This window comes from Hippocampus guttulatus, chromosome 8 (assembly GCF_054856545.1).
Source record: "Hippocampus guttulatus isolate MCC_2025c chromosome 8, RoL_Hgut_1.0, whole genome shotgun sequence".
Classification (NCBI taxonomy): domain Eukaryota; kingdom Metazoa; phylum Chordata; class Actinopteri; order Syngnathiformes; family Syngnathidae; genus Hippocampus; species Hippocampus guttulatus.
The window spans coordinates 23,120,032-23,177,523 of record NC_141268.1 but is presented as its reverse complement, the minus strand read 5'-3'; the positions used below and the strand labels follow the sequence as shown (position 1 = coordinate 23,177,523).

The 57,492-nt window shown below is 52.4% G+C and overlaps 2 protein-coding genes and 1 long non-coding RNA gene across 5 annotated transcripts; 2 read left to right on the top strand and 1 right to left on the bottom strand.

The window, feature by feature from the left end:
* Positions 1 to 361: 361 nt before the first annotated feature.
* Positions 362 to 24,408, top strand: slc25a26 (solute carrier family 25 member 26). Of its 3 annotated transcripts, XM_086118582.1 has the most exons (11): positions 362 to 508; positions 1,581 to 1,737; positions 2,413 to 2,531; positions 5,944 to 6,048; positions 6,366 to 6,413; positions 16,310 to 16,354; positions 18,069 to 18,138; positions 19,267 to 19,331; positions 19,633 to 19,706; positions 20,245 to 23,418; positions 23,514 to 24,408. In XM_086118582.1, the coding sequence occupies exons 1-10, from the start codon at positions 476 to 478 to the stop codon at positions 20,342 to 20,344; spliced, it is 816 nt and encodes a 271-aa protein (XP_085974708.1). In that variant the 5' UTR covers positions 362 to 475; the 3' UTR covers positions 20,345 to 23,418; positions 23,514 to 24,408. The 3 variants fall into 3 exon arrangements, with proteins under 3 accessions (XP_085974708.1, XP_085974709.1, XP_085974710.1); XM_086118583.1 differs by lacking the exon at positions 18,069 to 18,138; XM_086118584.1 differs by lacking the exon at positions 23,514 to 24,408 and having other exon boundaries at positions 19,119 to 19,331; positions 20,245 to 20,317.
* On the bottom strand, positions 20,845 to 39,265 carry lrig1 (leucine-rich repeats and immunoglobulin-like domains 1). Its single transcript, XM_086118581.1, is given in 19 exon segments — positions 20,845 to 22,560; positions 22,562 to 22,743; positions 22,820 to 23,041; positions 23,267 to 23,401; positions 23,467 to 23,901; positions 24,863 to 25,144; positions 25,486 to 25,827; positions 26,240 to 26,403; positions 26,487 to 26,558; positions 27,561 to 27,632; positions 28,496 to 28,576; positions 29,606 to 29,749; positions 31,232 to 31,375; positions 31,470 to 31,613; positions 32,202 to 32,345; positions 32,690 to 32,827; positions 35,058 to 35,132; positions 35,742 to 35,813; positions 38,324 to 39,265. Coding segments are annotated over 19 exon segments (3,204 nt in total). The 5' UTR covers positions 38,527 to 39,265; the 3' UTR covers positions 20,845 to 22,407.
* A 1,099-nt stretch (positions 39,266 to 40,364) lies between these two features.
* Positions 40,365 to 47,328, top strand: LOC147201904 (uncharacterized). The gene is made up of 2 exons (XR_015101682.1): positions 40,365 to 42,344; positions 42,430 to 47,328. It is a non-coding gene; the product is annotated as an uncharacterized LOC147201904 (long non-coding RNA).
* The last annotated feature ends 10,164 nt before the right edge of the window (positions 47,329 to 57,492 follow it).

Here is a 57,492-nt window from a genome sequence, read left to right as displayed (position 1 = left end):
CACTTTGGCATGTACCACGCCTACTGCTCGAAGATAGCTCGGATAGGCTCCAATAAGCCCCGCGACCCTTGTGACGATAAGCGGATCATAAAATGGCTGGCTGGTTATTATTTTTCGCAAAATAACGATTTGAAATATAATTTAACCGAATTGAAGTGAATATTTTACTCTATTTAGTCAGTTTCAACATTAAAACTAACATTTAACTAAATTTAAAATCACACCATGACCTTTTGTTTGTTTAAAAATACACTTTATATCACTTTGATAAAGCCAAGAACACGATCCGAGGAGACTGACCTGTAGCTGACTGTTTAGTGTCACGTGACTGTTACGTCATTGCGTAAACGGAAGTCGTTGTGTCAACATGGCGGCGCCCTTGGCGGGCGTGTTTTGTGTGTAGTGTCGAACGTGAGCAGGTCTTCGCAAATTGCTTGCTTATGAGGCGAATGATAGGAATCACTGAAAGCGGATCATGGAGAGACGCGAGTTCATCGCATCCCTTGTGGTATGAACTGCGCTCGACTTCTCATTTTGACACCATTCATTCATCAGTCATTACTTTACCGGCCAAACTATAACATGATTGAACCGAATCTGATTGCAGACTGGAAGTTTCAGCTACCGAAACCACACGGATATTGTTGTTTTACAGTGGTGTACTGTGCGTGCATCTTTGGAGCTCGTTGCAATATAGATAACATTAATCTTACCAAGTACCTAGAATTGTATTAGTTAAGATTTCAATAACATTTTCGGGATAGGATCACATTTAACGGTGGATCAAGAACGGCCAGTTGCGAACTGGGATTCAAAGACAGATACAGACATGTTGACAAGTTAAACGGGACCTGAAATTCCAATTCTGTTTCATGCGAACATGACAGACACTCCTTACCCCGAGGCCCTGCACTGCAAGGCAAGTGCAAGAGCAAGGTAAAGTGTATCTTACTAAAAAATTTTTTAAAAAAAACTTTTTTCTTGCTGTGCCCACCTTGGCCTCTTCTAATGCTAACAATGCCAGTACAGTAATAACGACTCCTCGCGATAAGATGGCAATATTTCGAAAACGAAGTTCATGTATTGAAATATACATCGTCCTTCATTCGTTTTGTTGCGTGTTTAGGTATACGTTAACAGCAACTGGCTTGTCGAGAAAGCATGCTCAGGGAGGGCAGAAAAAAAAATATTCATTTTACATGATCAAACATTCATTGCGCGGCAGTATTGTGCCCCTCGGTGTGCTGACACAGACACGGGGGAGATATATATGTTTTATTCTTCAGAAAGACCTCGACTGATCAAAATAAATGTGAGGAACCCCACTAGGATGTGACTGGTCCTGTACTGAATGTATTGCCAACCTTGGTAAGATGAGGGCAGAATAGTAGCGCCCCTTTGAGCCTGCGGGTCTTGCAGCCCTTGTACGGCCTGCCACGAATACCGTGACAGACCGTGCGGCAAGATATGAATAGGGAGGAAAAACGTCCAAAATCCCACAGAGCACGATGAAAACGGGGCTGCTCTGCCTGCTGGGAAGCGAGCGCAAACATAGCCTGAACGGTGCTTCTGCCACCCAGGCTGGAGGGTGCGCCGGGATGTGCGTGGATCTTACCCTTTTCCCGCTGGACACCATGAAGACCAGACTGCAGAGCCAGCAAGGCTTCTACAGGGCCGGGGGCTTCCGGGGCATCTATGCAGGGGTCCCGTCCGCCGCACTCGGCTCCTTTCCTAGTGGTAAGACAACAAGTACTGTATTGTTCTGTTGACAGATGAGAGATCACTCTGGCTTCCAAGCCTACATTAAAACTGGACCATGCACTGACTTATTTTCCCCTACATGAAATACCTGAGGATCTGCTGCCCACTGCGCAGCCCGCAGATTGGAGTACTGTAATCCAATCGAATACACAACCAGTGAGGCGATCGTGCTGACCACTCGGCCACTTTGCCACCTGGGGTGGAAAATACCCCCCACCCTTCCTCCAAAAAAATAAGTGTGTGTGTGTGTGTGTGCGCGCACATGCACATGTGTGTGTGTTTTACTGTTTTTGTTGTTTTGAATTGAGAGATGAATGTGTGTGAATGAATATACAGTGTATATATATATATATATATATATATATATATATATACTATACACACCCACACCCACAAACAGCTATGCAATGTCAAACTGCGAATATATGGGGTCCACTGTACCAATAGGAGTTTAAAAATAAAATTGAAGAGAATTTTCTTATGCTGCACAACTAACCGAAGGTAGCCTGACACGGCTAGCAATTCCTATAAGTGCAATATACACACCAGCACAATCCAATCATTTCATTTGCGGGTAGTGAGGTGAATCGAGTAAGTGTGTCGGGGTTGCCCATTTGACTCCAAGGTCTATGCGGCTTTGCTCGTTTTCAGCGGCTGCCTTCTTTGTCACCTACGACTGCGCAAAGTCCCTCCTCGGTTCTGGCGGAGTGCTCAAAGAACCGCCGGCGGCTTCGGTCTCACACATGCTCGCGGCCTCCTTGGGTGAAACGGTGAGTGTGACTCTGCCGCCTTTTGTCTCGCCACTGTCGTGATTGTCTCTGCAGGTGTGAAATTGTGTGGCTCTCGGCTTTTGGGTCCAGCTGGGTGTGTTGCCCGGGCTCCTTTTGGGCCATCCCGGTATTCACTTCTCCCGCTGGGTGAAAAAGATCTCGTTGACTAATTTACTGTGCCGTCTCCGAGACCCCCAGACTCTCCGGTGAGTGAAACCTTGGAGCAGTGTAATTTCCTCTGCCCATCGTTTCCCAGTCCTACTCGATGATGAGGGATAGGCGGTACAGAAAAGCCCCCCCCCCCCTTCCCACCCCCCTGCGATACCACAGTACGAGGTTTTCTGTATTCATGGCTTTTAGATGGATGTAGGTAATTTACCCAAGTTTTGCATGCATATGAAATGGGCTTCATTCCCTGCGGGTCTGCGTCCCTCCGGTGCATTCACACTGTTGACTCTCACATTGGTGCAAATGCAGTCAGAGCTATCGTTGCAACAGAGACATCACTGCCTGCAGTTGATCCCCTTCAAAAATGCACTTGGTTTCAACTTTTTGTTGATGGCTCAAGCCAGATAAGTGCGAAAGGTGAGGCTGAGTTTGTTCCTGGCTTTAACCCATTTCCCGCTGTTCTGGATTTGAGCACATCAAACAGATTGAAATCCTCCACACGGAGCAGAGCGCTTTCTCTAGCTCACTGGAGTCTGGCTTCTGCATGCCTTCTCTTCAAAGAGGGTAATCTTCGGGCTTGGCCGCGAAAAGACAACCTCACTGCTCAGTTGTATCCAAGGTCTAAATGTTGGCGCGGTGATGCAATCACAGCCGCATCCAGTCTCTTGAGTCTTCATTATTGGTGTGTTTTGAAATCTTCGCACTGATCGCCTGTTGCAAGGGTGGCAGCCGGATGAGATTGAGCTGGTGGGGATTTGATGCAAGCAATCATTAACGTGTCGGTGGAACAAGTGAGTGCCACGGCAAATGATCGGCTGTGTTTGATTCAAATTTCATAAGTCGGGAACGCATCCTGGGCGGCCCGGTAGTCCAGTGGTTAGCACGTCGGCTTCACAGTGCAGAGGTACCGGGTTCGATTCCAGCTCCGGCCTCCCTGTGTGGAGTTTGCATGTTCTCCCCGGGCCTGCGTGGGTTTTCTCCGGGTGCTCCGGTTTCCTCCCACATTCCAAAAACATGCATGGCAGGCTGATTGGATGCTCTAAATTGTCCCTAGGTGTGAGTGTGGGCGTGGATGGTTGTTCGTCTCTGTGTGCCCTGCGATTGGCTGGCAACTGATTCAGGGTGTCCCCCGCCTACTGCCCGGAGACGGCTGGGATAGGCTCCGGCACCCCCCGCGACCCTAGTGAGGATCAAGCGGTTCGGAAAATGGATGGATGAGGGAACGCATCCTCAAATCTAAATTCGACGTGCTCAGTATTAATTTGGCTGTTGGAAATGAATTCCTGAATGCCATCAAAGCATTTGGGAATGAGCGTCGAAGTTAGCGTCTGTGCACTGAGAGGGTGAGAGAAGCGCGCGATTGTTTACAGGGCACATCGGTTTGGACGTACCTTCTCATTTTGAACACTTGGCAAGTCCAAGCATTTGACCGTTTATCAATATGTCCCAAATCCTTTGATGTCGTTCGTGGCCGTCATAATAATTCCCACGGAAACCTATTTGACGGAAGATGTGATATGTCAACAAAAGTATGTGGTTGCTCTCCGACAAAGTCATTGGAAGCAGCTTGCGGGGATTCAAACGGTGTCAGAAATGGGCTCTCGGCAAGCCGCGGTGTCCCGGTGACGGTGGGCCGCTCCCATAAAGAATGCGCAAGATGATGGCGGCTGCCAGGCCGAAGCAGGCTGTTATCCGGCCATTAGATCAGATTTATCTTCATTCCCATTCGCCCGCCGTCTGGTGTGAAAGCTCATTTGTCAAAGGCAGGCGGGCGGCGGCGGCGGCCTTCTCTGGCATCTTTTCGCCCCTGCAGCTTTGCTGTCCCCTTTGTCTTACCTCTCACGTCTGTGGGAGGCTGCACGAGAAAATATCTTATGCACTCGTCGATGGTAAAAGCGGCAGCTCCTTGAAGATGCCTCTGAGAAATAATCCACGCTTGCCTCGGAGCGCGGCGTCGCGCTCGGCGAGTTATTGGCTGTTGTTTCAAAGTTGAGAGGCATGCGGCGTCCTCATAACGTGTCTTTTTCCTCATGCCCCCTTTTTTTGCCCCGCTCATTCTCCCATCTTATTTGTCCATTCTTGTTTGTGTTATTGTATCTTTCATGGATTTAATGGATGAGGCTGCCAGAGGTCATAAGGAAGAAATGGAGCTTTATGCTTGGCGTATTAATTACATTTTTTTGCATCAGAAAATCGGTTAAATTTACCTGCAAATTAACATGTTTCCCTGAATATTCTGCCTTTTTTAAAACTCAATGAAGAAAAATATATATATACACACACACACCCTACTGTAATTTGCTTTTAGATACGGTTCGTTTTTCCCCTCTCTTGTCAAGGGCAAAGTACATGTGGAGCTATGACATTCATCTTGTCTACTTATAGTTAAATTTGGTTTAAAGTCCCCCCCCCCCTCCCAGCCTATTGCCTTACTTTTATTTAATTTTGGGTGAAGAGAAAAACTTATCTGGTTGACATTTTCGGCTGTCGCTTCCGATGAAGCGATAGCCGAAACTGTCAGCCAGGTAAGAGTTTTTCCTCTTCACTGAAAAAAGAAACCTTAAATCGAATTTAAAGTGCATGTGTCTTGTTTTATTGTGTCATGGTCATTGCAGCCCGAGAAGGAAAAGTTTTGATCGTCGTTTTCCACGGCGTACAGTGGGTTGCCCCAGATTGACCTTGTTTGGGGCATGCATTGGAAATTTAATTTGTGCCTTACTGCAGCAGTCTGGAGGCGAAAGGGCTCACATTTTACTTTGGCAAAATATCACCAAACAGGAATCTAAAAAAAAAAGTCCATCCCCAAGTTAATTCTCAATTGTTCTGCCCGTCAGTGTACCTCTCTGACTACCCGACCAAAGCGAGGAGGCTAATTGAGACAAATGCTGCTGACGTCGTGTGACTACCTCTCCACGCGGTGGCGCTCTTGCTCCACGGTGGAAAGAGTCACCGCCTGACTTGAGTGGACTTTCCTGCCCGGCTGGCGGTCAAGGCAAGCTCACCTGATTGCGCGCAGCGACGCATGACCCAAACAATAAAAGAATGACATTTCGATTTGAGACGATTGTCATGCGACAGCTGTTCAAGTCTTGTTTGCGGTTGCACGCTCCTCGCGCCACTTCTTGCCCGTGTTTCCGAATCACCTTTTTGTCAGGGTGACGATGACTGCGTGACCCGACGCCTCGACCGGCCGTTGGTCGAGCCTTGCATTTCCTCTCCTCGAATCTCTTCTTCCATCTTGTAGGTGGCGTGTCTGATCCGGGTGCCCACAGAGGTGGTGAAGCAAAGGACACAAGCGTCTCCTTCATCCGGCACATACCGCATACTTGTGGTGGCCCTCAGGGAAGAGGTACAACCGCCGAGGCGCTTTTGATTTTAGTTAATTTTTTTTTTTTTGCTCAGTCCACGAAGGTGTTCCACTTCTCCAATATTTTGAACGCTGGCCCGCATTCGTCCAAGAAAATGCTTAACTATCCATAAGGGCGGCGGACTAATGATCTCCTGGGCGTGTGATGTGTTTTTTCAATCGGAAAATTTGGTTCCAAGTGAAGCTGAGCAAGTTGTCTTGCGGTTTAGCTCAACCTGGACGTGGAAGTTTATTCTCGAGTGATTCAAAGTGCCGCTTTGCAACCGTCAGTCACATTGCTTTTCTGTCTGTTTGAACAGGGTGTCCCAGGCTTGTACCGAGGATTTGGCAGTACTGTTCTCAGAGAGGTAGGATGAGTTCTTCTCTCTCGTTCCTAATGTTTACGTTGAGGGCAAATATGCAGCGCTGTCAGGACTCTCTTTCCTGATGTGTTTTTTTTTTTTTTTTTTTTTTTACTTCTTCCTTGCTTTTTAATTTGGCGGTTTTAGCTTTCTATTTGGAATGAAATGAAAGCTCACATGTTTGTTTCAACTGCTGATTTGCTAAACTGGTTCACCTAGACAGTTTCCTCCTTGTGATGGAAGTCACATCAGATCCCACACAATTTTTGTTGCGTTTGGTCCGACCTAGGTCAAGTGTTGGAAGTTCTACGTTCCCCGTTCTCTTTTTAAAAAGTATCGTAAACAAATGTGTACGTATGAAAATAAGATTGGATCGTTCCAAGTTTGGAAAACTACAAAAACTTCATCGACCGAAAGAGATCTCACAACGGCACGGCAGTGGTTACAAGGTGAAGAAAAAAAGCCATGCTTAGGAGAAAAAAAAAATGCCTGCAATTTTGGAACTGGCGTGCCAATTTCAGTTTTAACAAGCATAAGCACTTTGACATCAAAACGCGAACGACAACAAAATGATGACAACTAATTTGAACCAGCCCGTATGGTTGTTTGGTCCATGATTTTCTTGAGTCTAAAAATGGCGCGGTAAAATCTCTCCAAGTTGATTTTCGCACCAGCTATACTCAAGTGTATACACAGAAAATAAGGGAAGGGTCTGAGACAAAGTACATGAAGGTGACACTTGCCGTTCTGTTTTTCTTACGGGGGGGGCGGTTTGTTGGAAGGTGGCGTAATCGAGTCCGCTCCGTTGTGTGGGCCTGTACTTATTTTCTACCTCACTAAACTGATGTTATTCACGCAAATTCCATCTGGACAGCTGGGGGGCTGGGACAACAAGACACTGTGATTTCTCGAAGGGACTCCGAATAAATGAATACATTTGTAGCCTGGTGCACGACCTGCGCGCATACTAACACGGGCAGATGAATCGCAGCGGTGGCAGCAGGGATCTGTGGCGCAGCAACAGCAAAGGATCCTGCCCGTGCCGTGATTGGCTTTGACGCTTGTCGGGAAGGTAATGCGTTTTCCTCTCTGCCCCCTTTCGCAAGCCACACTCTCTCCCTCTCCTTTGGCCAAGCGACTCCATCAAGATAGGTTTGTTTATGTGCCACGGCCTGCCGCTTTCTTTTCTTGCCCGCCAGCGAATTGGGGTCCAGCCTGCGCTATCTAGTCATTCCGTGGCCTTCACGAGACCTTCCTGACACGCCTGATGCCACATTAGGGGCTGACGCAAGCGGGTCGAGCACAGGGATGGGGCTTGAATTGTATATACAATTCTCCTCCTCACAATTCCTCGTTCAAGAGATGGCAGAAGGTGGAGAGCAAAGAAGACGAGAAGAAACGATCACAGAAAATAAACAACCACAATGGATGGCAAATGCAGACATGACGGCGACAATGCCCACCAAGATGTGGTCGCGGCCCGTATACCGAAAGGTTCCACCCGCGGATAAAAACTTGCCAATTATCACTTGAACGAAGTAAAAATAAATCCATCACTCAAGAAATCATGTCAACCTTAGACTCCATCCCGCCACAAAGTTTTGTGAAGATTGGTGGACGACCGGTCGTGTTTGTATTTTTGTGTTTTTGCTCCAAAACCAACCAACCGACAAGGAAAAGAAAATTATGAAGTCATTGGAAGTCATTCGGCACGATGAGCGAATTAGAACGGACCCACGGTCGATGTATTTGTATTACCTTATTGTACCACTAGGGGGCAGACGACGCTCATTCATTCATACATTGGCGTCACTCTTCGCGACTATTCTACCCCCCCCCCCCACGCCAGCTCATCACACTTCAGTCAGCTACTACAATATAGCTGTGCCCCCAGCTTTTCATCTCAAGCTCTGTAAACTGAGGTTCAATTTGCTCGAAACCGCCGCAATTTGAAATGGCATAATGAGTCGGAGATGAGCTATTAGGCGCTTTATTGGCATCGTAGCTATCCCGACCGTGGCTCTAAGTGAAACTGACAGTCTGAGGCACCTTGAACCCCCAGTTGATTGACTTTTGAGTGCGGTCGCTCCGCACGATCCAGTTGGCAAACACGGCAAGATGATGCACTGAGACCAGTGTTCACTCGCTACCTTGTTCACTTCTTGGCCAGATTTCCAATATGTTTGAGGTTACAAATTGCTCACAGCTATTTGTGGGTTCTACGGGTTCCCAGATCAGAGCGGATGAAAGCAGCAATCGATCGTGTCGCATTTGCGAGTAGCAAAGATGCTAACGCCGCATATCGGAACGTAACTTGAAAAACATTTAGGTCTACATGATGAGGCCTATTTTACTATTCTCGATTGGTGCATTTCTTTGTAGTTCTCTGTGTTCTTTTATTTTATTCTACCTTTGTTGTAGAGTAGAACAACACCGTTTGGAAGGAATGAAAACAAATCCATGCTAATGTTACATCTTTGTTGTCAGTAGCACCTGCTTTCAAACTGGCATTTTAAAAGCAATGCCGAAAACGGTTGCCGGTCTGCGAACCGCATGTACTTGTCTCAAACGGTGCGCGACACAAAAAAGGTTGGTGACCACCGCGACAAAGATGAATGGTGGCACTGGAGAACTGATGGATGGGGCCTCTCATTTGTATACACGCGTCGATGACATGAGTGTCGCCGAGTGGAGAGCGACATCCCCCGCATTTTGCCCCTGTTGCCTGCGCTGACACTTGAGCAGAGTGTGATCATCCACGCGCTTCCTTCCGGCCTCCTCGGTTGTATTTCTTAACTAGAAAAATTTCAGCACCGAATGACCGAAAGCGGTGTTGCCCAAGACTTTTGCTGGCAGAGGCGCAGGATTAGGCTGCTCTGCTGTCAGGCCCCGCACACGTGTGCTCTGCATGGTGCAGATTTGGCTCTGCAAGAATGTGCATGAGTGTTCTGGAGAAGGCATTTGACGGCTTTGCCCCTGAGACCGATGCATCACGCTGACGTCAAGCTCCATTTATCATTGAAGCCTTTGTAAAGCAGCAAGTGTCTGGGCCTTAAGCGTTGCGGACCCCCTCGACCCCCCCCCCACCCCTTTTTCTGTTGTGTGTTTTGGCAAAAATAAACACAAATGTTACTTCTGTCGTTTTTGCAACCACCTCCCACTTGTTCACGTGGTTGTTGGGGACATTAACCTTCAGACTTTTCGTTTTGAGGCTTGGGGTTATATTTTCTTCCCGCAAGCTTTGTTGTGCAGAGAATCTCTTGGCGCCTCGCATGTGTTTTCAATCGTGTCTCGCAAGAGAGTCGTGGTCGGTGGCGGGTGTTCACTGTTGGGAAGTCATCGGTTTAGAATGAGGGAAACGTGGCCGGCAGCAGATTGGATGCCCTGTCAAAGGAAATTGCTTGCCCTGATCGTTCGGAATTTCGTGCCAGCAAACCAGATCGAAGGTGATCCATAATGCCCTCGACAGCAATATGCAAATATAAAAAGTTAAAAAAAAAAAAGGTACGCCTGTTCTATTTGAGTTTAGTCGACGTTGGAACATGATCCAAAGGACCACGGTCCTTGTTTTGTGTTGTTTTATGTTGAGAGGGTAGAAATTTCATCTTTTCTGTATGTTACACATTCGTACAGCACATTTGACAAATAAAGTTGTATTCAATTCAATTCAAGAATCCCGTATCCGCTTCATCCCGCACATGGTCTTTGCAATACCGGGCTCGGGAAAGACTTGACCGGCCCTTTCCACTGCCACATGACTTTGGAATCAAATCGGGCTGTGATTTTATTTCTTTACACAAAGGCGTGTCCTGTCGCTTGCGTGGTGGTCTGTGTGTGTGTGTGTGTGTGTGTGTGTGTGTGTGTGTGTGTGTGTGTGTGTGTGTCCCCAGACAGTCACCTGAGGCTCCCCAGAAAAACAGCACCTGCCCTGCCAACCCAACGTGCCCTTCAGTCTTGGGCCCGCCCCCCGCCAACCGTTGCCCTGACCCTTTTACCGTCGCCCTGCTCACAGGGAACAAAACACCTGAAAGTCAAGGGGGGGGGGGGCACTGTGATGTCACCGCTTCATGTTCAATGAAGGAAAGATATCGAGTGCCAGTCGCAGCAAGAGCATTATTTGTCTCAACCCCGGTCAAGGTTTGCCGTTCAAACCAATTTCTTTCCCTTTCCCGCCACACGAGGCTGAGTAGGAGTTTTACTGCTGGAGGAGGTTGTACTTTTCTTGCGACTTTTAATTTACATGTCTCTGCAAAAGTCTGGCAGTCTCATTATATTTATTGTTTTAGCTGTGGTTTAATCACATCATAGAGTATCATTGTTTCTTAGTCCCTTCAATAGTCCCATTTGATTTGATATGCGCGAGTGATGAGAAAAAAGCCCAAAACTTTCAGTTGACCCTCAGGCAGTGATTGGTGAGCTGAACCGATTGTTTTTAGGCGCTGTCGCACTTTTGCCGCCTGTCCATGAAACATCTTGTGAGATACGCTACCCAACTTGTATGCAAATCCGCTCGGAGACAGAAACGCCGTTTTGCATGTACGGTTGAAATTCAAAATATTTGAAATCTCTTACACGAACAACTGCTTTTCTACGACAGGTTTGACCTGTTTTGCGCTGCTGGCAATGGGAGACGCCTTGCCTTTGTCTGTCGCGTTAAAGGGTCAAATCATTTTAAGAGGAATATCGGTAGGTTGATTTGAGTCTCCGTCGAAGCGCTTTGCTCAACTTAGGCTCAGCGATCCGTGCTCGGTTTTTGCTGCTGCCATGTCAGTTTGGAGGAACGCCGGCTCCTCAGTTGCACACTAATGGCCGAGTCATGAGTCTTGGCCAAGGCTACATTGGTGTGATGTCATGTTTTGAATGTGTTCATCAAGTCAAATCACATTGATTTCTATCGCCCTTAATCACAAAGGGCTTCGCATGCCCACCATTGACAAACGGTAACCGCATCCCCTGACCTCAACCCCCAGGAGGGCAAAGGAAAAAAAATAAAAAAACACAGCTCCCTTGTCACCTCGTTTGCCTCACAACAAGTCCTCATTTGTTGTGAGTAAGACTGGCCCAGGTTGACATTTGCGGGGATGAAACGGCTGGAGGCGAATGGGGTCGGTAGTTTGATTGGCTTGCAGGAGACGCGCCGCTTCAACTTAAACGCGCGCAGGGTGCAGCCTTTGGCATTCAAGACTGTCAGGTGGAATTCTTCAGCAAGTGGCGCAGTCAAACACGTTCTAGTTTGTACAGCTGGACGGGCTCCCGTGAGTGATTGCCTATCGCTGAAGGCTGAACACTTCTCACAGAAGGGCCCCTCGCTCATTCTGTTGGAGGCATGACCTCCAACTCATCCAGCACAAATTTGCTTCTGCAGAAAGCGCTCGCTTTCGATGCATTATGAATTTGTTATTCCATCCTCTCTCTCTCTCTCTCGTCCTAATGAAGTGAGAGGCTAAACGGTTCATTAAAGCACCCCTATCTTGTCTGTTCCAGAGGTATTGAACCTGTGGATTTTGTTCAAAAAATATTTTGGGGAAAACTTAACTGTAATGGATGCAATGCCGCTTGACTCAAGTCACCTTCTTGGCTGCAGCTCAACTGCCAAACCTGAGCAACATCCCTTTTAGACAAATGCCGGGTGGAGAAATCTTTTGCAATGCTTTCAATCTTAGATTTTTGCCACATTTGGTGCTCAACGCTGTGACAAACCTTTCATGGATGTCATACATCCATGAAATATGGATCCTTTATCCTTTATGTCATAAAGGATAACGGATATCTTATACTTCCTTCATGCAGGATGCACTAAACACCCCGGTGTAGTTTTTTTTAATAACTATAATTTTTTTTGTACGGTCACGTGTATTCTCACTCGTTTAGCATGTCTGTGTAAGCTTGAACATGGGGGTGCCCAAAACACGTCCTGTGTATCTGTTCTATTGTTGACTGTATCACCTTTCATCACATCACAAATCTGTTTACCAAACAGTCAGTCCATCAGCCTACTTTGCTGACACACCGTAGATGGTATGTGGTTGCGTCAGTGTGTGTGTCTGCCACGTGTACGGTGGATTTTTCAAGTCAACACACCCGGGTTCAAATGCAAGGTTTTTGTGGTATTAAAAAAAGGAAGATAAAAAAATATATATAACTTTGTCCACCATTGGTGTTAGCTATAACCTGGACAACTCAACAGAAACCCCCCCCCCCCCCCAAATATTTTTGACAGAAGTGCAAAGGTAAGTAAGCTGTTTTCGAAATGTCCCTGAAGGCAACACCTCACACTGATCGATCCAATGTAGTAAGTCAGCGGGCTGGCTAGCTACATCGAGAGCGGGCTAGCCGGCTGTCCAGTTAGATGTGTAGCTAGCTAGCCACCTAGCTAGCCAGCTATTTATGTAGCTAGCTAGACAGCTTATCCATGTGAGGTGTCCGAAAACGGCAATTACAGTAAGCAGTTATTTCACATGACCTTCAGCCAACCAAGCAACCAATCAGTCAGTCAATCTATGCTCGTATCTGCATGGTAAATGGTGAGTTTGTCCTGACTCATTTGACATATTTGAATGTGATTGGTTAATTGTGAACACCGTTTAGACAAGGATGTGCACAGCTGCGACGTCACATTTTCTCAGGGGTTTATTTTCACGTGCCTTCTCTAAAAAGTAAATGCAAACTCTTTTTGGACAGGTTCCATCTTTTTTCTATATAGGAAAAAAATGGCATTTGAACAGGGATGTCTAGACTTTCATTTTGTATGTTTTTGTGTTTGTGCGTGCCTGCGTGTGTGCATGCTGGTATTTCTTTGCAAGAGAATCCATCATGTTGTATAAGCAGACAAGAAATGTGAACTTGAATGTGAATTGCTCTTCTCGTGACCCGTATTCATCCGACTGTTTGAAAATGGCCGCCGCTGACGGCTTTCCCATGTGACTAACATCTGGATTTTTTCGAAAACATTGCACAGCGTGTTCCTTCTTCTCTTTCGACACGTTAGTATCGAGATCTTTCACTGATAGTCGGCGCTATTTGAGAATGTATATTTCGTTATTGCGCTCGGTTCAATGGTAATTTCCGGCAAGCTTTGTGACATGACCCAACATCACAGATTGTTTTACATGCTGCTTTGTCTGAATTCTCAGACTTGGTTTATCCCCGTGTGGAAAAGTTGGCTCGCGCTCCAGTTTGGAAAATGCTGAGCATGATGCAATCGCAAAAGGACTTTGTGCACCTACGTGCGCCGCGCCGGCAGAACTGTGACCTTCATTCTCAGTCGGCCCGAGATTATTTTCGAATCCAATTTTAGAAATTGAATTTGAAATTCTTAATGCCTTCTAAATCATGATTCCAAAAGCGAGGGCTTTTGGACATTTTGACAGATGGCTTTGCAGTGGTCATCGGGTATCAAGTGCTAACATGGGATCCAGCTGCATTCTCCAGCTCATGAATCATTTGCTCCACATCTGGTGGCAGGCAAGTGTGGAAGAGACTCAGCTCAGCACATTCTTGTTTCTGATCCGTTTTCAAGCTTTGACTTTCTTCGATCGGCTACAGCGTGACCGCTCTTGTTCAGTGTCGGACATCGAAGGTATCGCCATTCGTACCTCTTTTCTCTCATAGCAACGATTTTGTTTGGCTTGATAGCGTCTGGAAAAAGAAATGATACTAAAAAGGACGTGACACGATTGTAATGATACTTGTACAATATGTTCCTTCCTTATTTTGATATTTTGAGGTGTCTCATCTTTCGTTTGCACTTCCACACGACAGTGCACTAAAAGCACACAAACTATGATGCCGAGCATCCATGTTTTTTGAGAATTGTATAAAGTATTATTTTCAGGGGTAGCTCATTTTGTCGCTCCAATGACGGCTGAAGCAACAGCCTAAACTGTCAGCCAGGTAAGAGTTTTTCCTCTTTGCCTCCCCCTCTACCCCACTACCACCCCCCCTCCAAAAAAAGGCCACTGTCTGGGGAAAAAAAGAAACCGTAAACCCAATTTAACTATTAGTACACAAGATGAACGTCGTCAGTGCACATTTTGTGGCTGGCGACCCCCCCCCCCCCCCCCCAAGAATTATTTACGGTAGAGATTTGTGGCAAAAAGAAAGATGACTATCATCTGTCTGTTGGCACGGCCGCCTATACTTGTACATTTTGTCGACTTATTTCCGAGCCATCATCCATCATCTTGCCTCGCTCCGCTTTTAAAAGCTCATCGGTATGCGCGAGCTGCAATACAACCTATTAAAAGTCTTTTGTCAAATTGCGGCCAACTGGCTTGTCCTCCAATCAGGCTCATGCGGAATATATTTTGACATGTGTTTTTCTGCCCTCCGCCGCGCGCTTAAAGACCCGTGACAGGCCGAAGCCTCTCGGAATACTAATAAAGTCCCCGCTAATACGCTTGGCGAGGACGCTTAGCACGCGCAAACACACAACCTGGAGTGGTGTCAGCAGAGGCACACGGCCCACGTCTCTTTACGGATACCGTATAGAAGCCGTCGCCTTCGATCGGCCGCAGGAAGTCTCCGCGAGCACGTTGCGCGTAACGCTTGGGCTCGGACGCGCCGCGCGTCAGGTGAAACGTGACGTTTTGCGTGCCAAACTTGAAGATGGCGGGCCAGTCTTCAAAAGAAGTTTTTTTTTTTCCCCCCTCAATGCTTCCGCCCACATATTAGCTTTTCACATTCTCCGAGCCGCAGAGTTCATGGAAACGAGCGGCGTCGTTTGAGCCTAAGCCTGCCGGCAAAGCCGCGCCGACCACCCGAGGACTCAAGACGACGCCTCACTCTCTCGACTGAAGGCACTCGCTCTTCCTCTGTCGTTTGTTTTTGCTGATTGGAGTGGGCACATTCTTGTCGAGCTCAGTCAAGTCCCTCAACTCTTACTCGACCCGCTCCTGAACTTGCGAGCTCCTGTAAAATCCCAATTCGGCTACCAAGGTCGTCGACTCCAAATCAAGCTGTTGGAAATGCTTCTCGACTCCACTCCGCTCGGCTGTATTTCGAGAGCGCCGTGTGCGAAGCGCCGTAGGCGGAGTAAAAATGATTCCGACGACAACAAACGAGAAAACAATCAATTCACGACGCAGACGGTCGATGCAAACAAAACGAAAAATCAAGTTTCGTTCGAGTCGAAAGCCCAAGAATCAAAAATGAGTTTTTTGAAGACGGGTTTTCGAGACGGGCAGCGCCAAGGGGGCCGGCCCAACGTTCGTTCCAAAGAGAGGGAGCGGCGACGGGAAAGACTCCGTCCCCTCGGAGCCCCCGCTTACTTCTCGGTACCTCCGGCACGGGGCGGGCGCGTCGGGGCGCGGGACCCGTAAAAGGTTTGGGGAGCCGGAGTAGAGTGATGAGCCCCTCCGAGGAGTGCCGGGCAAGAGGCGGCCGACTGGAGACGCTTGACGGAGGACGGGCTGACTCCCAAGTCAAGCGCGTAGCAGACATCCGGCCGAGACGAAGGCACGAATGACTGTTTCTTGGCAAAGCTCCCATTTTCCTCTCGGCGCTCCGAGAGCAGATGTTGCCGATGCACTTTTTTTTTTTTTTTTTTTTTTTTTTTTTTGACGATGTCCAGGTTGACTGTTTGTATGAGGTCAACTCGCCTCGGACCAAGTGTTGAATTAGCTCATGAAATGGCATGAAAACGCACCGGTGTCGTCGTATTCTGCTCAAACAGATTGGAAGGAGAGGCGCGGACGGCCGACCGGTAGCCTCGTTACTGCCATCGAACACTAACCGCGTCAAATCAAAAGTTTTTTTTTTCCCTCTCTCGCTGAATTTTTCCTTTTTGCTTTCCCGTGGCAATACTCAATCCCCCGGCCCGCAATGTGGCCTCTTCAAAGATGAGCCTCTCGGATTTGAAATGTTACTGCACATGTGAAAGATTCCGCTGTTGTGTTTTTCAGATCCCGTTCTCTCTGGTGCAGTTTCCGCTTTGGGAGTATTTAAAGGTACGTCTGACGTCCTAACTTTTATGTTGCTGGAGAGCATGACCGCAGCCATATTTCTCACTCTCCTTCATTTCCTGTAATGATGTCCAGTGATCAATACACGACAGTGACGTGGAAGGTCCGCAAACGTGCAGTGGTGTGAACCTTAGCGGCAGCCAAAAGACGGATTGTTCCGTCCCGGTTTCATGGCTTCCTCACCTGCCACTGTCCAAATCAAGCGTTGTGAAAATGTGTGTGTGTGTGTGTGTGTGTGTGTGTGTGTGTGTGTGTGTCGCTCTCTCTCTGACCCCCCCCCCCTCCCCCTTTTTCTTGTGAAACTCAATTTTATTTCATGCGCTCTCTCACCCGCGCGGTGGCCCCTCTCCCCTTTAAGTGCGCGGCTCTGGACACATTAAGAAAGCGGCTTCTCTTTGAAAAGACGGCCTTTTGTTGGGGGTGACATCATGTCTCAAGGGGCACCAGAGGCGGACAGTTAAACATTCCATCAACGTTAGGGGCTAATGGCTCAGCTAATTTGCGCAATCGCCCGCACATCTGTGTGCGTGCACGTCTTGATTTCCGACAGTTGGATTTTGCTGTCCACAAGTGTGCCTTTGTCCCTCTTTCGGGGGGGGGGGGGGGGGGCATCTGCGCCCATGACTGCAAGCTCTCCTGAGTGTTTGACTGGAGCCTGGAGGGGGTTTACTTGGAGCAAAGATGGCCATAGAATCGACGGCCCATGGGCCATTTATAGACCACAACATGACCCCGTCCCGTCCCGTCCCGTCTTGTCTCACCCTGAATGAGAGGAGCTGCTTCCGGGGAATGTGCGACCTCCTGAGCTCTTGGGCCTGAAGTGGTTTCTGAAAGAGAGGCGATAAAAAATAACACCGAGAGGAATATCTTCCCCTACTTGGCGTGATTCATGCATGCACAGTGTCAGCCGTTTGTTTGGTTTCTCTTCAGTCTAGGTCGGAACTCATTTTCGCATGGTTCGCTGCTTTGTATTTTCCCCCGCCTAGGTGATTTGCACTGCGACTTGGCAGTTTTTGTGCTGGAAGTCTGACCCTGACGCCAGGGTTCAAAGGTCAAGGAGTATGTTTTCCCAGCTTTCCCCCTCTGATTTCTTCTTGAAGCCAAGCACGGCAGCAGGAAACAGACCATTCAAATCAATTCAAATTTTTTTTTTTGAAAACGAGACCATGCAACCGATTCCCGTTGCAGAAGGAAGAGGCGCAGGTGGGCAATCTCACAAAAAGAGCAGTAAGTGCGCCACGCGCTAGCTCCGTTACTCCCGCGGACACATCATCACGTACCTCCCGGTGCCGTCCGCGTGCATTTTTGCACCAAGGTTGACCTCCTACGGTCCCGGCGTCTCACTTGTCAAGACGAGGGCTTCTTCCAAAAAGTGTACGGACGCAAAAAAGAAAAAAAAAAGCTCACCTATCAAACCATGCCGGCACACACAGCCGTAGGATATTTTCCCGTGCTAAGTCAACACTCGGAAAAGCCGCATGTGGATCCCGCCCTCGACACACTCGGATCCTACCTCGACTTGCGGAAGAAAAGTGTCGTAGCCTTCCGCGTGTGCTTTCTGAAGCGGCAAATATTTGAGGGGTGGCCCAGTCATGTTTTCCAAACGCTGGATCTCGCGACCGACCTCTTCTCTCTTTTGTTCCGTTCCTTCCTCACGCGCTCTTTCTGATTCGTCTCCCCGCTCTGCTCTCTCTTGCAGAGTCGGTGGTCAGAGAGACGAGGCGACCCGCTCCACTCTTGGCAGGCCGCGCTGTGCGGAGCTTTTGCAGGTGCTGAGGATTACGGGCGCAAGGGGGAGGGACGCCGCGAGCCGCGTGGCTGCCTACACGCGCGCCGCTAAAGCTCACGCGGCAAATCCGCCCAAAGAGGTTGGCGGAGAGACAAATGGAGGGAGAAAACCCATCGCGCTGCGGTCAACGCGCATTCTTGTCAGGGTGGGGCAAATGACTCGATGGTCCGCTTGCAGCCCCGATGAGTATCGGGGGCGGTGAGGATTCTTCGCGTCAGGAACGATGAGGAATATTTGCATGTATAGAATTCCTTCTCGGAAAGTAAGCCCAACTGTACCAGAACGTGGCTCGTAACCTCAACCTGTCGGCACCTTCGTCAAGCAGAGAGAGAGAGAGAGACCGTTTTGGTGCGGCCGCTCAATTTTCCCAGCCGCGCATCGTGCGTTCGTGACTTTGATTTGAATCCACCAGCAACTGCGGCAGTGCACCAAACGTGCCGACTCCCGCCTCCAACTCGCCCGAAGCGATGGAAAGGGCTTTAATGCGACGTGAAAATGAGAACCATTTGATTTGAAAATCATTTGGGGAGTCAGAACGGGAGTCCGCCGGCGCGACTTGTAGCGTTTTTCACAGATGAAAAGAACAACGTAATGGAGGGGGAGGAAAAAACAAAAGCCGAGCCGCGACTGAGCTCCTGGATTCGGAACTCGGCAAACGGGCCGACGTGAATAAGCACGTGTGGAGGTGGGCCGGGGAAACGTTTCCGTCCACCCGCAGCGGCCAGCCGCCGACGGGGGCGCCGCCGCGTCCCAATCTGCAGGGGCGCCGTCCGTCGTCGTGGGAGGCCCGGCTAGCTCGGGTTGTGTCGAGACGATCAAGTGAAAATATCCTGATATCAATCCACATAGGACGCACGCGCACGCCAGCCTCAGGTCGGCACGGGATTATGCGTCGGGGCGTATCGCTCGAGGGAGGAATGAATCGGTTGGATTCCAAGTGTGTCTGTTTTTTTTTTGTAGCCCCCAACAGAGGGGCTCCCAGATGGATCATATCATCACCCGAGGAGCACCATGACGACGCTTCAGCGTTTATGGCCGCTTTAATATATCGCTGCAAACCGCGCCTTTCATGTGGCTCCGCCGGAGTAACGTTTGTGTATCGCCGCAGGTGCGGTGGCAGCCCTTGTTACCACTCCTCTTGATGTGGCAAAGACGAGGATTATGCTGGCAAAGGTACGCAAGGCTCTCTCGCGCGCGCCTCTGCCATCCCGCCTGCACCGTGTCGGAGGGGAGGAGCAGAGCGCGCCCCTCCCGACAAAACTCTATTGTGTAAATAAGAAGCACTAGACTGTAGACGTCTGCGCGTTTGGCCGGGCAAATGGCCGACCGGGCTCCCGTGTTGCGGTTGTCAACCCGGCCGACGCGGCCGCCCCTGCGAAAGGGCGCATGGAGGGAGACCAAACGGCGTCGCCCATTTTAGCTCTCGCCACGCGCGCTCCATCGTCACGTCGCCTCCTCTGTCTGTCTCTCCCAGGCCGGGTCAAGCACGGCGAGCGGCAACATCCCGCTGGTGCTTTGTGACGTGTGGAAGAGTCGAGGCCTTACTGGGTGAGTGGGCCAAGGCCTTTTCATCGCAAATGCCATCCAAAATAAACAAACCACAAAAAAAAAAAATCCCTTCTGACATCACGCCTCACGCGAGAACGGTTCAAAACAGTCGGAGGCTGCGCACTCCACGAGTTTCTGTCAACAATTGGGAAGACCCGAGGCAAAGTAAACTGCGCCACGGGCGGGGTGCAAATCGGCCGTCTCCAGGGACGACTTTGTGTCCCTACGAGCACAAATGTGAATGGAAATGTTCAAAATGTTGGACTTTTTGGAGATGTTTTCATTTTTTGTTTGACCTCGACGTTTTACTTTTGGAGATTGATGGTCCATAGCGCGAAAGGCCACCTTCAGAGGAACGCACGATGCCGCTTCCCTGGCGCCGTAGCGGCCGGGGCAGCATTTTCGTTTCCGCGCGATCGATCGTGATTTCAAGCTTTTGACTTCCGACATCAGCTCGGCACAACGCTTGCGCGCGAAGCGGCCCTCGGCGGTTGGCAAGAGCGGAAGCGTCTCGTCTAACGCGGCTTTTTGTCGGCAGGCTGTTCGCGGGCAGCATACCGAGGATGGCCTTCATCAGCGCGGGCGGTTTCATTTTCCTGGGAGCCTACGAGAAAGTCCGCCGCACTTTGCTGTCCTAAGCGTGCGACCGACCGGGCCTTCCGCACGACTGCTGTCAGCTAGAAACCAGAAGAAGAGGCGTTTCCTGCCAATACTGTGAAGGACTTCAGTTTTTGACGCGAGAAGCTCGGCAATTTAGTTTTGGCTCCTTTTTGAGCAAATCTTTAACGCGGTGAACTTCATTTGACCCGCTCCAACTTTAGAATGCGCGTCTTGCGCAATGCTTTCGTACTTTTTGCGCAACTTGGCAAGATCTTCTCTTGCAAGGAGCCGCACGGCAGAATTCGCAACGGACGGAGCGGTACGTTTCCCGGTTTATTTCTAGCCGGTAGTCTTCTTAGGGGAGAAAAGAAAGTTGAACAAAAAGTTGCGAAACATTGAAGCAATCAAACATTTGGAGGTCAAATGAAACTCCCTCGGAAAAGTTGTCACGCGAGTGTTGCCGTGCGATTTGGGCCGCGTGACTCGAAGCAAAACGCACCTTGATTGTGTTGAGAGAAAGGAGCGGGAATGCAGCCGGTAAAGCCAAATGGGATTTTATTTGACACTTCATCAGCATGTCGCACGCGTTAGCATTTTGAACGCCGACATTCGTTGCGTTGGAATAAATTACCGTTGAGCCGTTCGTCCCTTTTCCCCGCGACGCCGACGCTAACGGGTTACTGCTGCCATCCCGGGCCGTGCGCGACCCCTCATTTACCTCGACGGGGTCTCGGTTCGGATAAAGGACGCAACTCGCCTTTGCCCGAAAGCTGCGGCGATCCCCGCGGCGTGGCCGCTGCGTGCGGGTTGGCTTCCCTTGACCGCGCCGACGGAGGTCGCGACCTTTTGCCGAGTGGGGCCTTCGGAGCCGCTCGCGACCTCAAGACGCAAAGCTTCTTGTTTTGAGAAGCGGCATTCCTGCCGCCTGCCGAGGGAGCTCGCAAGCGCTTTTGTTGGCAGCAACCCTTCAGCATTCAGACATCATCGCCACCAAAAAGCTCGTCCTTCATACAACATCCAGCGCTAATCAAAGTCGTCGAATAATCATTTGGCTGCGACCGCTTGGATCGCTTCGGAGAAAAAACATTCAAGTGCAATCAAGTGTTGTGTTTGCAACAGTGTACCAGTGTCTCTCAATAAAAGCTCTCGTACGCGAGCTATTTTCTTTGACCATGCAATAAGGCACCGCAGCTGACTGTTGGTCAAAGCTGAAAGAGGGCTGTTTTTCGTTTCTTTGTCCTCTGAACAAAAATAAAATACCGTCACTCCTTTGTCATGCACATAAATCCAAATGCTCTTTTGTAAAAGATCAATCTTGTGTACAGTCTCAAGTCCCTGCACATTCGCACACTGTCCGTGGTTCCCGACAGTGCCGTGAAAACGTATTTGCCCGCGACTCAAATTCTCACTTTTGTTTTTGCATAGTTTACCAAATTGAAGATCAAACACACGAAAGATAAGCCAAACATCAAATGGTGATTGGTCAATCTACAAAGGGGATGGGAATGGAAAAAAAAAAAGATATCAATAGTCCTGACTTGACTTGACTCCAAAAGCGTTAATTTGGGTGATTTTAAAGCCATTCAAAAGTTGCCCTGCTGCAGAACCGGAGTGCGCCTCGTCTTAAGGGCATGAACCGATGGCCGAACATTCTCCCTCAGGATTTTCTGATAAAGAGCAAAATTCATGGTTGAGAGCGAGTCGTCCAAGTCCTGAAGTACCCAAGCAGACCACGACACTACCACCAACATGTTTCACTTTTTTCTTCTTCCTTTTTGTGGCAGATGTAACAAGACACGCCCCCCCCCCTTCATTTTTTCATTTCAATTTCAGCTCATCGGTTCATATGATATTCACCCAAGAAGTCTTTTGGAAAGAATTTTGAGGATCTTAAATATGAAATTGGGGGAAACGATGCAACAAAAGTATGAACTTGAGAAGAAGGCAAATACTTTCTGCTGTACTGTATTTGCTTCAAATGCAAGTCACATTTCTTTTTTTCCACAGCTAGAAATCTTACTGGTCACCTCCCAACAGAAGGTTTTTAAACTATGTACAGCACATACGCTCAGATGGGACGCCACCCACACAAGCTCCGTCTTCAACCTCCTCGGCGCTCCAAGTCGCGCGAGGCTCGGAAGCGCCTGGCCTCGATATGAGGTAGCAGTTTATTTCCCAGTGCAAAGAAAGAAAACCAAAAAAAAAAGGGTCCACGCAGCGAGAGCGAGTCCACCGCGACTCGGTGGCTCTCCTCAAGGGGGGGCGCCGCGGGCGGGCGAGGAGCCGACGGCGTGGCCGTCGGGCAGCAGAGTCCGCCTGAGCTCGGGCTCGCGGTCACCGTCGAGATGTCCTCGGCTCGTCAGCTTCACCGGAGGGTGAAAAGAATCTTCCCGCTCCGCGTACGCGTACGCGGCCGGCGATCCTCCGGCTCTGTTCGCTGGGAAGGTGGATGGCATGAAGAAAGCAATGAGCCACACCTCTGGAGATTGGCCACTGCTACACATCTTCTTTACCTTCTCGATCGCACGGACGCACGTCGCGGTCCTCGCGGGTCCCGTTGCAGAGGGGTGCCGCGCCATCCGCCGGGTGACGGCGCGAGTAGGGCGGAGGGGCGACGTGCTGGTGATACTCGCTAAGCCCCGACGGGGCAAAGCCGTGCGCCCGGTAGTCCGGGTCTCTGGAGTAGTGCTCGCTGCTCTCCAGGCAGTCCGTGCACATCGCCGGACCGTCGAAGCCTGCGGGGAATTGGGAATGGGACTTCATTGACGATGATGATCATCATCGTCCTCATTCTTTTTCAAATCTCGGTCGTTGTCAGCGTCGAGGGACCAAAACACAAGTCGTTCTATTGCTCAGTTATCCGATTGCCTTTTCTGCCAAATATCATAGAACGCAACGTCAAAAGAATCGGCTCGCGAGCGGCCAGCAGCAGCCCGCAACCAGATATGGCGCTCGGTTACCCGCGGAGTCCGCGGCGTGTCCGTTGGGCCGAGGTCCGTTGGCGGCCTCCGCGCGGATACATCCGTCCTGGCGCTCTGACAAGGTTCCCTGAGAGGAGAGGTAGCTGGGCACGTCGGGGGGAACCATGGTCTCGTCTGGAGAGAAGCCGAGTGTGAGCGCGGGGCCCCGCAAGCCGGAAATGTCATCGGCCGAGACTGACCGGTGTTAGTGACGCTGCAATCCTCGCTCTTTTTCCTCGTCTGGTAGATGATGCACACCCACACCAGGGAGGTGAGCACGATACTCGTCACCACGGCGATGACGACGATCCCGACGGCGACCGCGCTCAGGCCGGCCGGCGGGGCGCAGGGCCCGCGGCGCCGGGTGACCAGCAGCTGGCTGTGAGCGCGCTCGGCGCCCAGCGGGTTGGACATGAGGCAGGTGTAGCGGCCGGCGTCCTCCAGCGTGGCGGCGCCGATGACCAGCAGCTGGTTGCCGGGGGTGAAGTGATGGCGGTCGGACGGGCGCAGGGGCCGGTCGTCGTGAAGCCACGTGATGCGGGGCGCCGGGCTGCCCAGCGCCTTGCACTGCAGGGCCACCGTGTCGCCCACCGCCACGTTGCGATCCTCCAGGTCCTGGGCCAAGTGGGGGGTCTCTGCAAGGCAACCGCAAAAGGGGGGGGGGGGGGCTTCAATGCAAAGGAACGCCAGAGCGGGAGCGACGCGCCAGCTGGAGACGCGGACCCCAAAGTCGAGCGCCTCCGCCGGCCGGGGGGCGTGACGAAGGAACGGACGACTGCGAGCGCTCTTGGGAAAGGAGAGCCTCCACTTGAGCCGGCTGCCCAAGATGAACCGAGCTGGATTTGACTCGGCAGGAGACTTGAATTTGAGTTGGATTGTTTTTGCGCTTTCCACTGTCTTTGTTCTTTTTTTTTTGTTTTTGGTCTGAATCGTTTTTGGGACGTGTCCAGCACTTGCAGACTGCGGCGGCTGGGCAAATACACTTTGGAGTTGCGGTGAAACGTTCTGAGCGACACCTCTGAAATGGAAAAAAAGGCCTCGGCTGCAGTCAGAACCGGTTTTGCGTCCACCACCCGGTCGTGTTGTACAGACCATTCGGGGCCGCGTCCCTTCACTGAAATAAAAACAAACGGTTCCTCGAGTGTCGCGGTGCATTGTCGTTGAAAAAAAAAAAAAGCAAAGAGAATCACGCGGCGGTGAACACAATTTGTCTGCAAACGGCCTCACTCTCTCCCCTTCGGCTCCCTTTCTCTTGCCTCCGCCCCCTTCAACCGACACGCTCATCTCGGGCTCCCCTTTTTCTTGACCGGACACGTTTTCCAGACGGAAGGCTGCCTGAACCCCCCCTCTGTGCGGAACAAACATCCTTCTGTGAGCCGCTCTTGCTCCCCCAACAAGCCCCTTTGACCCGTAAGGTTGGCCTTTGGCCCCTGAGCCGCAGCAAGGCCACAGCGGCTCAGGGGAGGGGGAAAGTGGCGATATATACAGTATATAAATCGATTTTCTGCCATTCTACCGCTTCCCGAGTTATTTACAAGCGCCGGACGACACCGACTTTGAAGAGAAGTCGGTGGCGGAAGGGACACGGACACGTACCGAGCACAGTGAGCGTGGCGTTGGCAGAAACGGTTCCCGCCGTGTTTTTGGCCGTGCAGCTGTACACGCCCATGTCGTCCGGCTTGACGTCCATGATGAAGAACACGTCGTCGTCGGGCATGACGTGCATCCGGCGCTCCCGGGCGGCGGGGAAATCCGTGCCGCCGTCCTTCTGCCAGGCGATCTGCGGCGCCGGGTGGCCCTCGGCGGCGCACTCCAGCCTGGCCGTGTGGCCCGTTCTGATGGTGCTGTCCCTGGGCGTCTTCACAAAAGACGGCAGCACTGCGGACAAAGCAGAGCCGGCGTGGGTTGCTTCGGTCAAAAATGCTCGGCCACCCCCGCGCAACAGAGAACGAGCTCCCGTCACCGAGTCAAATCAATTTGTGACGAGTGGCAAGAAAGAGATGACTTTTGCCAGCAGGGCCACTCAACGGAGCCATCGAAAAGCAGATGAGTGCAACGTCAACGGGCCTTTGATTTGCTGGAGCGTGGCCGCGATATCCGGCAGCCATGTTTTTGCAAAAGAAAAAAAAAAAGAAAAAATCCAAATGTCACCCCCCCCCCCCCGTTTTCTCGTGACTGACGGCCAAGCGAAGCCACGCGGGCGCTCGTCGGAAGCGTACCGTTGACAATGAGGCGGGCCTTGCTGGAGTAGGTGGAGCCAAAGTGGTTGGTGATGACGCACTGGTAACGGCCCTCGTGCGCAAAGGTGACGTGGCGCAGGTGGAGGATGGTCGTGTACTCTGTCGCGGCGGCGGCGGCAGCACCGGCGCCTTGGGGCTGAGCGCGCACGTGGGCGTAGTTCTCCGTCTCGGCGCGTCCCAGCGGCTCCTGGTCCTTGCGCCACGCGAAGGTCACGGGGGACGAGCTGCTGCTGGCGGCCGTGCAGGTGAGTCGCACGTTGCTGCCGAGGACCGCCGCGATGGTTTCCGGCTGAACGGTGATTTGGGGTTTGGGAAAGTCATCTGAAGAGGAAGGGAAGCGGAAGGAAGAGAAAACGGGGGTGGGGGGTGGGGGGGCAGGAGACGCTTTGAATGGGCACAAAACCCACGCGGCCACTTTACAAATACAATCCAACGAGGTGAGGCGAAAATGTCACCGGCGCAGGTTCACGTTTGACAAGGTGCGGCCACGTTTGCTTGGTACCGTTTAAGCGTCTTCCTTTCAAGCGATAACCCGCAACACGGATTCAAGAAGCGCCGCCGCCGCGGAGCGAGCGATTAGCATTTGGAGCAGACAAAGTTAACTCATTCACTCCCAAAGACGTTTATAAACGTCTTTTCGGACTTGGTCCAGAATTGGCTGGTACTGAATGAGTTAAACATCCCCGACCGAGCACGTCTGCGTTGGCGCAGCCGAAGAGCATCCATCACTTACCGCACACAAAAGCGCCGGATGGCGCCAGGAAGAGCGCGGTACCCTTCAGACTCTCGGGGTGGGCGCAGGTGGCGTTGACGCCGCTCCGCACGCCGCGGCTCGCCAGCCACTCCGGCAGCCAGCCCAGCTGGCAGTCGCACAAGAAGCTGCGGCTCTGGATGAGGCTGCGGCGGAGAGGCAAGCGCGCGCATTATTTGCTTGCGCGAGTCAAATCTTCGGCGGCCGACGCGACGTGCAAAGCGCTCACAGCGTTTTGAGGTTCTTCATCTTGCCGAAGGCGTCGGCCTGGATGGAGCGGATGGCGTTCTCGCCCAAGTTCCTGCGGAGGCAGCGCAGCGGCGAGTCAAAGGACGTCCTCGGGCAAGTCGTCGCGGTCGCGGATGCCGCCCGACGCGGCCGGCTATGCCCGAAGGTGGCCGTGAAAACGCAGATGGCGGGGGTGTCCAAACTTTTTCGCTTGAGGGCCGCGTACAGAAAAACGGAAGCTTTCAAATTCGTCCGCACGCATTTCAATCCGGGAAGCAGTTCCGGATGGTCGACTTTGTGTCATCCGCTTTCTGTTCGGGGTGTTCAGGCGAACAGACGGCGGTGAGCTTTTCCGGGGTGGACGGGGCTCCGCACTGAACGGCAGCCGAATCCCATCTCCGCATTCAGAACCCCAAAAAGAACAAAGTCAGGCCAAGGCGAGCATTTTTTCCAAACGGCTTCTTGAGGTGACGTGTTCAGAAACCAGCACAAAGTGGAGGAAACTATTTTGGCCTCCAAAATGGAATGCGCTGGACTCACGACTGTGTTTTGAGGATATATTGGGGGATCCTTTCCATCATAAATGCTTTTTTGGGCATCTTTGAAAATCGAGAAAAGATCGACAGGATAGAAAGAAATGTATTAGTCATCATGGCACCCTCCCTTCTCACTCTGCCCACCCTCCCCTTTTGAACGAACCGTGCCGCCCATCTCAAATGTCATTTCATTGTTTTGTTTGGGGGGGGTGGGGGGTCATGTCATAAGCGGCTGAAAAAAATGGATGCCGGGGTACAAATGGCCCCCGGGCCGTCATGTGGACGCGGCTGTCTTATGGGGTAGAGCGCGCCACATGTTCTGCAGCGGCGGTCCTGTTCAGCGGCAGGAAGCCGAAGGTCAGAGTGGAAGTTGTGCTCAGCTACCCAGAAACTCGCGAGGGCTTCTCCCTATTCGAGGCGGTCGTCGAACCAAAGGCCCGAAGTGAAGAGCAACAAAATTCAAGTCAGCATCTATCCCCCCCCCCCCCCATTCCCAAAGCACGTGATTCCGCCCCATGGTGAAGAAGACAAATACTCACAGGTGTTCCAAGGTCTCGAGGCCAGCGAAGGCTTTCTTTGCCACGGACTTGATCTTGTTTCCAAAGAGACTTCTGCCATTTCCAAACACCAAGGGTGTCGAAAGATGAGGGGTGCGGCCATGCGGAAAGAGCGCAGCGCAATTAGCGGGGTCAAGTACAAGTCAAAATGTGGACAATCGAACCGTCTAGAGCACGGGTGTCAAACGCGAGGCACGGGGGCCAGATCCGGCCCGCCACATCATTTGAAGTGGCCCGCCAACGTGGATGACGTGTGTCGGCTTCCGGCAGCCTTTCTGAAATCTGTACCCAAATGTCAAATTGTTGCGTGTCATAAATAACATCGGAGATTTTGCAAGAATTTCCTGACCCTGTTGACACTCACTTGAACAATAAGTCAACAAACTACTGCAGTAATCCATTTGTTGTGTACAAGTCACGATACTACGCGATGCTTAAACATGCATCGGGCCCTCCGAGGGAAGACGTAACTCCAAAGTGGCCCGTGACAAAAATTTGTTTGACACCCCTTGTCTAGAGGTAAACCAAAAAAGGAAAAGGGAAGGGGTGAATGCGTTTGCATGCACGTGTGGTGAAGCAGGTGGCGCATTGTCCCGCTCTTTTGGGGGGGGGGGGGGTATTTGATTCGGCCCGGCCCTCCTTGCCTCCGCCTCATTCCAACTGCTTGCCATTCACGCATCAATTCTTTTGAAAGAATGATTCCAAGCACGTTTGGGTGTCAGCATTAACATTGTGTCAGCATTTCCTCTCGAAAACAGGCAAAGCCCGATTTCAAAGGTGAACGTCGCTGAGCGAGTGCCACTTCAAACTCGACAATTCGAAATATGCCCTGAGTGACTTTCTGGGGCGCACCAGGGCAAGGGGGGGGGGGGGGGGGGGGGGCTGAATAGGAAAAAGAGAATGAGGGGGACACTCACAGCTTGCTGAGGCTATCCAATCCAGAGAAGGCCCCGTTGGTATCCTCGATTGTGCCCGAGATGTCGTTATGGTCCAGCTCCCTGCAGGGGGTGAGAGAAACGAGGGTTGGGGTCAAAACATTGCAGGGAGCGGCACCGCGTCTTCGCAACATCATCAAATTGCCCCTTCCCCTGCTTTTTCTTTTCACCCCCCGCCCCCTCTACTGGCCGTCAAACCGGAGCTGCCAATTTCCTCCTCTTTCCGGCTGGCTGGATGCGAATGGTTGTGGGCTTGTTAAAGCAAGGCCGGCGGTGGGGGCTCAAGAACAAGAGACCCGCGGCAGGGGGGTGGGGGGGCGGCGGGGCCGACAAGCCCCCACCCGTGGCCGAGTAAGGGGACGCGCAGGCTTGTTTGGAGCTTTCACAGCCCGCCGCCGGCCCCGCGGTGCCATGCCAGCTCAGCCGGCAAAGCGGGCCCAATTAAAGCTGCCCCGGCTAAGTTTGGGGCCCGGTCTCTGGCCCTTCTCCCCTCCGCTGATTAGATTAGCTCTGCCTCAAAGGCGCGACGGTGCCGGCCGGGTTGAACGGGGAGGACGGGACGACAGATCGAGTGTGCGCGTGAAAATAACAAGGAGAAATGCCGCAGACGGTGCGGGCACAACGGTAATTGGCTCGAGCCCCCAGATTGCGGTCAGTCGCCAGGGTTCTCTGCGCTGTTTTTGTTGTTGTTTTTTTTAATGCTTTACAAAAGAAGGATTTGAGGAGGAAAAGCAACTTGCTGCATCGATTCCAAAGGCAAGGAAACATTCGTGACTTTAGGACCAAAACCAAAGCAGGCAAAAGAAACAAAGCCAGAAAGACGAGAAGGTTGCCACGGAAACCACGCCGACGGCGAGCCCGGAATTACCTTGTCCAAACAAACAAAGGCTCAGATGCAAACGCGATCAAACTTTGAATCCGCAAACAAGTCGGGCTTTCTCACGTGGGCTCCAAATAGCGCATCGGAGACACAAATATGAGGGCCTCATTATCATCTGCGAGGGCACGGCAGCCTACGCGGGGGTCGTCGCGAGCGATTCCGCCTGGTTAATGGCAGATGGGGGCGGGGGGGGGGGGGGCGTGCGGACTTACAGGATGCGTACGGCCCTGAGGCCTCTGAAGGCTCCCTCGGCGATGTGGCTTATCGAGTTGTGCCCCAGACGCAGAGTGTGGAGATCGCCCAGCACGGCCAGACTGCCTTCGTCCAGACGAGTCAGGTTGTTATACGACAGATTCCTGGAGGGGGGAGGGGGGAGTGAAACACACAGACGAGTTGCAGATGGAAGGAGCTGAGAGAACACAGGTGGGCAAGGCAATGTCGGACCGGCGCTTCACGGCCCGTTGAAGGTCAATTGGCTCCTCGCCCTTGAGCGTCACATGTTCGACCTTTTACAGCCCGCCATCCATTTTTCAGCAAACACCCACACACAGTCGGTCTTTCTTGATTGAGGCCCGCCGTGGATTTCAAATGAAGTTTACGGGTGGGCCGGACAAGGTAGACAGAACACACACCCGATCCGTCAAGTTTAGCCCCCCACAGCTAAAGTCTGAGGGGAAAATGGCAACTTGAACTCGATGGCCGGATGACTCTCAAGAGGGAACCTTGCGGAATACAGTTCGCGCCAGCTCTGAGAGTTGTCAGAGGAAGTTGCCACATTTTCTTGTCCTTCCTACGACCCTTCGCCCGCCTCACGTCGGCAGAGCGTCGAAGAGCGCCTCGTTGTTGACAGCGCAGCCGCTGACCAGACCTATGTCGCTTCCGATTGGTGGAGCGCCGGCGTGCAATCTATCATTCGGAGACGCGTTGACGGGATACGGCCCTCAGATAGGTACGGCAAACTTCCGTCTAACCGTTCCACATGAACAGGCGCGTTCTGCCGCGGCCTCGCTCGCACTTAGTAACGCCTCGGCTGAGCGGAGCGCTTTATAGCGGCAAAATGACGGTCGTGTCAACAGCGCGGGGGAGGCTATCGGGTCGTCCTTCGCTTGACAATGGGGGCAAATGGGATCCTTCTGCGGAATTACCACAACGCGGCGAGCAGAAGATCTCACTCACTCGCACAAACACAGACGCACGGAGGAAGAAATGCTGCACAAGACGGCCGTGTATAAGGGCCGTTACAAAGCTGTCGAGCTCGGGTCTAATGACGGGATGAACAGGATTATCCTTGGGGCGTCGTGTAGCATGTTGTGTGCACAAGCCCAATGTCACGATAATATTGTGGCCAAAAGGAACAGAATGAAAAAAAGAAGAAGAAGAAAAAAATCACCTCACAGAAAATGATGCGCTGTGTCGGAAGCTAACGTTCTGGTACTGGCAAATTGTTGTTTACGTCATTTCATGTCAAAACGTGGGGTGGGGGGGGTGGTTGCAAAAATCCCATCTGAAAATTCATCAAGGCCTTCTCGCGGCTCCTCGGTCATTATCGAGGCCGTGGGAACAATTTCAGTTCAATAAATCCCCACTAGATGGCAGGAGTGGCTTTGATCGGATCTTGGTCCGCACAGTTTTTTTTTTTTTTTTGCGTGGCTAGCGAGAGAACTCAACCTTCTGTACGCCTTCAGAAATGACTTGAAATGGCTCTCAAATGGCTGCCGCCGGCCGGCCAGTTCCAAGCGGTCATGTCGTGCATGCGGATCGGCCGCTTCTTGAACGGGTCGATCAATGTGTCTTTGCGCATTCGGCACTCCACGGCGATTTTGGTCGGCGGCACTCACAACACTCTCAGCTTCTGGCAGAACTTCCAGCCGTCGGGATTGATGCGGGTTATGGAGTTGTTACTGAGGAAGAGCTGCTGAAGAGAAGTCAGCCCGTACAGGGAGCCGCCGTTCACCTCGCTCAGGCTGTTGTGCTCCAGGTGGCTGGATGAGAAACAATCGATCGCGCTCGGTAAGAAAGCGTCCACGTGAATAAGCGGCGAGCGCTTGCTTTTTAAGTCTTCCCGCAGATACGTACAGGACTTTCATCTTGGCGAGGTCCCAGAAAGCCCCGTCCGTCAGCTTGCCGATGCTATTCCGTTGGAGCTTCAGCGCCTCCAAGCCGGAGAGACCCTGGAAAGTCAAGCCCTCCACCTGACGGATACGATTCCTGTTGAGTTCGCTGCAGGCACGCACAAACACAAAATATGGCAGGAGATTGGCAAGGCGCATTGTGAATTCTGCGCCGCGTACAGATGGACAAAAAGAAAGCGACGCATCCGGTCAATTCCTCGAACGCGAGAATAAGCACGCGATACCGTCCGGCTTTCCGGAGAAGAAAATGCCGTTTTTTTTTTGGGTCTGCCCTTGCCACTTGTGCGTTTCGACCGCCCTCGAAGGAGGAGAGCGCAACGACCCGGCCTATTCTTCGGCCCCGTCGGCAAAAAGCACCCGCGCGAGCCGGGGGGGCCCCGAAACAGGTTCGACTTCAATCCCGAGAGCGCCTCGACTCTTTGGCTTGGAGACTTTGGCCTCGCTGGGAAGGAACGTCGGCGAGGCCAATACGGACAATGAAGCGACCGCTCGGGGGAATGTAACGCCCAAGAAATAAATCTCCGTTTGCGTTGACTCGGTCAGGCTCCTCGAGGTACGGTAGAGCGTTTAAAAAGGACGACATCGGTGAGACGTGACTTCTACAAAAGCCCTCGGAATATTTCCTCTGCGCGCAGACCCGCGCGAGCGCAACCGGCGATCCAAAAAAGCTACTCACAGCTGGGTGAGCCTCGGGAGCTGGAAGGCCCTCACGGGAATCCGAGCGAGCCGGTTTCGGCCCAATCGCAGGACCTGCAGCGTGGGGCCCAGATGGTCCAGTGCGCCCGGCTCTAACGCGCCGATCTTGTTGTTGCTTAGGTACCTGCGGACGCCCAAACACAGCTGCACACTCACCGCGCGCGGACTGGCCGCATTCCGCCTGCGCAAATCATCGAGTGGAGCGACAACGGCTTGAAAAACAGGAAGCGCTAGATTAGCGCGGAGCAGCGTGTCGCTTGTCTCAGCGCATTCTAATGAGGACTTCAATGTCCCACAAATGCGGTCCCGGGATTGGGGTTTTTTTTTTTTTCCCCTCTCCTGGGAGTAAAGAAGGTGATTGATAAATATAGTTTCCAAAATCAAGTCAAATGCTGGAGGGGCAAAACGGGGGCCCCACAGATCCCCCCCCCCCCCCCCCCCCCCCCCCCATTGCCCGCAAATACTTACAAATGTCGAATCCGGAGTCCCGCAGGAAAGGAGTGTCCTCGTAGTTCAGTGATGTCATTATTGCTGAGGTCCAAGGTTTCCAAGGAGAGCAAGCTTCCGATTCGCACCCCCTCAATACTGCGGATCTTGTTATGGTGTCTGGGGAAAGGCAAAAAGAGCCGTTTCGCCCAGCAAAGCCAACACATTCACGGCGGAAACCAAACAAGCGCTCGATGACGTCGAGTTGAACGAACACTCTTCCCGAGAGGGCTTTCTAATCTGCGTTGCGTGGCGTCGAGCCGGCCTTCGCGCCCCCGCGCGATTGGACTGTGGAAATAAAGTCGATTGAAATCTTCTGGGTGGCAGCCGAGCCGCCGCCCCTCCCGGTTGCCTTCGGAGCGGACGCGCGCGGGGCGACCTCTCGGATTCTTGGCCAGGCACGGTGGCCTTCCCACCCAACGGGAATATTTCCAAACGCGTTGAATCCCATCTTCATTCCCACTCGAGCCTCAGCCAAGCGCCGCGACTCGTTGCCGTACATCGCGCGGCTCGCACGTCTTCCGACAGCCAAAGAAAGGCGAGGGGAACAGGTGCTCCCCCACTCAAACTCTGTCCAAACAAGGTCGCTCCCTCCTTTTCTAGCCTTTGGCCAGCAGATGGACATACGCTGGTCCATTTTGCGAGGGGTGGGGGGGGGGGGGCACGAGTGGGTCAGTGCCCACCTGAATAAACACAGGCAGAAAATGCTTCAGGATGAACCCTGCGAGCGAACAAACACAAACAACAAAGCGTACGCGCAAGACAGAGAGACTCACACACACAGTGGCCACATTGAGCAGCGCCTGGGGGGCGGATCGGGGGGGGAGAAAAATGGGGGATAGTTAAGGAGTGAGCGAGGGTCAACAGCTGGTGACCTCTGCTGGGAAAAACAGAGCGGCCTCAGACCGGCGGAAGAGATTGACCTCTCGCGCTGGTTCCAGTTCCCGTTCCAGCACTGGTGGGAGGGGGGGGGGGGGGCACCCTAGCTCGCTCCCTCCCACGGTCGAGAATCCAGCTGTGCGTGAGAGGGAGCCGCTCAGCGCGCTTGAAGTGGGCGACGCACAACAGCAGGCGGCGAGAATTCCCAAACAGCCAATGACGACGCCGACGAAGAGGCCTCGGACGGACCGAATTCCAAACGTGCTGAGCATGAGCCCGCCCGGGTCCCTTTTGACACTTCCCGCGATGGATCAACAGTGGTGCCATCTTGGAGGCCAATCGGGAGAAAAGCCAAATGTTGCAAACTATTTGAAATGGGGACTCGTCAGACCACGCAACATTTTTCCGCTTCTTTGATGAGCTTTAGCTTGGCGTCGCGGAGGGAAGCCCCGTCGCATTTACCGACGTTGGTTTTCGTGCGCCTGTTCCTGAGCCAACTTCACTGGAATCGGCTTCGCACGAGGTCTTTGGCTACGACGGAGGACGCCATCGACTTTCATTTCTCTTTTTGAACTTCTGTTTTCCCAACGTGAGCCGCCCCGCCCCGACGCTCTTTCTCTTCCGCAAAGCGGTGACGTGCCGCCCCACCCTTCCTCCTCCCGGACTCGCCATCGCCCGTTTTACCGTAAGCTACGTGACGGACGGCCGCAGCTGCTTCGGCGGCCTTCACTCCGGTAAATATTCCGCCCTCCCTTCTGGCCTCTTCTCCTGTCAGACCTCCGGGCCCTTCCCTGGCAACAGGCTTCCAGTCAGGCCCAAAAAAAGACCCCCCCCCCCCCCCCCCAGGTTTTCTGTCATGAGGACAAGCGGGATCTGGAATGGCTGGATATTTTGCGTCAAAAGGCCTCAAATGGCAAAGGAAGATGTGCGGGACGCGCCGCAAAAGTGCCCAAAACGTCTTTGGCGGTCGTTTTGGAAAGATGTCACATTGCTGCATGCGATACAACCTCGAGTCCTTCTCTTCCTATATGAAGCGGAAACTACTCTGACCACAAATATGCATCGCGCTATCAGGCAGGCAGGCAGGCCGCACTCCAGCAAGGTGTCGAGAAAAAGGAATTTTGGGACCATCGAGCAATGTCGCGTACGTGCAAAAGTCACGGGACATGTGAAACGCGCGAGCGTTCGGGCTGAATATTGCAAAGGCTACGGCCGAAAGCCACCACCTCAAATAGAGCCTGCGACGTTGTCATTGAAATGAAAATGGAGCGAGCGATTTTGCTTGTTGTGGCGCCGATGGCGTCACATTGTACTTTTGCAGATGGCCCAATACGGACACTGTTCTAAAAGGGAGCGGTCAAAGCCTTTGCATCCTTGACAGACGTCGGGAGACTATTTCGAGAGCATTTCAAAGAGGCCGGCGGCCTAAGAATACCGTCGTCCTTCCGGCAACGGGGGCGGCCATACTCACAGGTAGAGCGCCGCCATCTTGGAAGCCGCCCGTCCTAAATCCGGGATGGAGGTCAGCTCGTTGTGGTCCAGCCGCCTGAAAAGTCACAAAGCCGACCGTCGTCGGTCAGCGAGAATGCGCGAAAACGCCGACACCGGCGGCGGAAGGAGAAGCGGGCGAGCGAGCGGGCGCGTCGCGAGCGGGACCGAGCTTTCCCTTCCTCCACGGACGAGTCTCGCGAGTGAAACGGAGCCACGTCCTCCCGTGGCCCGATCAAATATTTACAAGGCCGGCGCCGGCTTCGGTGTCGGGTGGCGGCGGGGAGGCTTCATTTAGAAAAGTGCCAATTTTCCTCACTCGGACTTCGTTCAAGGTAACAGCGGAGTGCCTCCGGTTCTTCCAGCTTTGGAGTATTTCTTCGTGATCTTTCAAAGCTTAAATAAATTTTGAGGATGCCCTGCCACGAAGACCACGAGTAGGGCGGGCTTCGTCACCCGAGCGGGTCTTTTGTGCCCAACTATAGAGTTTTTTGTCATTTTATGTTGACTTTTCTTTTGATGGCGGCGCGGGCACCCGCAGCGGCTCCTCTCGTTGTATGTTGTCTTGAGAGGGAAGACATTTCATCTGTGCTGGCACATTTGACGACAAAGTCGTACTCGATGCACGCGCGCGCGCGGTGAATGTTTAGCGCGCGCGGATACTTACAACTCTCGTAGATTTGGCAGGTCGGCAAACACGTCTCCGCTGATGTCGGTCAGCTTGCTGTGGCCAAGATTTCTGAAAAACAAAACGGGGAAGGCGATCATGAATTTGCACGTGGGCGCGCATTGATTCGCTTTATTCGTTCTCGGTCGGCACAACGGGGAGCCCGATGAACAATACGAGTCTGCCTCTTCCGCCGCGGAACGCAAAGGCGGGAATCCGGCACCAAGCGGCCCGGCAATTCCTTCGAAAGGAATTTGCGGCGCCGAGACGGGAGGCCCCCCCGAGGTCATTTCCCCGCTGAGAAAAGGAGATGGCACGCCATTGCGTACGACGGGAAAGGACGGACATTTGCCCCCGGAGTCAAACGGGGCACACCCGGCCGAGCGATTTGGCCCTCCGACGCTTGCTCCGTTTGACTCGTTCGAGCCCCGGCGAGCGTTTGCGAAGGTAACAAATGTTCGGCGGGGCATTGGCGCAAAACGGACATGGCGGTACGTGCGTCCAACGTGGCATCAGAAGTCCAGCGGACGTTCAAGTCTCCGTCCGGACCGTTTGACTCTGATGTTTCAACTTTAAACGCAAGCAACTTCATATGATGATGGCCATCAATCAAATTTACAAAGGTCCGTCGCGTTTAAGGACACAAACGCACACCCCCCAAAAATCTCAAGAAATGAAATCACACGTCTTATTGATTCAATACCTGTGGAGTTAAAAGCCGCAAGTCTGCCAACTTGAAGTTATTGCCGGTGACTCATAACTCGCGGCGGCGCTTCGTTACGATGCGCCTCATCCGAGGGCGCCGGGTCACAATTTGTCATTTTAAGTGGCCCGAGCGCTGGAAGGAAATGCGGCTAATCGAAAACATTAGCGTCAAACTTGCCCGCTGAGAAATCTTTCCGAGAGGGAAAGGATAAATGAAGCGCAGGCCAGTCTGACGGAGCAAAAAGGAAGAAAAAAAAAAGGAGCTCAGCGGCAGCGCCCTGCAGCTTATTTGACAAAAGGGCAAAAAAAGAAAAAAAAAAAACACTCGCAGAAGGCAGCTGTCCTATTTACGGGTGCCGTGGGAGCAGAGGAAATCCGGGGTGATGTCATAACACCACATGATGCTGGTTCAGTCAGCACACGGGAGGGCAAAAGCGAGCGACTCGGGCGGTGGGCCGTTGGCCCGCACGGTTCCTCCTGTCCCTTTCGTACGGTGCATCGAACGCGTTGTGAACTTTGCTCAGCCGGAGCGTCAAGTGACGTCGGCGACGAGCCTCTTCCAGCTCCGTCGTGGCGGGCCGGCTTCTGCCCGGGCGGCGGCGGCCGCGGCTCCCGGGTGGCACTTGACGGCCAGAAAGCGTAAAAGCCGCCGGCGACAACTCCACGCGGCAGCCTCGTCTCGTTGATTCGCTCCAAGGCGCCCAAGTGCACTCTGGGGATCAATCCTGTCGTCATTTTCCCCCGTGGCCGAAAATGACGATGGATTTTCTCCATAGCGGTTCATTAGAAGGCCGCTAAACGCGGCCGCGACGTTGCCCCATCGACGCACGCGGCTCTGCGCTTCGGCGGCAGTGGTGGGGGGGGCGTAGCCAAAATACAATCGTTCTTGTTCATGTTTTGAAGAGGGACTTGCAAAAAGCTGCACTTGGCGAGGGGGGGGGGGGGGGGGAGACACGCCGAGTACAAGTGGAGCGAGAGGCGCAATGACGACGTGCGCAGGGGCGGCCCAGACTGGGTTTTGGTATTTCCGCAGACGCGCGCAGCGCGGTGATTAAACCGGCGCGTCGCGTCGTCGTGGGCTCAAACGAAGCCGCCGTTGATTCAAAGCGGCTCATCTCGTTCCCTTTCAAAACCGTTTGCTGGAGTCCGTGCGATCGGTACAAGCGCGCAAAGTACGTTTGTAAGGAAAGGCGGTCGGGCCTCCGCCGACGGATGACATTAAGTTGGCCAGGAAGATCACCCGACTCTTCAGTTAAGCGGCCGGGGGGTGATTTTGAAGTGTGTGTCATAGAGGCGATAACAATAATCACGGGAATTGATCATGTACGGCATATCTTCACAGCATTTGACCACATGCATTTCTCCTTGTGAACTTTGCGCCAAAGATGAAAACTGTTGAAAACCGCTGACGCAATTTGTTAAAAAGTAAAAAGTCACCGCATGTCATCTTTTCACTTCAGTGCCATCAAGAATCGTCGAAGGCTGGCAGTACATTTGAAAAGCGGACTTTTACAGCCGCCGTCAGTCGCGTGTTCATTCCGAGCACGGCAGTCTGTTTAAAGCAGCACCGCGACATGATGCAACGCATCCACGGCAGTGCTAAATATGGTCCGACATTGCGCCCGACCGCCTGGGCCTCTTGCGAAACGCGGATTGAACGGAAGAGAATCCTCTTCGCACAACAAAAGGGAACAGCGGACCGATGGCAAATGAGTCTTGGCTGACAGGTGTTTCACCGCAGGTGAAACCTGAACTCAAGCATGCAACTTGGTGCAAAAGCGACCAGAAAAGAAGATCAAACGCTTTTTTCCGGTAGCAGCAATTCAAGTTCTCATCAAATCTTTCGAGGGGAGTGACTTTGAAGGGAGTTCGCTTACAAGGAAGTGGTCCCGGCGGGCAGGTCTCCAGGCGGCGCCGCTTGCTCCAGATGACTGCAGTCCACCGAATCGCCATCGCAGGTACAGTTGTGGGCACACTGCAACTCGGAAGTCAATCCGTGACTGTTCAAAAGTCGGAGTGAAAAAAACAAGTAGAAAACGCAACGAAAAGCGTATCCAAAAGGTCCAGGGGACACCGCCATTTTGTATCCAGCTTTCAAGAGCGCCGCCGCCGAGTTCTCCCCCAGAACCAGCAAACGGCAATGTTAGTGCAGTGCCGGAACGATCAGATGCACTTTAAAGCATGTTGCAAGTTGCCTTTGAATGATAGCAAAGACATCAGTGGTTTGATGGGAAAAAGTCATTTAGGACGGAGGTCCAGCTTTCTCTCTTTCGATGTCCGACGCGCGTGTCGAATCAAAGGTGATTCACAGTTTGGCCAGAAAAAAAAAAACAACAACACGGCAATCTTGCACTACCGATTTGATTGAAATAATTTTGAACGTTGATGTAACATTTGACGCTACATTTTCGGTGTGCCCACCAACTTGTGCGGCACGTTTGCTAACATCCAACACCCCAAAAAAGAAGACGTTTAAAGGGCACAGAGCGCCAGGCTCACTGGAAACATTCGATCAAGCAAACAGGTTGCAAAGTGAACGGCGCTTGAACGACGACAGATGCGCACGTAGCTTAACGTCCACCTCGCAGTTAAAAGTTGAGCCCGAAACTTTTTCCACGGTAAAACGACTCCAGCGTTGGTCTGAAGCCGAGCGTTGAAATCTCACTCTGCACTGTTTCGATCCAACTTTGAAAGGGACCCCTCCAAACTCTCCGACAGAGAATCCGATCAGCAATTTGTCTTCTGCAGGCTGTAGTCACAAAACTAAACAATTCGAGTAATACGTGTAGCATGAAAAAAGAAGAGTCCCCCCCTCCTTTTGACCGTGTACGGTTCGCCACTCGGAGTTTTGTCCTCTGGCTTACTTTTCCCCTCTACCCCCTCCCTCCTCCTCGAGTCGGTTAGTGGAGTCCCACGTTGAAAGCACAACAGTGATTCCAGGAGCCGCCTTTGGCTCGCTGCAATTGGCTGTTGGTAAATGACGTAATCGCAACGCCTTTCCTTCGTTGGTTCGTTCGGGTTCTCCGTGCGCGGCCGAGCCGCTGTCAATCAGCGGTGTCAAGGCCCGCCCACATTTCCCACCACGGGGTGTGAAACCTCAAACACCGCCCCCCGCTACACCGCCCCCCGCCCCGCCCCGCCCTCACTCACTCACTCACTCTCGCTCTTTCTTAAAGGGGCCGCAAGTGTCACAGACAGCCCAGCTAATCGCTTTACAACAAGCCATAATCACAAAACCGGTTTAAAATATCATTACGCGTTAGATGAGGCGACCGTAAAAGATATTCATCTTCAAAGTTGCAGCACCAAGCGCGTGAAACGAGGACGATTGCTGTGGGTGTTATCATGCCACGTTGGCTGATGATCCATTGGATGTTCAAGTTAAATTGCACTCCAAGAGCTTATTATGACTTATGACTTATTGGGTGGAAAAATCAGAGCCCGGTCCCATTTGTCAAAGTATCTGAAAACATCACATTTGCAGTGAAACTGAGGGGAAACATTTACTTCGCAAGTCGATGTGCCCCCTTTCATTTTCTGCCGCAAAGCAAAACTCATATTTGAGCAACAAGCATATTCTTCAAATCTCAAATTGTCCACGTCAAGTCATCTCAGAAATGCACATCTGCAATTCAAGCCGTTTAGCAGAGAAATATTTTGTCGGAGCGTCTTACCAGGCATTGACATGTTGCCTTGCTTGGTTGACGGCATGAAGGAGCGGGCGATTGTTTTGTGTTGGGAGAAGTTCCACATTTCACGGCTGTCGATCACGCTTGCGGGCACACAGACGTCCGCACCTGCAGCACTGCAGGCACTTTGGTGGTGCGGCTCCTTGTTCCTTTTCCAAAGAATCCGAGCCGGTTTCACGTTGCAGGTGAGGCCTCCGTCTCTCCCGCGAGAGGGAGCGGGTTCGGCAACGGGGCCCTGCAAAACGCCACTTCATCGGTATGTCAAGAATGACTCGATATTCATTTCGTGGAGCGGAATTCTCGTGTCTTGATCTTCACTCCCCTCAACCGGCAACTTCAAACAATGACCTAGACTCCAACATACAGTCAGTCTCAAACCATTCATTTAAGGCTGTCAGTGACTCTTTTCACACAGCATGTAAAATCCCGCATTGAGGCCAAAATGCTCCTAATTCAAGACGCTGTGTGAACAAGTGGCCATCGATGCATTTTTAATGTTTGAGTGTGAAAGGGAGCATCCATCCATCCATTTTCTAATCCGCCTTTCGTCCCAGCTGACTTCGGGCAGTAGGCGGGGGACCCCCCTCGACCGGTTGCCAGCTCACCGCAGGGCCCACATAGACCAACAATCAGTCGCGCTCACAATCACACCTGGGGACAATTTTCGAGACAATACATCAAACTCAAGGCCCGGGGGCCAGATCCGGCCCGCCACCTCATTTTATGTGGCCCGCAAAAGCAAATCACGTGTGTCAACTTGCATGATCCTTGTTCAAATCTGTGCCAAAATGCCAAATTGTCATGTGCGATAAATAACGTTGGCATCTTCCAATCAATTTGTTACCCTGTTTACACTGACTTAAACAATAATCGAGCAAACCGCAAGCAGCTGACTTGAGAGATGTCAAACCCATCAATTTGTTGTGTACAAGGAATAATACGATGAGACGATAAAACATTTATTCGGCGTCACTGTCCTCCGAGGCCACGAAAACGACTCGAGTCTTCCGCGAACCGGCCGTGCATGTTTTTGGAAGCAAATCGAAGTACCCGCAGAAAAGCCACGCGGACACGGGGAGAACATGCAAACTCCACACAGGAAGGCCCGAGCCCGGAACCGTACCCCGGTCACCACCGTGCCGCCCAAAACTATTTTTTCTTTCAGTTACAGTTTGGAAATCATCGAATTTGTCGACCTGTCCCGTGTTTACGCGCGGCATGCGGTGAGGCCCCCAACCCCAGCTGTCCCACATTGACTTGATACGGTATTTTGACGAGCCTACAACAGATGGGTCAGGTGCTTTGGGATCTATTTTAAGGCAACGGTTAGTGCGATTCTTTCGGTGGGCGACTTGCCTTCCAAAATCTTGGCGCAGCAAATAACTGGACGAATCCCGCGGGCCACTGAGCTGGAACAGCGGTGGTGCCCCGTCCTCTCCAAATACACGAGATACGCTGGGCCGCCAAAGGTGCCGATGTGGAGCTGAAATTGGTCGCCCAATCCGGTAGCATTGTACAACCCCGCGACCCGTTTGCCGACATTTCACACGGCGCCGTCTTGAAGTGATTGTTCCCCATGCGTAACCTTCGTGAGCCCCGCAAAGAATTGACATGGAAAGGAATGCATGAACAACATCTGCTGCCATAATTTAGAGCTGCTCTCCACTCGCGGGCCGCGCCGCCTTTTGCGTTGCCGTGTGAAATTGTGAATGATGAGATGAGTGCACGCCAGTCTTCCACCACGGCGCCCTGTAAGAAGAGCGAAGGACCGCACCAGAGGAGACCCTCGTCCGTTTTTTCTTTGTGGAGGTTTTTGACACCGACCGTCGTGGCCTTTTCGCCGCTGGACTCGACAATACAATTCTTCAACGACTCCAGTGGAAAGTCAAAGGTTGTGCGCCACTCAGGTGCGCACTTTTTGGTGGGGCAGACATCATGATGTCGGGTCAGCGGTTGATGGATGCGCAAGGCCTCGAGGGGGATTCATCGTGCTTGTCTTTCTGTAATCTTCAAACGTAGCAAACCATCTGGCGCGGCGATTCGTCCGCTGTAAAATTGGAGAGGCGTGAAAGGCCGCCGACTGGCCGTACTGGGACTGGATGGCTGGCGGGTGTTGCGGCAGCGTGGAGATGCTTCGCGAATGGGAAGCAGAAAGGTTTTCTGTCAATCGCACGCTCCCCGCTAAGCCCCGAGGCGGACGTCACTAAAAGTACAACGAATGATATGATTTCCATCGGGAATTTTCGTGTTTGTGTCTGTGGATTTAATGTTTGCATACAATTTTTTTACTACAGGCAGAGCAGTTACACGTTTGCACATGCGGGAGTAAGCTGGATGGGAAGAGCCGCTGTCCGAGATGCCGTTGTCTGTCTGATCATTGATGTTCTTGCGCGCAAGAAACATCACAGCTACCAGCTCATTTCAAATATGTAAGCGGTATACTGTATATATACTTTACATAGTTGAGAGTGGGGCAGCCCGGTAGTCCAGTGGTTAGCACGTCGGCTTCACAGTGCAGAGGTACCGGGTTCGATTCCAACTCCGGCCTCCCTGTGTGGAGTTTGCATGTTCTCCCCGGGCCTGCGTGGGTTTTCCCCGGGTGCTCCGGTTTCCTCCCACATTCCAAAAACATGCGTGGCAGGCTGTTTGAACACTCTAAATTGTCCCTAGGTGTGAGTGTGAGCGCGGATGGTTGTTCGTCTCTGTGTGCCCTGCGATTGGCTGGCAACCGATTCAGGGTGTCCCCTGCCTACTGCCCAGGTGACAGCTGGGATAGGCTCCGGCACCCCCGCGACCCTAGTGAGGATCAAGCGGTACGGAAGATGAATGAATGATGAATAGTTGAGAGAAAATATGACGACAGCACCCGTATTTACTTCAACCTTATAAAACCTTCGACAAAAATTAAGGTTTATCAACATTGCCGCCTGAGAGAGAGAAGAGGCTTATGTCTGCGGTGTTTTTATATATATATATATATATACAGTATACATATATATATATATATATATAAAGATGAGAACTATTGTTGCGGCGACATCTGCAGGTATCTCACCACTGCATTTGCCGGCCTCTCTTCTCCCACGGTCACTCTTTTCCGTCCTTCCCAACCGGAAGCGTGATCTCAGATGCGGCCGTCTTCTCAGTCACGAGTCGAGCTTTTCCATTGCCAAGTTTCTGTCTTAAGTATAGACTCGTATCTCGGTGGCGCGGTGGCGAGTGTTGAGAGACGCGCCGTTCCACATCCCTAACCGGACCTGTTCTATCACGTGGTGGGTGTGGGTCGAGGTGTTCGCCCGGTCTGTTATGCTAACATTTTAAGCCGCCGTGTCAGCTTCGATGAAGGTATGCATTGTTGAAAGTATGACCAAAATGGCGGTAAATATCCACGTCTCTTCAGCAGGTGCTTACTTGTGTCAACGCCGCGCTGACAACGTTGAAGCAGCGAGCCCGTGCACGGGCGGGCCACTCCTGCGTATTGGCCCGTGTTTGTTTTAACAAGCCTCGTCAATAGAATATTTCATAAAAGAAGCGGTGGCCTGGAACTGTTTGTGTTCCGTGTAAGGAGAGGAATGTGCCCGTTTCACTCTTTGAAAGGTGACCTCGGTGTTGTGCATCCGTGGCAGCCGAGCGGCGTTTTTGTCTGCCGGCACTCTTTGTCTCTCTGTTTTTACTGCGAAAGCATTCGGACGAGCCAGGCATCTCTCGCTATCTTTGTCCCTCGCGCTTGCTCACGCAGGAGTTGGCTTGACCGTAACATGACGAATCGCTCACCCGAGTGCCCGTACTTCCCAGTCGAGCGTGATGTCGAGCTACTGCGCTGCCAAATGTTTCGCGTTGAACTTGGAAAGAAATGAAACGTTTCTGGTGGTTGGCTTACACCCGGGCGCCGCGCATTTCCACAGCTCCCGTGCGCTTTCATTAGCCAGCCAAATCAGAGTGGCTCACCCGTCCAAATTCAATGGCTGCAAGACTTTCAAAGACAACGCAGGCCAGAGGTGGAAAATTCCATCGCCCTGAAGTCGCTGGCGGCGGCACGTCGGTCGACGGGTTAGCACGCCCGCCTCACGCCGCACGGGTGCGGGGTTGGAGTCCGCCTCCGGCCTTCCCGTGTGGAGTTTGCATGTCGTCCCCGTGCCCGCGTGGGTTTTCTCCGGTCATCCCTAAAACAGGCGTGGCAAGTTGATCGGGCGCCCCCAATTGTCCCGAGGAGCCATTGCGAGCGCGAGTGGTTGTTGGGCGTACGTGTGCCCTGCGATTGGCTGTCAGGGGGGATCGGACCCTCGCGAGTTGCGCATTGGAAAATGGGCCCGGAAGGGCATCGAGCGCCCCTCTGGGAGTGCGTCGTTTAGGTTTCTTAGCCTGTTATGAAGGAATACAACCATCGGCATATAATTGCATGCTCTCCACTTGTGTTCACCGACGGCCCAGTCCGCGTCTTTTGCTCACAGATTTCAGACCCCCTCCCTCCAGGATTCATCCACTTCGATTTTCTCCGAAATGCAAAATGGCAATGATTGAATAAGGCTATAGTTTGCTGCGCGCACACCGGCACGTTCACTAGAAGCTTTATTTCATTCATGCACTTCCTCTCTTGATTCCAAAGGAGGTACAAAACCACCCAGCGGGCTAAAGACCGACATTCCATCGGTGGGAAAGGAGAGGCCATATTCATCAAAGCTCCTCTTTTCCAGAAACCCGCTTCTCTCTCGGAGGCTTGCTCGTTAAGAGAGGCTTTGGGAACACTTGTATGGCGATGTGCGCTACAAAGAAGGCGAGGGGGCGGCCGGGGGGCGGACGAGCCCTCCTTTTTCCTCGGGTTGCTTTGCTCCTGACAAAATAGGGCCTCGGTGAATAGTGGAGGCTAAAGCGGAGCGCAGCTGAATGAGGGACGGAGGAGTGGGACTCGCTCATGCAGAGAGCCCCCAACCCTCCAACCCCTCTCCCCGCCTTGGGAGAAAAGAGCCACCACCTGCTTCTGCTGAGCCTTTTCCCTGGCTTCAATAGAGACCTTGTGAAAGGAGCCCGAACTGGGAACAGGCAAAGCTGAAAGGAGGGCGTCAGCAAGGTTTGCAATTTGGGGCACTATTTCAAAAGCAATGTGTGTGTGTGTGTGTGTGTGTGTGTGTGTGTGAGAGAGAGAAAAGGCCTGGGCACAAGGGGAGCGGAGGAGCTGGACCTTTTACATCCCGTTACGCCCCCGCCATGCATTCCCGGCTCACTCGACTCAACCATCATGGAAATTAGCATGCGACGACGAGGCTGTTGGTGAGCCCATCGTTGGGAGCCCGTCAAAGGGGAACCGAAAACGTGGGCCGATGAAGCGACGCCGTACTCTCAAAGTGAAAGGTTTACATGACAACAACAAAGAGCCGAGTGGAATGGGCGAACCTTTTCTTTGTTGCTTGCGAAGTGTGCATGGCAATGATTCCCCTCAAGAGCCGATGCGACCGCTCTCATACACGTCTTTGGAAGCGTCTTTGTCGGCAGACGAGCGCATCTTTGAGTCTCCCTGTGTCCTTTTATCCTGTCGCCAGGAAATCCGGACCCGGATGGCGCTGAATTTCTTCCATTTCAATGGAAAGAAAACAGGAGTGCCGGTGTTTGGTCCCAGTGGGCCTTGTTCATCCCATCCTGCGAACTTGGGCCCCCCCCCCCCCCCCCCCGACTCCTTATCTTAAGCCAACCGTCTCCACGTTAAGTCTTAAACTGCACAGTGATTGGAAATTGGGCCGTCAAAAGGGTGCTGCTGTCAAATCCGGCGTCTTCCATCCTAGGCAGCCTCTCCTTGCTCTGGTGAGCACTTTGAAACAGCCATTCATGCCTCCGTCACATCTCGGCCGGATTACCGTAATGTACTCGACTTGTGAGTCGGGCGATCCTCCATGAAGCTTTTCCAGTTGGGCCAAAATGCCGCCGCTCGCCTCTTGACTGGTACTCGCAAGAGGGAGCGCATCGCTTCTACTCTGGCACCCCCTTCGCCGGCTCATTTCTTTTGAAGAATCCTGTCGTTTGTTTTCAAATCTCACCTCTTCCCTCTCGGAGCTCCCCCGCACCTGGCCGGCGCCTGAGGTCTGCGGACCGAACACTAGTAGAGGCACGAGAACCGAGCGGAGGCTCCGAGGGGACGGAGCCTTTTGCGTTGACGTGTTTCGATGAGTGAGGCTGCACAAAACATATTCTTGAAAAGAGCATTTTTGGCTCGACTCCCATTTAAAAAAAATAAATAAAATCGTTGAGTGAAAAGCGCTCTCCATCCGTGTGAATGAGCTGTGCGGCATCTCAAGAAAAAGCTTCGCTGACCATGCCATACATGCAAAAGTCTGACTGGAGGAGGAAGGTGTGCAGCGGCATGCTCAAAGTCCAAAAAGCTGCACCGAGGCCGTATCCTCCCCGAGACAATGCGAACAGTCGCGGCCGGGCCATTGCTCCGCAGGTGCAGCCAGCCCTGGAAGGAAAAAACAAAAAACAAAAAACCTTGGCCTTGTGACATTCAAATGAAAGCATTTTGACGGGGCCAGCTTCCCTCACAAAGCTCCAAAACAAACAGTGCGGCGCGAATAGCGGCAAACGCGGCTTGTTGTGACGTGTATGTGGCGAGTGAGTGAGCGTGTGTGGTGGACATTCCTACGCGGTTCTTTTTCTTTTTTTCCCCAAACGTTTTGAGAAGCCGGCGCTCACCTGTTGAGTCGCGACAACCAAACAAATGGCTTTCGTTGCCGCCCGCTGCGGCCTTTGACCCCTTGGCTTTGAGTCGCTCCGCAGAGGGGCCTGTAGGAGAAGAAGCCTCCTTGGTTCAATAAGATCTCGCGCCGCCCGCGCAGCTCCGACACCTGCGGCTCCATCCGACAGAGCTGCTCACGTGGACCGTAGATCCCCCGCCGGTCGTTTGTCACGTCTCCTCCTTTCGACGCATGAAGAGAGCCAGTCGAGAGATTCACGGCGCTCGCGAAGCAAACGTCGCCATCGAAGGCCTCCGGGAGCACGCGGCGCCGCCGAGATGTGCGAGAAACGAGCTTCGCGAAAGAAAACGCTGTGTTGAATTCATGCCGTTTTATTTCAAAATAAAATCGCACGCGCTTTTGACGACGATTTTAGTATGTGCGACTGTTTGACAAGTCAATTCGTGCGCTGAAAAAAATGGATTCAACATAATTTTGCCAAATGGTTGCACGAAATAAAAATCATCTGGACCCGATCGTTTTTTTTAAGCAGACCAGACATCATTATACCGTCTTTATTACCGATTTGTTTGACCGTTTATTGTATATGTTCAATCGCTCCATGTGCAGCACTTTGTATGCAGCGATGGCTGTTTGAAAGTGCTCGAGAAATACACTTGACTTGACTTGGTCAAAATGTCACCGTCAAAGGAAATGGTTGGTGACGACTCCCGGTCGTTACGGCAACACATGAAACAACAAAGTTCCGTCCCACGGTGGATTCAAATAAGGCGATGGCAAGTACTCGTGGTCTTCCAAATAGCTCCTACGGGGTCTCTCCCGATGCAAACACTTCAGCATGTCAGGCCGAGCCGCCCCTGAACATTTTTGCAGGTGGAGACAGACCCCCCCTCCAGATGGGGCCTTCCTTCGACAGTGAGAAGCCATCTGCTGTCCAGCCAACATGAACGTTTGAAACAATCGGTCTGACCGCTACACTCGCAAACTTTCTTGCCTGAGCAAAGCCCCCCCCCAACCCTTTTCGTGGGGGGTCGCGGACCTGTTGGGACAAGGACATCGGCGCCATCGGCAACCATTGCGGTCATTGCTTTGAAATGGCCCGTTTGAAAGCACTGCGACCGACGGCAAAGATAGCGAGAGTCATTCAACATTTTCTTCACTTTTCTTTTCATTCCTTTCATTCCATTTTATTCAAATCGAGATGTGATTATAAAATTGCGCAGTCAACGACTAAGAAATGGACCGTTCATTCATTCGTTGATTTTCCGAACCGCTTTATCCTCACTAGGGTCGCGGGGGGTGCCGGAGCCGATCCCGGCCGTCTTCGGGCAGGAGGCGGGGGACACCCTGAACCGGTTGGGCTCCGACGACACTGGGTGAGCGACGCATGCGAATGGCGCCGTGACGCTTCAGCGTTTATCTCATGTGCGGACGGTCCGCTCGCGTCAGGAGCGGCCCGTTAAAGAATCCGGTGGCCATTGCGTGCCGTTTAGCGGAAGAGATTGGCTGTTGTGAGAGCCTGTGAATGAATATTTGATGAGCGTCGCACCTCTTCTCAGCACCCCCGCGCGGAAGATGGCCTGACCTTCAACCAGCCCAGGTCGGATGAATTATTGAGAGTCGAGCTGTCGGTCACGAGCGCTGGCCGGAAGGGAGAACGGCGGCCCATCGGCGGATTACACCCGCGCCGCGCGCGGGTGTAATGTTTTTGTTTTGGAGGTTTTTTTTTTTTTTTTTCTGTCTCTAAGATGTCTCTTTCATGTCATTCGTTTGCGTCGCTGCTCACTGAACTCAACTCTCAGCAGTAGGCGAAATCTTGTGCATTTTTTTTTCTCCTCCAAATTTGGTAGCACTCGCCAACGGAGCAACTTCAGGGGCAGTCTTGAGACCGGGGGGTCATCAATCGCAAACGATCGGTCTGTGTGATTGCAAAGATAAATGTGCGCGTGTCGGTGTTTGCTCAGCCCGCCTCACGGTCCCGCGAATGTGTCGCATCCGATAGTCGCCCGCGCGCCAACACCCCTTTCAATTCCCCGCGCTCGCTTCGGCACTCGCCCGGCCGCCGCTTCGCCTCGGCACCTTCTTGCCGCGCTGGACGCGGAGCTGTCGCGCAGCCGGTCCGCCGGCACGCCGACCCGCCGGCCCGCCGGCCCGCTCCCTCCGCTCCATTGCTGCTAGCAACAGCTGGTCTCAACTTGCAGCCGATCGGCGCTTTGGCTTTATTTATCTTTGGCCGCAGGCTGCTGGCAACACGGGCCCGAAGCAGCAAGTTTGGAGCAGCTGCCTTCGCCTCGCGCAGAAAGGCAATCTATCTTGTTTGTGTTGCTTGATGATCGATGAGTCGTGCGAATTTCCGCCTTTTCAACTTTGGATCTTTCGGGTTGAAGCAAGAGCGCAGCCATTCAAAGGCTTGGACGCCAACCGAGTCAAAGGGCGTTCATTGGGCGTGTCTTGAAGTCGTCGGCGGACACGAGTTCACCTCGCGGCTCTTTGCTTACCGCTCGGCAAAAAGCATCATTGCCGAACACCGTCCGTGACCTGTTCGGCTTCTCCTCGCGAGTGTCTTTGGGCAGTCGGCGGGCTCCATTCTCAACCGCTTGCCAGCCAACCGCAGTAAGCCGAGAATGAAATGCTCTCCAACTCCGGGCCCGGAGGGCTACTGTCCCGCCTGTTTTCCGGCTCTCCCGGGAGCAACGACCCTGGTTCAAATCATCGGGATCGTTCGAATGCTGCTTCAGAGCTGGCTGATGAGCTGGTCGTGTTGCGGCGCGGTTGGAGCCCCCCTGCGCTCCACTGTCCTCTTCAAGCGTCTTGGGCGTCGGTTTCCGGATTGCGCCGGAACACGGTGGATTCCTCAGATGTAAACGCCTGTAAAGATGAGGCAAAAAAAAAGTCCCCGCCGAGAAGAGGACCCCCGGAAGCTGCGAACGCCGTCGCCACGCCTTGATTCACGACACGGCATCCGGCGTCGCGGCGACTTGAACGCCACCGCTTTTGTGTGCGTTGAAATCCCAAAGGGGTGAAAATCAAAAACGGCTCGTCATCATTTTATGAAAGAAGAAGATTTCAGTTCGTGGACTTTGACTGCTTTACGAACGGAAAAGGCATCGCTCGTCCCAGTGTCCGATTTCCTCCTTTCCAGCCAGCGGACACTTCAAAGTCCATTCAAGGACGACATCCTTTCACCGAACTGTTTTGCTTCCGTCAGCATTCTGGACTCTGCTTCCTCAAAAGCTCAAGTGCCTTCTGTTCTGATCCGTCCTATCTGGAAGGGAAACCTGAGAAGTATTTGACGTCGCCGGCCGCGGTGACTCCACAGTCCGCCGAGTCTTAGACGGGATCGGCGCAAAATAATCGGCCCGCGTCATCATTTTACGTCCATCGCCACTCCGCCGGTGACATTTGATCCCGTCCGAACGGCAGCGCTGAATACGCGCAGGTCACGGGGCAATGTGGCATTCTAGAAGCTGCGAGGGAGGCGCCGAGCGCCGACTCGGCCAATGTTTCGCCCTCCCGCCTTCTTGGAAGCGAATTGGATTCGGCATCTTGCTTCACGTGCCTTTTGCCCCCTTTGTAAACTTCGGTGGCTTTGTTTTCTGCTCTCGACGGAGGCCAATGGGCCTGCAACTTTTTCGGGCGCGTGCAGGGAAAAACGCTGACATCCCAATTAGACGGAGCACTCGCTCTCAGGACACAGTCGCAGCGGGGTTGCGAAGGAGAGACAAATGGTTGTTTGAATTAGCGCAATCCGTTGTGAACATGTTGTTTCATTACGACCGCGCTGTAGCCAAGACGACAAAAAAAAAAAAAAAAAGTCAACGCTGAACCGACTTGCAAAATAACCGTGTCGCAATCTCTGAGAGGTGCAATTTGTGGCGTACGGCATAATTTACCAGAGGCCTGCAAAGTTGAACTTTCTTTCTTCATCAATAGAGAGAGAGAGAGAGAAAACGCTGAAGAATTAGGACAGACCAACGCAAGGAAGAAATTTTCTACTCTGCTTCCGTTGGAGGCTCAAAGAAAACCAATTCAAAAGATTTGAGTGGTTGTTGCGCCGAACTTTTGCCTCCTTCCACCTGGCTGCTTTGAAGGACTTTTCAGCCACGTTGGGCCCTTTGGGATCCAGTGCTCAGCGGAGTGGACATTGCACGTGGTTTGTAGCTTTGGAGTGCGCGTGCGTGTGTTTTTAAAATGCGAGTGTGAAGAGGCAGCTGTCCAGCTCATCTTCCCCCCCCCCCCCCCCCCCTTGCAGCTCGCCTCATTTATAATTAACCCAGATGACCAGGTGGCAATGTCCCTCTCTCCGTCCCTGCCAAGGCATGCTTCTTTCTAACCTCTGAACTTCTAGCAGACATTCCCCAGCTCATGTTGACTGCTTGTGTCGCGCTTGCTTCACCTCAGCTCTACTTTTGGAACAGTGCAGTTGCAGGGTTGGTGGGGGCGGGGCCCTCTCATCGTGACTGATGCAAATGCGGCACATCGCGCGCCGTCAATCTGTGCGAAGGTGTGTCAAACCGGGTGCTTTTGATTTGATTGAAGTTCGCATGCCGACGTATTAAAAAAAAAAGGCAGACAGCGCTCTTGTGGGCGTGAGCACAGCTAGCCTTATTTGTGGCCCATCCTCTCACTCTCTTTCAAGTCGGAGGACTCCCATCTCGCATGGCGATTTTATCCTTGTGACCGCCACGCTCTGACCCCGCCTTGCCTGGGCACATCCGTCAAAGCTCCTGCCACATCAAGCGGGCGCCTTCATTCCCCCTCAGCCCTTCCCATGGGTTGGCCACGTGTCCCCATCGCCCTCTAAATGGGTGACAAAACCACTCTCCAAAACCACCAAGGGCCACTCCATTTGCCAGTCGGTGACCCTAATACGGCACGGCTTTTGTCTCCAGGTGTCAATATGCGAAGCCCACGGCGTTATTGTCCAAAACTGGGACGGAGTCGATGGGGCAGAGGGAGTTTGTCTTCTCGGGGCTCTGAAATGGACTGAGTGGCCCCACAGGACCACTTGTTTAGCCGGACGGCATCTACCGGTGACTTGACGGGCACCGAGCACCTTCGGGCCCCGGCTCCGGTCGGCCGCCTCAACAACGGAGTCACGGAACACGGTCCTCTCAGACCCGACGTCCCCCACCTCCCCAGGGAAGTGGGTGAAGTTCCGACGGAGGCGAAAAACTCCTTCTGGCAGGGAACGCTGCCGGCCGTTCCCAGCAGAACCCCACAATACGTTTGGCTCGACCGGGTCGGACAGGTAATGCGCCCCTCTCTTTGCCAGAGTGTCCAAAACGCGCTGCTCGACGACCAAGTCGATCATCGAATTGCAGCCGAGAACGCCCTGGCGCCCTTGTTTTCTGCGTCGCAGCCGGTCCTCTTTGTTGACTTTGGCAAACGCTTGCGTGATCGGGCTATTTACGGTCGCGGCGCTCTGCGCAGCAGAAAGCCAAATGGGCTCAGGATATCTCAAACTCAACCGAAGTCCGCGGGGCGGACGCGAACTGCTCGGAGAAAGCCGGGCTTTAAAATCCGATGCGTTTTTTTTTTTTTTGTTAGTGGCTGACGAAAGTGCAACCCCGCCTCCCCGAGCGGAGAGCCGAAGAGCAGCTGGCGCCGCCGTGCTCCCAGAAGATTTCCTTTTCTCACGCCACTTTGGTGCTCCGTGGCACCTGTTAGTCCAACCTCAGGCAGCAGATGTTCCAGCTACATTCCATCCCCAAAAGCATGACTGTTGATTTGGAAGAAATCCCAAGCGGGGCCCACCGTACTTTGAATTTCAACGCGCTCTGTTCCACGAAAGCGGAGGCATATTCTTTTCGGGATGGAAACGTTGGAAAGTGATTCTTTGTAAAAACGGGAAAACTTTAAGATCGATCGAGCCGTCCGTCGCAAGTGGTTGGCGTTGTTAGAGAGGAATGAATCGCCCTCGTTCTGAAGTGACACCCCAATGTGTGAAGACACAAAATGGTCGTGCGATCATTTTGTTGTCCGTTCGCGCGGGTGTTAGCTAGCATTGAGGTGCTAGCGTGTAAAATGGTAGGCCGACGCCACCGTTTGCGTTCTGGGACGGGGAAAGCATTGTGCAGTGTGTTGTGAAATCAACGTCTTTTATTTACCCCCCCCCCCCCCCCCCCGGCCCCCTAAAAATTGCAAATCTCAAAACAATACCTCTCACAGGCTTGTACGGCCGACAAAGCCGAAACGATATCGGTGTCCAGAAAAGTGTAGCGGGGGGAATCGAGAAGCAAATCACGCGGGCAGGTTTTGCTCATTGGTTAGCATGATCCCAGACGGAGCAGGAAGATGAGAGGCGCGACTCGGGGAAGGATTGCCAATTGAGCAGAGACCAACGAGGAGGGGAGGGCAAAAAGGGGAGAAATGCTTTTGTTGTTTTTCAAAGCTTGAAAAGGGAGGCCCGCTCCTCCATCCTCTCCTGGCTCTTATCGCCAAGCGCTTTCAGACGAGTGCCATTGCAGCTGCGAGCTCTAAAGGACTTTCAGACAATCGTCGGCCCCGCGGTTGCCCCGGAGATGCGCTTCTTTCCTCCCCGCCACGCAAGTGGCCACAGTGTTCACCGGGAAAATGCCGGGAGACAAACTCGGCGCTCTCCTCTTTGCATCGCAAATTCAACTGGACCACGAGAGTCTGGGAGTTTTGGACCGTCGCGTTCATGGGCGCGAGGCCCTCAGAAAGTCCTTCTCCTGCGATTTGGCCGCATGTCCCGTGGGTGCACTTTGAGTGGCCGTTTGCGTGCGTGCCTGCGTTTTCTGCATACAAGCCCCGACTGTTTGCTCGCCGGACGCAGTCCGGGAAAGTGCGCAGGCGAAGAATTCGCACTCAGCACAAAGGTCCAATTATGAGCCCCCACCCAGGATAACGGGGTCTTGTCCATCTTCGAAGGCAGACGCGGTGGTTTCCTCGCCCTCGTCTCTCATCCCGTCACCATCTCGGGGCGAGGAGGGCATTTCCCGTCTCAAAGTTTGAATGTGACACCATCCCAAACGATGAGCAACGGAACGGGACTTTGCCACCCCGTCACCATAATGTAAAGCGGTGCTCAGCAACCTTGGTTACCGAGCGCCTTTGACGTGAACTTTCGTCAACGGGAATCCAAACCAAGAGCGATAGCTGAAATGGTCCTTGGCTACGTTTTTTTGGGGGGGGGGCGGAGAAAAGTCTTGGCCAGCTCCGCTTTGCAAAAAAAGGACCCGGGGCCAGAAGATGGCAGCATTCTATCAAAGGGATGCAGAAATGGCGGAGCAGCCGGTTTTTGTCACGTGAAATGTATTACAGAGGGGGGTCACAAAACAGAGCAAAGAGGTGTCCGAACTTTTTCGTTGGAGAAAAATGGACGGGTGAAAGGGACACCTTGAAATTTGCCCACATTTTGAAACGTCAGTCCAGAAAGTAATTCAATCTCATTTGCATTCTCCAGTTGATGTCGTCGGCTTTCTGTTGGAAAGGTGTTCAGGCAATTTCTTTTTTATTTTTTTAGGGGGTGTCCAACAGCCCTCTGTCTCACCAAGTCGATCCGGCTCTTCACTGAATAGCAGCCCAATTCCATCTCCGCATGCAGAACCCCAAAAAAGAACAAACTGTAGTCAGGTGACCATTTTTCAAACTGTTACTCGAGGATCATTCCTGTGTCGTCTTCATAAATCAACCAGAAAGCACAGAGTGGAAGAAACCACGTTTGCCTCTAAAATGCAATCATCTTCTTTCACGACAGTGTTCTGAAGACGATTTACTTGTACCTTCGAATATAGAGAAAAGTTAGACAATATAGAAACAAATGTATTTCGTAGTCATGGCACTTCTTTTTCAGACCCCCTCCCTTCTCACTGCACCGTTTTTGTTTTTGGCAACCCACCATCCATTTGGCAATGGCAATCGTTTGGGCACCCCCGGGTTACCTCTCCCGACGCATGCCGTAAACACTTCCGATTTCTTCCGGGGGTGGCGATAGAAACCCGTTTTCCTTTTGTACATTCAGCTTCTCAATTTCTCCCGCAGGTTGTCCGCCTTGCATTCCCGCGCCGCAGGCCGTGCCCGACACCAACGGGCAGATGTGAACGCGCCGCTCTTAAGCCTGAATGCAAACGTGTCAGGAATGAGCCCAACAGACAAACAGTTGTGAGCTCGCAACACGTATTGGTGAGCGCGCGCGCGCGCATATCTGACACTCCATCGTGAGCAGCTGGTGAAGTGCTCCCACACGCCAGGTGTGACTTGCGGCTCCAGGCTTAGCATCTCCAGTACGGCAATCCGACACTCGGGCGCGCGCAGCCGTCTTCGGTCTGCTGCGCCGCACCAAACGCGCACACAAAACCGGCCGCGTCGATATACGGCCTTGACAAAGTCACGAATGGCTTGGCAAGCGCCACCGCAATGGTCGGGATCCGATGAGTTTGCAGTCCGGGCAACTTAGCCCGTCGACTTTGAACGCGTCCCGTGCGGGAACAGGCAAAGCGATCAAAAGCATTTGGCGGCCACGTGTCTTTTGTGGCCCCTCCGTGTCAGACACTTGGTTCTCTGTGCCGTGCCACGGACACATCGGGTTCGTCCAGCCAAATGCTCCCAACGTCAAGCCGTGACCCGCGCTTTCCAAAAGGACAACTTGGAATCAGTAAGACAGGATTGCATCCAACCATATCTTGGGACTGAGTCACCAATGAGTTTTCATCAATGCGTTCTTTTGTTTTCTTTCTGGAAAGGGAGGCAATAAACGCCCTCTTTTGTTACAGGACTAAACAAAGGCAAAGGCCAGGCAATTTGTTTTTAGACAGCACATTTCAAACACATGTGCGGGCAACTCAACGTGCTGCTTCATGACCACAGTATGTGTTGCCTTTTTTTTTTGTTGTTGCTGTCCAATCTCTGTGAAGTGGAGGGAACACCTCAGGCAAGAGAAACATCTTGACGTATTCTCCAGCGACAAAACCGGGAGTGTGAGGTTATTTCGTATTTGTCAATGTTACTATGGTGATAAGGAGGGTGGAGAAGGCCCTGGTCATGTAGCTTGAGAGGAGGTCGCCCCCCCCCCCTTGTCCCCCTCGGGGCGCCCCTCACTGCGAGGCCTGCGGTGCTTGAACGCTGAAGGTCATGGGTGACACCTGTTTCCCGTCTCATCTCCCAACATCGAGTTGACTTGCCGGGTCAAGTTGGGCTGGGAGTGGGGGGAACCGCAGCACAGGACAAAACCTCCTGTGTTCACTTCCTGCCTCAAGCAAGATAAAGAAAAAAGAAAAACGAGAAATGGCCAAGTTTGTCTATTGGGATGGAATATGAATTCAAAAGTGGCTTTTGAGAGAGAAAAATGAGTTAAAGCCTCAGCTGACCAAAAGATGAATCCCCTCAATCAATCCATACCAATGAATCCATCTGCCACAAGAGTTGTCAAATGAATTATATCCCGCAACTCACGATGCTTCATTCAAAATAGTTGTTCTTGTCGTGGATTAATTCGATTCAAACTTGTCCTAAAATGTACACAGGGCTATGCTTATGAATCCCAACAAAAATATAAAACCCAAAACTCCCCCCCCCCCCCCCCACTGATGGACGACATTGAGCACACTGTCTCGCGATGCTGATCAACTGTCTGTGGTCGCCTTGCTTTCTGGACTTCCAAGCGACAGACAGATGGCTGTCGATGCAAAGAATGGTGAGTGTTCGCCCCCTTGTGGAGACGGATGGCACTTCAACGAGGCAGTCCAGAGAGTGCAGTTGAAAAATCTTAAATATTCGAGGAATGAATGCTTATCCACCCCCCCCCCCCCAACACACACACACACGCACACACACATGCGCACACACGCGAACTCACACACAGTAAAAATACAAATACATTGACATCAGAACATATTAAGGCCCATATCAAGAGCCATTTCTTTGTTATAATCAGTGTCACGGTGGTCCACTCGCCTGCCTTGGACGCCGGCACTGTTGGAATCAGTTCCAGCTCAGCGATGTTGTGAATGCGAAGTAGGAGTCAGCTGTTGCTCGTTTCCGTGTGTTTCTTGCGACTGGCAGGCGATCGGTTCAGGCTGTGGTCCGCCCGTCGCCCCGATGTCAGCTGGCATTACACGGGGCAGCTTGAAATGACATGACAGGCACACATTTTGTTTTACAAATTACTCACGTTCAAAAATGCACACCCGTATCCTTGGACGACGATAATATTGAAAACAAGCACTACAAAATCAGAAAGCCATCCGCCTCGATTCAATTTAGGAATTCTAATCCATTTCTCGACAGCCACCCCCCCCCCCCCCCCCCCCCGCCTGACCTTTGCGATTGCGTCCGCAAGCCTTCCACATGACTGATGGTGTCGGGTTGATGGCCCTCTGCGCAAAGTACATTGACTTGTTTTTCAAAATTGGGCAATTTGTTTGCCTCGTTGGATTATTCAAGATTCCGCAAATTTGGCGCACGTGAGGAATTGATGGATTTCACGTGGCGAAAGCTCACGTGACTCTGTGAGAGGTGGCCGACTTGAGACGTAGAGACAGCGTCCATTAATCAGGCCCTCCAGCCCTCTCACCCGCCGGATGCTCCCGCAGAATGGACATCTGTGGCCAAGAAATGAGCCTTGACAGTGAAATTAACGAGCGCGCTGGTGAGATAATTACAGGGAACAAAATTATCGATCAGCGCAGCAAAGTCTTCAAAGCGTCTGAC

What these genes read in the sequence shown, in the direction of transcription:
- slc25a26 (XM_086118582.1), top strand. Translation starts at nt 476, where the DNA reads ATGGAGAGACGCGAGTTCATCGCATCCCTTGTG. An exon ending in TGGTGGCCCTCAGGGAAGAG is followed by an intron (nt 6,049 to 6,365) that starts GTACAACCGCCG and finishes CTGTTTGAACAG; the next exon opens with GGTGTCCCAGGCTTGTACCG. An exon ending in GCTGTGCGGAGCTTTTGCAG is followed by an intron (nt 18,139 to 19,266) that starts GTGCTGAGGATT and finishes GTATCGCCGCAG; the next exon opens with GTGCGGTGGCAGCCCTTGTT.